The sequence below is a fragment of the Hypanus sabinus genome, unplaced genomic scaffold, assembly GCF_030144855.1.
Source record: "Hypanus sabinus isolate sHypSab1 unplaced genomic scaffold, sHypSab1.hap1 scaffold_476, whole genome shotgun sequence".
Lineage (NCBI taxonomy): Eukaryota > Metazoa > Chordata > Chondrichthyes > Myliobatiformes > Dasyatidae > Hypanus > Hypanus sabinus.
The window spans coordinates 57121-118068 of record NW_026781347.1 but is presented as its reverse complement, the minus strand read 5'-3'; the positions used below and the strand labels follow the sequence as shown (position 1 = coordinate 118068).

The 60948-nt window shown below is 44.4% G+C and overlaps 2 protein-coding genes and 1 pseudogene across 3 annotated transcripts; all 3 read right to left on the bottom strand.

Moving 5' to 3' along the window:
- Positions 1-1120: 1120 nt before the first annotated feature.
- Positions 1121-37567, bottom strand: LOC132389114 (zinc finger protein 235-like; annotated as a pseudogene).
- LOC132389113 (gastrula zinc finger protein XlCGF26.1-like) lies at positions 24903-28106 on the bottom strand. Its single transcript, XM_059961563.1, has one exon. The coding sequence runs from the start codon at positions 27676-27678 to the stop codon at positions 25699-25701; it is 1980 nt and encodes a 659-aa protein (XP_059817546.1). The 5' UTR covers positions 27679-28106; the 3' UTR covers positions 24903-25698.
- A 6420-nt stretch (positions 37568-43987) lies between the features above and the next one.
- LOC132389116 (zinc finger protein 229-like) lies at positions 43988-54861 on the bottom strand. Of its 2 annotated transcripts, none has more exons than XM_059961565.1 (2): positions 54852-54861; positions 43988-49731 (listed from the first exon to the last, which is right to left on the bottom strand). In XM_059961565.1, exon 2 carries the CDS (start codon positions 49318-49320, stop codon positions 48265-48267), a length of 1056 nt encoding a protein of 351 aa, XP_059817548.1. In that variant the 5' UTR covers positions 49321-49731; positions 54852-54861; the 3' UTR covers positions 43988-48264. The 2 variants fall into 2 exon arrangements, with proteins under 2 accessions (XP_059817548.1, XP_059817549.1); XM_059961566.1 differs by lacking the exon at positions 54852-54861 and adding an exon at positions 53702-54150.
- Between the last annotated feature and the right edge of the window lie 6087 nt (positions 54862-60948).

The following is a 60948-nucleotide window of genomic DNA, read 5'->3' as shown; positions in this document are numbered from 1 at the left end:
ATTGGAGGGATTGTGACTGTCACGTGACAAACCTACGCACTACCTGGTCAAGGCACACCACCTGCCAAATACACACCTCACCATTGGCCCCTTTAATTAGCCTTGTACTTGGCCTCGAGCAATCGGCCTTTGTAATCGGCTTAACTCTGCTGGCACGGAGCCTTTGGCCCCTCTGTAGATTACCTGGGCTGGACCCTCCATCCCTGAGCACTATAAAGGAGCCGCGTGTGCTTTCCCTTTGCCATCTCCGAGAGACCACCCTGCTTCACTCCAGGCTGAGAACCGTGGAACGGCGCTGGAGAAATTGTTAGTGAGCTGTGCATTGAATAGGGTTGGGAGCGTTGATTACTCTCTTTAATAACACAGAGCTGAGCCTGCACAGGGTCAAGGGCTGGCGGATATCGTACAGAATTTTCCTTTGTGTGTTTGCGTGTGTGTGCGGGTGTTATGCGCGTGCACTTTGTTCCCAGGCGATTTTCCCACGTTCGTTAGTAATTGTCCGTGTGTGTTTTATTTCCGAACCGACTTTCCCCACGACTGCTGTAAATTGTGCGTGTTGCTTCTGTTGCCGTTTTCCCACGTTTGCCTTCTGTAAATAAAATCATTTTCTGTCCAAAGTCTTTGCTTCTGAGACATATCGAATCTGTTTCCCCACTTACAACACTTGCTCAGCCAATTTACATTTTTCTATGTTCATGGAATATTGGTGTTGTTTAATCGGTTTGGCTTGAACAATATCTACATCACGTACTGCAACCGCGGTTTGCTTGGGAACATTGGGAAATAAATCCTTAAACTTCAGAATTAATTCTTTCAGCTGTTGTTGTTGCTTTGGCTGCAGATGAGCCAACCTGTTATCAATGTTTTCCAGAACAACCGAGTTCATTAGCCTAACTGGGACCATGTTTGGCTTGTGAAAAGTCTCAGATGAGTCAATTGTTTCATTCTTAGGGTTACCAGATTCATATCTTTTGACAACAACACTCACAGATGGTGCCTGCTTGTCAAAATTAGGCTTTATCATATTTATGTGTACCACCTGTGTTAGTTTACGTCAGTCGGGCGTTTTAATAACATAATTCACATCATTAATTTGAGAGACTATTTCATACGGTCTGTTGAATTTCGCCTGAAGTGGATTCGTCAACATTGGAGGTAAGGCAAGCACCTTATCCCCCACCTGGTATTTTCTTTTGCAAGCCCGCTTATCAAACCAACACTTCATTTTGTTTTGAGAAAACTTTAGGTTTTGTCTCAATAGACTACAGGCTTGATGTAGTTTATTTCTGAACTTCAAAACATAGTCTAACATGTACATCCCCATCAATCCACTGTTCCTTTAACAAGGTCAAAGGTCCCCTCACTCTCTGACCAAATACAAGTTCAAATGGACTAAAGCCCAGTGATCTCTGTACAGACTCTCTTACTGCAAACAAAAACAAATGTATACCTTCATCCCAGTCTTTTCCATTTTCAACATTTTAATGTCATAATCATTGTTTTGAAGGTAGAATTAAATTTTTCTAAAGCCCCTTGTGATTCTGGATGGTATGCAGATGATGCAAATTGTTCAGCTCCCAGTTCATAAACTAACTGCTGGAATAATCCAGATGTAAAATCATGTCCTTGATCAGACTGGATTTCTTTACGCAAACCAGAAAATGTAGAAAACTTGGTAAGAGCCTTCGCCACAGTTTTAGCTTTAACATTTCTGAGAGGTATTGCCTCTGGGAATCTGGATGCAGTACACATAATAGTTAGCAGATATTGATGGCCAGCTTTAGTCTTTGGCAATGGGTCAACACAATCCACTATAAATTTTGAAAAGGGTTCACCGAATGCAGGTTTAGACCACAGTGGGGCCACTGGTGTGACCTAATTAGGTTTACCCACAACTTGACAAGTGTGACAGGTTCTGCAAAAGCTCATAACATCTTTCCACAGATTAGGCCAGTAGAATTATTTCATAATCCTGTTTACCGTTTTATTCACTCCAAAATGGCCACCTAAGGGTATACTGTGGGCCAAAGTTAAAATTTCAGCCCTGTAAACTTAAGGAACTATAACTTGGTGAACAATTTCCCATTCCTCACTCGCTGGTATAGCAGGTGGCCTCCACTTCCGCATTAACACACCATCCTTGAAATAATACCCTGCTGGCACTTTCTTAATCTCATCATCTGAGACAGCTGTTACTTTTAAAGCTTCAATCTCAGGGTCTCGGTTCTGTTCTGCTGTAAGCTCGTCTGCGTCGGCAGACATTTTAGCCATACTTCGAGTTCCTGTGCAGGAAGGATAAATGTTAAAATCCATCTGTGGGTCGTCAGTGGTTGGGTTAGTTGTCAACTGCACTGCAGGAACAACTTTACAATCTGCCAGGTCATTCCCTAACAGCAAACTAACATCTTCCACCAGTAAACTGGAGCATAATCTGATCTTAACAGGTCCTGAAACCAACCCTGACAGTAAAGTTACCTTGTGCAATGGCACGGAAACCATGTCGCCCCCAATGACTTTAATAAGATTTACCTCACCAGTGTTAGAATCATCACCAAACTTTAGAACACCGTCTGATATAAGTGACTGAGAAGCCCCAGTAACTCAAAAAATGTTCACTGTTACCGGGGTTGACCCTTCCTTTACTAATACAAACCCATCTGACATAAAATGATCTAATCCCTTCTTAACTCGGTCAGACCTCTCAGACCTTAACTGAGCCTCAATAGAATGTTCAGGACCCTGCGGATTTATAGGTGCTTCAACGTACTGACCACGGGCATTTGGGACTGACTCATTTTCCATTTTCATCTTCAGGACAGAACAATCAGCCATCACATGACCAGCTTTCTTACAATAGTAACAAGTAAGACCAGAATATTTCTCCTTCAACTGTTTCACAGACTCCTGCAAAGTGGCAGCATCCTTTTCATCTAAATATGTCTTTATGTCATCAGGGACGCACCTTTTGAATTCTTCAATTAAAGCCAACTCTTTCAAGCTGTTAAAATCATCATTCACATTTTTATATGTGCACCAGCGGTCAAAACACACAATCTTCTCATAAGCAAATTCCATAAAAGTCTGTTTCACAGATTTCCTCAAATTTCTAAACTTTTGCCTGTATGATTCTGGGACGAACTCTGAGCAACCTTCTCAAAATGCTGAAAGTATTTATCAATCTCTGCCTCGTCAAATGGAGGGACCAATTTAACTTCCCAACTGGCCTCAAATTTATCACCAGAGAAAAACGCTGGACTCCTTTGCTGCAACCGCTTCATCTCCCTCTATTTTTCTGCCTCTTCTTTGTTTTTCTGCTTCTCTAGCCTCAAACTGCCTCTGCCTTTCCGCAGCCTCCAGCTTTAATTTTTCTTACTTGTACTGGCCTCAAGCTCACTAGGTTTACTTTCAGGAAACACCTCCAACTCCTCTACTTTAAACACACCATCAAATTCATAATGTTCAGCTATTATCGTCTGCATCTGTGCCCTCCTCATTGTCAATTTCACCTTAGCAAGTTTTAACCTTCTAGCAAGACTCAACAACTCAATCCTTCTGGCGTCCTCTAATGCCTCAGAGGTTGGTCAGCATCCATTGCTGCTGATTTTCCACACACAAATCAATGAAAAGGGATGAAATTGATAATTAATGAATACGCCTCCAAATCTGTTCATATACTGGATGCAGGCCCCAATTTTGTTACGAATCATAACGTTTTAGAAACGAACCAGCAGCAATAGACTATACCTGGAGTCTGTTTTTGATGTTAAAACTATCTTTATTCGAATCTACTTGTAATATAGTAACTTAAGCAAGATAAACAAAAGTTAACAGTGTTATGTGTATATATGTGTTTAAATAAAACTCCCAAACTATTGAGCTCGGGAGAAACAAGGCTTGGAGTCTTGGGATGGTAAAATATAAAAGTTCAGTTCAACCACAGAAAAGGTGATGAGAGAGATATTTGAAATCCAGGGTAAATGTTGAGAGAAGGCAATTATGTTGAATTCCACAGGTTCCATGGTGGTAAAACCACACAACAGTCGCTGTCGATTTTATTTGTCGTCATTCCAAACCCTCATAAGATTTATCACCGAAAGTGACTTGTCACAAGCGGTATCGTCTTCAAGTGAATTACCACACCACTCCCAGGGAAGGGTTAACACATCAGTGGTCTTCATAGGACACCCCAAATAAGATCCACTCCTATGGATCAAACACGGTGACAACTACAAATTTGATGTATGGTGAATTGATAATTAACCCGACCTTGTGGGCATAGGAAAGTTCCAAACTCTAGTTGGCCTCTAGTTCCCAGGTGTCGATCCTTCCATTTTTCCTCCTTCGTCTCTGTCTGACTCTGATTGTCTGTGTCCTTGGTTAAAACGAAACAAGCTGCAAGGGATGTAAACAAGCTGCAAGTCAGACTGATTCACCTTCGTAATCTCTCTCGCTCTATCTTAAAATGACAGTCCGCAGCAAACGAAACCCAGGGATTCATAACTATGGCCACTCCCCATTGTGAACTGACTGGTGAGACAGTAGTTGGGACGACTGAGTGAATCCCTTCCCACAGACTGAGCAAGTGAACGGCTTCTCCCCAGTGTGAACTTGCTGATGTCTCTGTAGGTTGGATGATCCAGCGAATCTCTTCCCACATTTTGAGCAGGCGAACAGTCGTTCCCCTGTGTGAACTCGCTGGTGTTTCAGTAGTTGGAATGACAGAGTGAATTGTTTCCCACAGACTGAGCAAGTGAATGGCTTCTCCCCAGTGTGAATTCGCTGGTGTGCCTGTAGGGTGGAAGATTGAGTGAATCTCTTCCCACATTCTGAGCATGTGAATGGCTTCTCCCCAGTGTGAACTCGCCGATGTCTCTGCAGGTGGGATGACTGAGTGAATCCCTTCCCACATTCTGAGCAGGTGAACGGCTTCTCCCTAGTGTGAACTCGCTGATGTACCAGTAGGCAGGATGAATCCGTGAATCCCTTCCCACATTCTGAGCAGGTGAACGACTTCTCCCCAGTGTGAACTCGCTGATGTTTCTGCCGGGTGGATGAATCAGTGAATCCCTTTCCACAGACTGAGCAGGTGAATGGCTTCTCCCCAGTGTGAACTCACTGATGAACCTTCAGATGGGATGACTGAGTGAATCCCTTCCCACATTCTGAGCAGGTGAAGGGCCTTTCCCCTGTGTGAACTCGCTGATGACTCAGTAGGCTGGATGACTGAGTAAATCCCTTCCCACATTCTGAGCAGGTGAGTGGCCTCTCCCCAGTGTGAACTGGCTGATGATTCTGTAGGTTGCATAAGTGAGTGAAGCTCTTCCCACAGACTGAGCAGGTGAACGGCTTCTCCCCAGTATGAACTCGCTGGTGTCTCTGCAGGTGGGATGACTGAGTGAATCCCTTCCCACATTCTGAGCAGGTGAATGGCTTCTCCCCAGTGTGGACTCGCTGATGATTCTGTAGGTTGGATAACTCAGAGAATCTCTTCCCACATTCTGAGCAGGTGAACGGCTTCTCCCCAGTGTGAACTCGCTGATGACTCAGCAGGTGGGATGATTTAATGAATCTCTTCCCACAGACTGAGCAAGTGAATGGCCGCTCCCTGATGTGAACTCGCTGGTGAGCCATTAAGTCAGATGACTGAGTGAATCCTTTCGCAGAAATTCAGCAGATGACCAGCTTCTGCCTGGTGTGAACTGACTGGTGTGTCCACAGGTGGGAAAACTGAGTGAATCCTTTCTCACCCACAGAACAGGTGAATGGCCTTGCCCAGTGTGAACGTGCTAATGTACCTTCAGTTGAAATGACCGAGTGAATCGATTCCCACTGTCTGAGAAGGTGAATGGCCTTTCTCCTGTGTAAAATGACGGACATGCCAGTTGGTTAGTTAACCGAGTGAATCCGTCCCCACTCTCTGAGCATGAAGGATGGTCGATTGAATCCCTTGCTCCACTTCTTAAATATCTAGACAGAGACAGCAAAACTGGCGTGTCATGTTTGAGCTTCCTGGAGACAAATTCCTTCTTGTATTTAACCTGTAAAAAGATTTGCAAAATCCATCAATGGGTGTAGGACAACATTTCAGATGAGATTACTTGAGTTGCCAAGGTTTGATCTGGTATCACACTGTTACAGTGAGGTTCAAAACAAGCTGGACAGAGATATCATCTCCTGACTGGGCAGAGTGCTGGTATCTGGAATGACCATCAATTCTCTGATGCTCTTCCTGTCTCTATAAGAATGGGGTTTTTGGCCATCTCCAATTTGAACCCTCGCTCAGTTTGACTCTCTCCATTGGTATTATTCCCTCCTCCTGCTGAGCTGCATGGGTGCCTGGCCCCACAGTAACTGAAACAGTCTCACACAAATAGTCTTTCTTGACGTGCAACTGGGATTTTCTTTTATGTATTATTAACTTAACATGCCACAGTTTTAACACCATATAAAAAATTCCTGCTGAGATGAATGGTTGGTCCGCACGTCTGTTAAAAAGGATTTAGAGTGAATTTTTGTATTATTTCAGGTTCTTGTCACAGTCATTGAAAATTACAACACAGAAACAGGCACTTTGGGCCATCTAGTTTATGCCGAACTATTTAAATTGCCCACTCCCATACCCTTACCATCCAGGTACCTACACAAACCTCTTAAATGTTGAAATCGAGCTCGCATGCACCAGTCGTGCTGGCTGCTCATTCCACACCCAGATGACTGTCTGTGTGAAGAAGTTTCCCCGCATGTTCCACATAACATTTCACCTTTCACCCTTAACCCATGGCCTCTGGTTGTAGTCCCACCCAATCTCAGTGGAGAAAGCCAGCTTGCATTTACACTATCTATGCCCCTCTATCACAATCAAATCTCACCTCAATCTTCTACATTACAAGGAATAAAGTCTGGACCTGTTCAATCTTTCCTTATAACCCAAGTCCTCCAGACCTGGCAACTTTATTGTGAATTTTCTCTGAACTCTCTGAACCTCTTTTACAGCTTTCCTGTAGGCAGGTGACCAAAACTACACACAATACTCTAAATTACGCCTCACCAATGTCTTCTACAAGTGAACATAAAATCCATCTATTGTTGTCAGTACTTTGGTTCATGAAGGCCATTGGGCTGAAATCTTTTTTTCCATCTCTATCTGACTGTGATACCAATTTCAGTTAATTAAGGACCTGTACTCCCAGGTCCCTTTCTTCTACAACACTCCTCCGTGCCCAACCAGTAACTGTGAAAGACCTCCCTTGGTAGGTCATACCAAAGTGCAATAACTCACACTGGTCTGCATTAAATTCCATTTTCCCTTTTTCAAACCATTTTCCCAGCTGGTCCAGATCACACTGCAAGCCATGTTAGTCTTCCTCACTGTCCACTACACCACCAATCTTGGTGTCATCCACAAATCTGATGATCCAGTTAACCACACAATCATCCAGATTACTGATATAGATGACAAACAACATCAGATCCAACACTGATTGCTGTGGCTACCACTAGTCACAGGCCTCCAGTCAGAGAGGCAACCATCTGCTACCACACTCTGGCTTCTCCCAAAAACGGTGTCTCATCCAATTTACTGTCTCATCTTGAACGCTGAGTGACCGAACCTTCTTGACAAACCTCCCATATGAGACTTTGTCAAGTGCCTTGCTAAAGTCTATGTGGACAACATCTGCTGCTTTGCCTTCATCCATTTCCCTGATAACTTCCTCGAGAGACTCTATAAGATTGGTTAGACATGACCTACCATGCATGCTGTCTATCCTTAATCAGTCCACATCTATCCAAATACTTATATATCGGGTTCCTGCAGATAACATTCCAAGACCTTTCCCACTACTGATGTCAAGCTCACCAATGTGCAATTTCTCAGTTTATTTTTAGAGCCTTCCTTGAACAGCAGAACAATATCGGCTGTCCTCTGATCCTCCAGTACCTCACCTGCCACTTAAGATTATTTAAATATCTGTGCTTGTGCCCGGACAGTTTTAGCACTTGTCCTCCGCAGGATCCTAGGGAACAACTTATCAGGCCCTGGGATTGATCCACACTAATTTACCTGAAGACAGCAAACCCCTCCACCTCTGTAATCTGTACAGGGTCCATGAAGTTGATGCTGCTTTGCCTCACTTCTACAGAATCTGTGTCCATCTCCTGAGTAAATACGGATGCAAAAAAAAATCTCCCACATCGATTTTGTCTCCTCATATGGATTATCATTCTGATCCTGCAGAGGATTAATTTTTTTCCCTTGCAATCTTTTTGCTCTTAACATATCTGCAGAACCCCTGAGGATTCTCCTTCACCTTGTCTGCTGGGGCAACCTCATGCCTTCTTTATTTCTTTCATATGTGTTCACTTGAATTTCCTGTATTTCATAAGTACTCCAGTTGTTCCTATCTGCCTGTACCTGGTATGCATCTCCTTTTTATTGATCTGGGAGAGGAAAGCCAAAGGGGTGATAGATCTGCACGGTGGAAGGTGGGGTTAGGAGGGTTAAACTAAAGTTGCAGGGGGAATGGGAGCCTGAATAACAGAACAGATAGTGGAGAGAGTTTGTGGAGACAGATGTTGTTCAGTCCTCAAAGTCAGGAATGAAAAAGTTGAGCATGGTGCAGTGAATATGCTGAGCCCTGTATATTTCAATACAAGGAGCAGCGTAGGAAAGGCAGATGTGTTCAGGACATGATCAACACCCGGAATCAACACTAGGATCTGGCAACTGTGGATTGGGACAGGCTGCCTTATGGCAAAGGTGTGCCTGGTAAATGAGAGGCCTTCAAAGCAAAATTTTGGAAGTACAAAGCGGGTATGCCAGAATAAAAGGTAAAGATAGAAAATGTAGGGAACTTTGGTTTGCAAGAGATATTGAGACCCTGGTGAAGCACAAAATGGAGTTGCATAACAGGGATCGACAGGCAGTTTCTTATGGAGTATAAGAAATGCAAGAGAACACATAAAAGATAAATCAGGATGGCTAAAAGAAGGCATGAGGTTGCCGTCACAGAAAAGGTGAAGGATAATCCTCAGGGATTCTAGAGATAGATTAAGAGCAAAAGGATTTCAAGACACAAAGTTGGTCCTCTGGATGACCGGAATGGCAATCCACGTGTGGAACCAAAGCAGATGGGGGAGATCTTAAATAATTTTTCATCTCTATTTACTCAGGAGATGGACAAAGATTCTATGGGAGTGTGGAAAAGCCGCATTAAAATCATGGACCCTGCACAGGTTAAGGAAGAGAAGTTAATTGACTGTTCAACATAGAAATCTACAGCATATTCCAGGCCATTCAGCCTAAGATGTTGTGACAGCCATGTAACTTTCTCTAGAATCTGCCTAGAATTCCCCTCTAGTATTCTGTGCTATAAGAAATAAATCAGGATGGCTAAAAGAAGATGCCGAGCGCATCATTGGAGCCTCCCTGCCCTCTATTGTGGACCTGTACTCTTCCAGGTTGAAGAAGAGGGCGGGGAACATCATAAAGGACTCCTTCCATCCTGCGCATGGACTGTTTGAACTGCTTCCGTCTGGTAGGCACTTCAGATCCCTCCAGACTAAGACTAATAAGCACTGGAGAAGTTTTCTCCTTACTGCGGTCACTTTGCTGAACAGTTGACTGCCAGTTAACTGTCAGCTAACTATTACTTGGATTGCACTACCTGTATGTATAATCTATATTTTCATTTATATTTATCATTATTATTGTTATGAGCAGAGAGGCAACATCTGCTGGAAGTAAATTCCTTGTGTGTGTACAGGTACTTGGCGATTAAAGTCTGATTCTATTTCTGAGGTTGCCCTCACAGAAAAGATGAAGGATAATCCTAAGGGATTCTAGTGATAGATTAAGAGCAAAAGTATTGCAAGGGAGAAAGTTGGTCGTCTGGAAGACCAGCGTGGCAATCCATGTGTGGAAACAAAGCAGAGAGGGAGATCCTTATTTTCTTTCATCTCTGTTTCCTCAGCAAATGGGAGACAAAGTCAATGGAAGTGTGGAAAAGCAGCATTAACATTGTGGACCCTGTACACACTAAAGCAGAGGAGGTGGTTCCCATCCTGAGGCAGATTAGGGTGGATAAATCTCCAGGGTATGGCAAGGAGCTCCCTCAGACCCTGTGGGAGGCAAGAGCAGAAATTGTAGGGGCCCTAGCAGAGATAATTAAGTCATCTTTAGTGACCGGGGTGGTAATAGAGGATTGGCGAATAACCGAAGTTGTTTTGCTCCTTAACATAGAACAGAGATATCTACAGCACATTACAGGCTCGTTGGCCCACAATCCTGTGCCGACCATGTAACCTACTCAAGAAACTGCCTAGAATTTCCCTCGCACACAGCCCTCTATTTTTCTATGCTCCAAGTACCTATCCAAGAGGCTGTTAAAAGACCCCATTGTATCTGCTTTGACAACCACTGCTGGCTTACATTCCACGCACCCACCACTATCTGTGTAAAAAAAAACCTTACCCCTGACATTGCCTCGGTATCTATTTCCAAGCACCTTAAAACTATGCCCCTCGTGTTAACCATTTCAGCCCTGGGAAAAAAACCTCTGGTTATCCACACGATCAATGCCCCTCATCATCATATGCACCTAAAAAAGGCTCCAAACGTACACAAAGAAATTATACATTGGACGGACGACTTGTTAGAAGTATAGAATACCATGAGAGTATAGATAGGGCAAATGCAAGCAAGAGCTGAGTGATCAATATATCCCAAAGAAGTGAAAACATTGAGGACACAACAGTGGCTGGAATGAGAAGCCAGAGCCAACATAAAAGTCAAACAGAGGGCAAACAAAAGAGCAAAAACTATTCGGAAGCTTTTAGAACCTAACAGAAGATGACAACAAAAAAGTCAGATGAGCTCAGTGCGTGGAATTGTGATTTGTAGTCATTAATGGATCTCAGTAGCACCCAACAGTCTGAGGCTTTTAGAGGAACAAAATATCCGGGGCTTCAATTTCTCTTGAAAATCAAGGTTCCCTGGACCAGTCACCTTTCAACTTTTACTTTGGCTGGCACATGCAAGCTCTATATCCTCAAAATTTCACTTCTGAAGGCCTCCCACTTACAAATACTCCGTTGCCAGGAAACAGCCTGTCCCAACCACACTTGTCAGATCCTTTCTGATACCATCAAAATTGACCGTTCTCCAATTTAGAATCTCAACCCGTGGTCCAGACCTCTCTTTTTCCATCTTTACTTTGAATCTCATGGTACGATGTTTACTAAATTCTGTCAGCAGCCCTGGATCATTTCCTAACAGCTTATTGCACACTTCTACGTCGGGAATTCTACGTACTAAGGGCACATTTGACAAACTTTACTCCATCTAGTCCTTTTACAGTATGGGAGTCCCAGTCAATATATGGAAAGTTAAAATCACTTACTGAATTATCCTTTGTTCCTTGGCATGGTCTGTGATCTCTCTACAAATTTGTTCCTCTAAATTCCTCAGACTGTTGGGTGTAAACAAGTCCCAATAATGGCTACAATATCACAATTCCCTGTCCTGAGCTCATCTGGCTTTCTTACGAGGCTTCTTGCATTGTGATATACACAGCTCAGCACATTCATCGCACCATCCTCAACTATTTGATTGCTGACTCTGCCAGCAATTATTCTGACTGGTGTCAAGAAAACAAACTCTCCCGCACTGTCACCAAAACAAAGGAGCTGATTGTGGATGACAGGAGGAATGGAGACAGGCTGATATCATTGGATCTGCGGTTGATACTGACTTCATTGGATCTGCGGTTGAGAAGGTGAACAGCTTTAAGTTCCTCAGCATAAACGTCACCAGGCATCTCAGATTGTCTGTACATACCGGCTGTGTTGTGAAAAGAGCACAGCAGCATCTCTTCCACCTCAGATGGCTGAAGAAGTTCCGGATGGGGCGAAATCCTAGGAATTTTCTACAGGGAAACAATTGAGAGCACCCTGACTGGCTGCATCACTGCCTGGTATGGGAACTGTACTTCCCTTAATCGCAGGAACCTGCAGAGAGTGGTGTGGACAGCCCAGCGCATCCATAGTTCTGAACTTTCTGCCATTCAATACATTTACACAGACACTTGTGTAAAAAGGGCCCAAAAGATATTGGGAACCAAGTTCACCACAACCACAAACTGTTCGTGCTGCTACCATCCAGGAAACGGTAACACAGCAAAAGAACCAACAGGCCCTGGGACGTCATCTTCCACCAGGCCATCAGACTGATTAATTCATGCAGATACAATTGCATTTCGATGTTATATTGACTGTCTATGTACAAACTATCTATTATAAATTACTATAAATTACACATTGCAGATTTAGAAGGAGATGTAATGTAGTTTTCTCCATCTCATGTTTATGAAGTATTTATGTAATAAAGTCAATTCAATTCGATTCACCCTCTCCACTATCTGTTCTGTCATTCTGGCTCTCATTCCCCCTACAACTTATTTTAATCATATTGCCCCCCGACACCACGCTACATCTAGCAAGCCTAAGATATTAGTCGCCTTTTGTTCTGTCCCCATAACTAACGAATCCCCTATCACCACTTTGATTTTCCTCTGCCAGTTAATTCTCCCCACAACACTTTCTAAAGTGGTCTACCTGTTGTTGTGGGGGATGGCCACAAGATTATTCAATGATGACCATTTAACCGCATTCCCCTTCCTGACTCTCACACAGTTTCCTGTGCCCTGCACCTTAGGTGCAACTCACCTCACATCATGTCACATCCATCACCACATCCAACTGCCGGATGATGTGGAATTCATCTGCCTCAAGTTCCAACACCTTAAAGTGCAGGGTTACAAGCTGCAGCTGGATGTACATCTTGTCAGTGAAGGCATCAGGGACACTGGATGTCTCCCCTCCTTCCCTCTAATATCTCCTCTAATTTGGAATAACCAGTGTGCACATAAATCTTGTACTGTGCATTTTGTTGCCAGTGACAATGTGCACAGTGAGTTTTATACAGAGAGGTGTTCATCTTATGAGCTAGCAAATCACTGTCAATAGGAACTTTGATCTCCTCTGGGTTCAGTCCAGTTCATCTGCACTCTCACACGATCTATGTAGCAGGCTTGTAACCGAACATGAAGGATTTTCTCAACAAAGCTTTTGCATACTGTCCATATGTGGTTTGCTTGCTAAATTATGTTTAAAAAGTCAGATTTCCAAATATAACTCCACTTCTTCCAACTTGCAAATTCTCCAGCAACTTTTCATCACCAACAATGCACACAGGTATCACCAGTTTCTGTATTCTACATAAATATTTTCCCTGAAGTCTCCCCCAAGTGACTTACAGTGATGGCAATGCCAATGAATATGAAGTGAAGGGCAGTAGTCTGTCTCATTGGAGTCCGGCACATTTGTGATGTGAAAGTTACTTGTTGCCCAGGCCAAAGGTGTTTGATATCATTATGTACCCAAAGAGAATGGGACAAAACATATTCTCACCGGTAGAAAAGTCCAGAACAAGAACACACACAAAATGCTGGAGGAACTCAGCAGGTCTGGCAGCATCTGTGGAAAAGTTCATCCAGCAATTTGTGTTGCTTGGATTTCCAGCATCTGCAGATGTTCTCTTGTTTGTGATTGAGGAAAGAACAAAGGTGATCTTCTCAACTGCTGATGTAAAAGATTTTGTTCCCTTTCTCCGAGTTCCTAATCCTTGCATTTAGATAGCTGGAGCTCAGCTCTGTCTGAGAGATCCATCGGTTCCCATTCCCTCATCAGCCGGAAGCTCCCCGGGGCCCGTGTACGGATCGTGGGGCTGAGAGAGAGGAGATTGAGCAGGACAGTCCAGGGATTGCGGGTAACGGTGTCCGGATTTCACAGGAACCGTCCCTCAGTCGCTGTTTATTTAAAAAAGTAGAGAATCGCTCTTAGCTGCACCCGGTATTTGCAAGGCCTTCTGTGTACTGTGCGCATGCGTGATACTTGGGGACGTCATCAACCCTGACGCTTGCGCATTTGTTCGGTGCTTCAGAGTAAGCGAAATTTTAAATACACTGCCATTAAAGATTTCTGCAGGCACTGTTTCAATATACATACCTCATTTTTTTCGTGTGTATAGAAAAATCTGCAGCTGTTTTAACGCAGAAAGCGGCTCCCATAAACAATATACTCAATATCAACGTGTATCATATGCCAAAGTAAAATGCAGTTATAAAACACAGGAGATTCTGCAGTTGCTGGGAATACAGCGACGCACACACACACAATGCTGGAGGAATTCTGTAGTTCAAGCAGCAACTAAGCAGCGGAGTACACAGCCTGAGCGTGCAAAAGGGGCTCGGCCTAAACGATGTCCATTTATTCCTCTCCACATTTGCTTCCGGATCTGTTGATTTCCACCAGAGTTTTGCAGAAATTAACCACATTTTTTTAGGTCAACCAGTTTCCAAATGTTTCTGATCTTTCTTTTGTAGCCACATCCTGCTGGTTTGATTCCTCCTCCTCTTAAACTCTAGACCCCATCTCTCTCTCTGGAGCCCCAAAGCCCCGACTCAGGCTGGCAACTCTTTGGTTTCTGACTCGAAGTTTCACTCGCTAGTCTGCTGTCAGAATTTAGTGGAGCATTGTGTTGCGAGACCGCAGATCCGTTCACTGTGAATGTCGCTTTAAGTGCCTGAGTGAGGTGGGACTGTGACGTCAGTCACACACTGCGGCTGCGAGAGAGAGAGAGAGAGAGAGAGAGAAAGAGAGAGAGAGAGTGAGAGAGAGTGAGAGAGAGAGGGGAGAGAGAGAGAGAGAGAGAGAGAGAGAGGAGAGACACACACACACACAGGCACAAGCTGTTGGACCTTCAGCTTGCCACTTCTAAGGTTGGAGCTCTTCCACGCCCAGAAGATCGGGTTGATTATCGGCACGCGGTGCACAACGGATGTGTGACTGTCACTTCGTATCATCCATATGTGTGGATTTGCTGGAGTATCCTGTGGTATCACTTTTGTTGGCCCCTACCTGGAATCCGAGTGTTCTGTAGTAACCACTTGGAAACGATATTCCTGTCACTGTCACCTGGTGATATTTCTAAGTTGATTTCGGAACTAATCGACGGATAAGATCATCGGCGACTGTTATTTCGTTCACCCAGCGTGGAATGTGTGTGGAATTCTTCGTAATTGCCTTCTCTCTACATGATCGTGTGGATTTACAAATCTCTCCTTTCACTCACTTATTCCGTGGATTACTAAACTTTTCCACGTTACCATCTGGAGACATTAAGCATTGTTTCCCAAGCTTGATAGTTTGGGAGCTATATATACGCATTACACTGTTAACTTCTGTTCATTTCGTTTAATCTTTTATATTTGGAGTAGATACTAATAAAGATAGTGGTTTTCACATCGAAACCAGACTCCATTAGTGATCTATTGCTGCTGGTACGTAACAATTGCAACAACCCAGCTGTCTGAGGCACAGTCCTTTAAAATTGGTGAAAATGACCCAAAACGTTGAAAAGAGCGCCGAAGAAGGAGTTTAATCAACTTCGTCCGGAGCCCTGAACAACGTCACAACCACAGTGAGCTCATCGTCTTGTTCAGCCCGGAGAAAATCATGCAGGAAATTCATGCAGGTGGATAAGATGATGAGAGGCATTGGTCGTGTGGATAGTCAGAGGCTTTTTCCCAGTCTGAAACAGCTAACACGAAGGGGCATAGATTTAAGCTGCTTGGAAGTAGGTACAGAGGAGATGTCAGAGCTAATTTTTTTAAGCAGTGGTGTGTGGGTGGAATGCACTGCCAGCGACGGTGGTAGAGGCGGATACAATAGGATCTTTTAAGAGACTTTTAGATAGGTACATGGAGCTTAGGAAAATAGGTGGCTATGCGGTAGGGTAATTCTAGGCTGCTTCTGGAGTAAATTACATGGTCGGCACAACATTCTGGGCCTAAGCATCGGTAATATGTTATATATTTCTGTGATTTTATGAAATTCAAGGGAAATCTCCTATCCCACAGAGTGGTGACTAGTTGCAACCTGTAATCTCAGGGAGAGTGAAAGGGGAACGGCATATACTGATATGGAAATGAAACTTGGGCAGGGACCAGATGGGCCGAGTGGCCTTCCTAGTATACAGTGTGAGTGTGGTGGAGACAGTAAGTACCTGAGACGCGGGATTTGATACAGAACTGATTTACCTTTCACAGATCCACAATATTAAACGCCAGTCTAGTTTAAGGCTAACATCAGCAGAACAGACTCCTCCAATGCTCAGTGACCAGGGTTCAGTCCTGGGTGCGATGAGCAGCCGCAAGAACTGCAGAATCTGACAGTAACAGTCCCTCATGAACCTGCAGCTGCCTTCAGTCACCGTGATGGTTAAACATTTAACACGGAGCTGATTTGAACTTCCTCCCTGATGTGAAGTTGCTGGTGTTGCAGCAGCTGGGATGATTGAGTGAAACTCTTTGCTCACTCCGGACAGAAATGTGGCCTCTTTTTATTGTAAACACACCGGAGCGTCACAAGGTGGGTTAACTGAATGAGTCTCTTCCCACACACGGAGCAGGTGAACGACCGCTTCCCAGTGCGATAGCTGTTGGTGTATCTGTGATGGCCAACTGAATCCCTTCCAAAATGAGAGCCAGTGATTGACGTCACAGTGCTCGGAACGTCATGGCGATGTATCCAATCAGATCACGGACATGGTCACGTGTTCGGGCTCTCCTTGTGGCGAGTGGGGCGCTGTCTTCTCCAGCATCTCCGCCTCCACATTCAAGGATCGGCGGCATTCAAGCGCTGGTGAACTGACAGATACAGCGGAACTAACGTGTTGTTGTGTTTGAAATTCCCATACACAAATCCTTTGCCTTTTCTACACTGTTAAAAGTTTACAAAGCACGTCAGTGGGTGAAGGACAACATTTCAACTCAAATAACTTTAGCGTCCATGGTGCCTTCGTATAAATAAAACATTTTCACAGTTCAAAACAAGTTGGAGGAACAAGACTTCTAACTGGCCACAGTTCCGGCATCAGGCACAACATCAAACTCTCTGCTTCCCTCTCTGTATCAAAATGGATCATTCCTCCCCTTCATCAGTCTGTGACTTGGCTCAGTTTATCTGTCTCCTTCGCGTTCTGAGCATGCGCCACACACCCACTGAGATCACATTTTATTTACACGGCTGCGACTGGAGACTTTCTGATTATTATGTCCCTCGCGGCATTTGACGGTGGTAAACTCAGAGACAGCAATGGTATTGAACATCGGGAATAGGTGATTAGGCTTTTTCGTTGGAGATCGATAAACTGCCGGTAGTGTGTGTCTGGATGAGTGGATCGTTTTCAGACTGGAAGGAGGTAGCGTTTGGAGTACCCCACAGAGCAGTCCCTGACCATAGTTGTTCACAGTTTAATATCCTGGCGGAGGCAGCGAGATGTGTGATGCCTCAGTCTGCTGGTGAGGCAGAAAGAGTGGAGTTGGGGGAGGGGAGGCTATTCACATGCAATTTCGTAGCTTTGCAATCAGTACATAGTGCACTGTGGGTCTGCAGTGGCGGGTTCCAATCTGCTAATTAGATTTGCTGACCACAGAACATTGATCGACCGAATCCCAAATAATAACGAGGCAGCCGACAGAGAAGAAGTCATCACCCCGACACAGTGGTGTCAAGAAAACAACCTCTCTCTCATTGTGACAAAAACACAGGAGCTGGTTGTGGATTACAGGAGGAATGGAGACAGAGACCAAATTCAACATTTCCAAGTCTGTTATTGACACAAATGCACATTTTAGTATTGATCATGACACAATGTATTTTAAATATCGTTAATGACATAAAACATATTTATAAACTGTTACTGACAGAGAATCGTATAATTTGTGTTCCGCGTGTTATCTGAATGTACTTGCCTGTGATGCTGCCACAAGTCAGTGTTTCTCTGTACCTGTACCTTCCCGTACTTGAGCACTTGGCAATAAATTCAACAGGACCTGAGAAATCTCAGTGGGATTTGATTAGTGATGATCATCTTGGCAGCTCGGTAGGTCGAATGTATGAGACAGAACACTGTTAAATGTAAAACCCTGAACAGTGTTGATGATCAGAGGGATCTTAGACTCCAAGTTCATCGCTCCCTGAAAGAGTCTGCACAGATTGATCGGGTGGTTAAGAAGGCAAATGGCATGGTTGTCTTTATTAGTTGAAGCATTGAGTTCAAAAGTCGGGAAGTTGTGTTGCGGCTGTTACGAGCCTGCGGTCGTACTGTGACTGTTTCTTTAAGAGCGCCGGCGTGAGGAGGCGGGACTATGACGTCAGTCACAGGCTGACAGCGCTGACTGTGGACTGAACCATCAGAGAGAGAGAGAGGGAGAGAGAGAGGAGAGGGAGGGGGAGGGAGAGGGAGAGAGAGAGACTGGAAAAGCTGATCGCTTCAGTTAGTCGCAGCTGAGGCTTGGAACTCTCCTATGCCCACAGGAGTGGGTTGATCATCGGTACACGGAACCACAACGAATGTGTGTGGCTGTCACTTCGTATAATCCATAGGAGTAGGTTTTGGAATATCTTGTGTTAACCCTTGCCTGGGAATGTTGTGTGGTAACCCCTGGAAGACGGTATTCCTGTGACAGGTCACTTTCGCTGATAACTCGTCGGTGGACGGATTCAGCGGATAAGAACTTCGACGGTGGTTGTTTTGAGGTAACGGCCTTTTCTCTACGTTTCACCCTGGATTACAAATATCTCTCTCCCATCATTTATTCTGTGTGTTACTGAACTTTCCTACTTTACCATCTCAAGACTCTGAGCATTGTTCCCTCACGCTCGATAGTCTGGGAGTTATATTTACACATATATACACATAACACTGGTAACTTTCCTTTATTTCGTTAAGTTACTATATTATCAGTCGATACTACTAAAGATAATGGTTTTAACATCAAAACCAGACTCCAGTGTGAACTCTATTGCTGCTGGTTTGTTTCTAAAACGCTACAGTTTGTAACACAATTTTATAAAACTAGTTAGCCCACATCTGGAGTGTTTCATACAGTTCTGGTTGCCCCCATTCTTGGAAGGATGTCGGGGCTTTGGAGAAGGCGCAGAAGAGGTTTACCAGGACCCTGCCTGGATTAGAGGGCATGAGCTATAACGAGAGGCTGGACAAACTTGTGTTGTTTTCTCCAGAGCGGCGCAGGCTGGGGTGAGACTGGATGGACGTTTATAAGATTACGAGAGGAATAGATCGAGTGGACAGACGATATATTTTTCCTGGAGGTTGAAATGTCTAATACAGTTAAGGTGAGTGGAGATATGAGTGGCGTTTGCGTCTTTCCACAGAGTAGTGGGTAAACGGACATCTGTCTGGGGGTGAGAGACCGAAGCGGCCATGTGATCCCGTTTCCTGTTCACGTTTCTCTGCAGATCTGCAGCATCTGCGGGTCACTGCTCTACCTATACGTGGAGCTTCATCTTTCCCCGTTCAGACAAGGCAGTGAGATCCGGATCTGTCACGTCCTCTCGTTGTGGTGGACAATATGGTTTTTTTCGGCAATATTTTCAGCATGTTTCATTCCACTGTTTTTACCTGCTGAAGTGCTGCCGATGTTTCTGGGTGTCTGACCCACCTATGTGAGAATTTAGCTTTTTATAATTATCTGAGCTTCTCATCATTGTGTAAAGTTCAGTTAAGCTTCACTCCACTACTTCCAAAGCAACAACCCAGTCAGTCAAGCAGTCGGCACAGTTAAAATAGTTTATTATATCTTTTTTTCATTTTGTACTATTTATATAATTTAACAATGTGATATTTATATTCTTATATTAAATCACAATTGTTAAAATCTATGGTTAAAAATTAGGTTCTACTTCTGAACGAATTTCATGACATATGCCGGTGCTATTAAACCTGATTCTGATATTGATATGGGAGACCCACCACCAGTCACCTGATCCCACTTGCCGCAGATCGTAATGAGAGATTAACGCCTTTTCTATTCATTTGCGTTCCTCAGAAAGAGAACTGTTCAGTTTCCTTCTGTGGTTCCAGAGCAGAAGCTCAGTCTGTCTAATATTTGCACACAATTAAAATGGGGAATTTGTTTATTATCATCATGTACTGAACGACAGTTCAAATCTTCCCTGACGTACCATCCACACAGATCGATACATAACAACGGTACATCGGTCTGATATACGATAAAACAATAACTGTAACAAAGCATTATGGCTGCAGAGAAAGTGCAGTGCAGATAGACACATGGTGCAGGGTCACGTCGAGTTACATTGTGAGGTCGAGTCCATTTAATCATTCATTTGGCTTATAACTGCAGACAGGAAGCCGTCCTTCAGCCTGGTGTTACGCACTTTAAGGCTTTTGTACCTCCTCCCCGATGGGGGAGCGGGTTTGCAGCGAGAATGTCCAGGTTGTGAGGATCTTTGAGTACATGGCCTGGTTCTCCGAGGGAGTGGAAGTGTAGGGAGAGTCCATGGAGTGGAGGCTTGTTTCTCTGATGTTCTCTGCTCTCCAAAGTTCTCTGCAGTTCCTTACAGTCATGGGCAGAGCAGTAGCCATACGAAGGCGTGAAGTATCGACAAGAAGCTCAGAGACCTCGGCCTTGTGTAGCTGGATCCTGGACTTCCTGTCAGATCGCCGGCAGGTGGTAAGAGTGGGCTCCATCTCCTGTCTCTCTGACCCTCAGCACTCATACCCCACAGTGTTGTCTCTTTGGCCCTCTCCTTTACTCTCTGTGCACCCATGACTTGTGTTGCTACCCACAGCTCCAACCTGCTAATGAAATTGGCTGACAGCACTACATTGATTGGCCTAACCTCAAATAATAACTTTCAATCGATCAAATGCCTCCCGACAAGGTTCGGTCCAAACATACTTTTCACGCTTCTTCAGGAGATTAGTCAGAGAAAGAGCGATAGCAGCAAAGTTCTTACAGAACTTACGATAATATCCATCCATTCCCAGAAACCTTCTAAGAGCCTTCTTAGCAGTCAGAATAGGAACTTGAGAAATTGCCTGGACTTTTGCCCCAACAGGAGCCAACTTGCTTTGACCAACAACATAGCCAAGACAGGTCACAGTGGCATTGCCAAATTCACTCTTAGCCAAGTTAACTGTAAGGTTGTCCTGGGAAAGCCTGTCAAACGGCTTCTCTACTGCAGAGATATGCTCTTCCCAAGTGCCACTCCCTGTGGCTAAGTCATCAATATAGGCATCTGTGTGTTCTAACCCTCGAATTAGAGAATCAATCATTCTCTGGAATGATCCTGGACCATTTTTCCTTCCAAAAGAGAAAATATTGCATTCACACAACCCAGAAGGTGTCACAAATGCAGAAATTTCTCTACATCTGTCCGTCAATGAAACACACCAATACCCTTTCAACAGATCAATCTTTGTAAGAAATTTAGCTTTTCCAACCTTATTGATGCAATCATCCTCCCTAGGGATAGGACAGAATTCTGTTTTTGTTAATGAATTTACCTTCCCATAATCAGTGCAATATCTAACACCACCATCAGGTTAAGGCACAATAATGCAGGGTGAGCTCCAATCTGATGCTGAAGGACTCATAGTACCATTTTCAGCATATATTCAATTCCTTGCTCAGCCAATTTACATTTTTCAACGTTCATACAATATGGATGTTGTTTAATCGGTTTGGCTTGACCAATATCTACATCATGTACTGCGACCGTGGTTTGCTTGGGAACATCGGGAAATAAATCTTTAAACATCAGGATTACTTCCTTCAGCTGTTGTTGTTGCTTTGGCTGCAGATGAGCCAACTTGTTATCAATGTTTTCCAGAACAACCGAGTTCATTAGCCTAACTGGGACCATGTTTGGCTTGTGAAAATTCTCAGACGAGTCAATTGCTTCATTCTCAGGGTTGCCAGTTTCATTTGTTTTGACAACAACACTCACAGATGGAGCCTGCTTGTCAAAATAAGGCTTTATCATATTTATGTGTACCACCTGTGTTAGTTTACGTTGGTCAGGTGTTTTAATAGCATTATTCAGATCATTAATTTGAGAGACTATTTCATGCGGTCTATTGAACTTAGCCTGAAGTGGATTCATCAATATTGGAGATAAGGCAAGCACCTTATCCCCCACCTGGTATTTTCTTTCCAAAGCCAACTTATCAAACCAACACTTCATTTTGTTTTGAGAAATCTTTAAGTTTTGTCTCACTGGACTACAGACTTGTAGTTTATTCTTGAACTTCTACACAAAGTCTAACAAGTTAAGATGTATATCCCCATCAATCCACTGTTCCTTTAACAAGGACAAAGGTCCCCTCACTATAAATTTTAAAAAGGGTTCACCGAATGCAGGTATAGGGCAGAGTGATTCAGTTTACCCACAACTTGACAAGTGTGACAGATTCTGCAAAAGTTCACAACATCTTTCCTCAAATTAGGCCAGTAGAATTATTTCATAACTGTTTACAGTTTTATTCACTCCAAAATGTCGACCTGATGGCAGACTGCAGGCCAAAGTTAAAATTTCAGCCATATAACTTTAGGAACTACAACTTGGTGAACAATTGCCCATTCCTCACTTGCTGGAATAGCAGGTGGCCTCCACTTCCTCATTGACGCTCCATCCTTGAGATAATACCCTACTGGCACTTTCTTAATCTCATCATCTGAGAAAGTTGTTTCTTTTAAAGCTTCAATCTCAGGGTCTCGGTTCTGTTCTGCTATAAACTCCTTCCGACACAGGGATAAATCTTTCTCATCAGACTTACGACCTGAATCCTGTTGAAACAATGAAGGCAGAAATTCCCTGACATCATAACCTGAAACCCGATGTTGGCTATCATGGATATCAGAATCATGCTGCACAGAACCGTCTGCATCGGCAGACTTCTTAGCCATACTTTGAGTTACTGCGCAGGAAGGATAAATGTTAAAATCCATCTGTGGGTCGTCAGTGGTTGTCTTAGTTGTCAATAGCACTGCAGGAACAATTTTAGGTCATTCCCGAACAGCAAACCAACATCTTCCAATGGTAAAATGGAGTATAATCCGATTTTAACAGGTCCTGAAACCAACCCTGACAGTAAAGTTACCTTGTACAACGGCACAATGCCTTTAATAAGATTTACCTCACCAGTGTTAAATCTCATCACCAAACTTTAGAATGCTGTCTAATATAAGTGACTGAGAATCGCCAGTAACTTGAAGAATTTTCACTGGTTCTTGGGTTCACCCTTCCTTTACTAATACAAACCCATTTGACATAAAATGATCAAAAGCCTTCTTAATTCGGTCAGAACTCTCAGTCCATAACTGAGCCTCAACAGAATGTTCAGAACCCTGTGGGTTGATAGGTGCTTCAACAGACTGATCACAGGTATTCGGGACTGACACCTTTTCCTTTTTCTTCTTCAGGACAGAACAATTAGCCATCATATGACCAGCTTTCTTACAATAGTAACAAGCAAGACCAGAATATTTCTCTTTCAACTGCTTCCCTTCATCCTTACACTTGTCACTAGTCCCAGCTATAATTTCGCGTTTACCCTGGTGATCCCTGCTACTCTTTTGGAAGCTCTTATTCTGGGTAAACTTAAACTTATGAGTTAAAGCAAACTCATCTGCTAATCTAGCAGACTCCTGCAAAGTGGCAGCATCCTTTTCATCTAAATATGTTTTTGTGTCATCAGGGACACACTTTTTGAATTCTTCAATTAAAACTAACTCTTTCAAGCTATTAAAATCATCATATATTTATCATCATCATATATATCATCATATATGTGCACCAGCAATCAAAACACACAGACTTCTCATAAGCAAATTACATATGTCCGGTTCACAGATTTCCACAAATTTCTAAACTTTTGCCTGTATGATTCTGGGACCAACTCATAAGCTTTGAGCACAGCCTGTTTCACTATGTCATAATCAGCTGCTTCATCAACTGTCAAAGCAGAATAGGCTTGCTAAGCCTCCCCCTTTGTAAGAGAACCAACCCTCTTTTGGCCACTTTAAATTCTAAGCAACCTTCTCAAAATGCTGTAAGTATTTATCAACCTCTGTCTCATCAAATGGAGGTACCAATTTAATTTCCTGACTGGCCTCAAACTCATCACCAGAGTCTAACGCTAGACCCCTTTGCTGCAACCACTGTATCTTTTCCAGCTCGAATAGCCTCTGTCCTTCTGCTTCCTCCCTCTGTTTTTCTGCCTCCTCTCTGATTTTCTGCCTCGATAGCCTCAAACTGCCTCTGCCTTTCCGCAGCCTCCATCTTTAATTTTTCTCACTCATACTGGAGCTCAAGCTCACTAGATTTACTTTCAGGAAACACCTCCAACTCCTCGACTTTAAACACACTCTCAGAAACATAATGTTCAGCTGTTATCCTCTGCAACTGTGCCCTCCTCATTGTCAATTTCAACATAACAAGTTTTAACCTTCTAACAAGACTCAACAACTCAATCCTTCTGGCATCCTCTAATGCCTCAGAGGTTGCTGCTTCCAAACAATAATCAGCATCCGCTGCTGATTTTCCACACACAAATAAATCAAAAGGGACTTCCCCAATGAAATCGATAATTAATGACGACGCCCCCATAGATGTTCATATCCCGGATGCAGGCCCCAATTTTGTTATGAATTGTAAAGCTTTTGAAACAAATCAGCACCAATAGACTACACCTGAAACAACACTCACACAAAATGCTGGTGGAACACAGCAGGCCAGGCAGCATCTATAAGGAGAAGCACTGTCGACGTTTCAAGCCAAGACCCTTCGTCAGGACTGCCTGAGACTGCCTGACGAAGGGTCTCGGCCTGAAACATTGACAGTGCTTCTCCTTATAGATGCTGCCTGGCCTGCTGTGTTCCACCAGCATTTTGTGTGTGTTTGAATTTCCAACATCTGCAGATTTCCTCGTGGAGACTACAGCAGGAATCTGTTTTTGATGTTAAAACTACCTTTATTAGAATGTACTTATAATATAGTAACTTAAGCAAAATAAACAAAAGTTAACAGTGTTATGTTTATATATGTGTGTAAGTATAAATCCAAAACTATTGAGCATGGGGGAACCAAGGTCTGGAGTCTTGAGATGGTAAATTATGAAAGTTCAGTTCAGCCACGGAATAACTGATGAAAGAGATATTTGTAATCCAGGGTAAATGTAAAGGGAAGGCAATTATGTCGAATTCCACAGGTTGCATGGTGGTAAAACAAGAGAACAGTCACTGCAGATTTTATCTGTCATCCTTCCAAATCCACATACTAATTATCACCCAAAGTGACTTGTCACAAGGGGTATCGTCTTCAAATGAATTACCACACCACACACAGGCAAGGGTTAACACATCAGTGGTCTTCATAGGATACCCCAAATCAGATCCACTCATACGGATCAAACGACGTGACAACCACACATTTGTGTACGCTGAATCAATAATTAACCCACTTTTGTGGGCATAGGGAAATTCCAAACAGTGACCCTTGGCACCTATTTCCCTTGTATAGATCCTTCCATTTTTTCTCCTTCATCTCCTGACTCTGAGTGTCTGTGTCCTCAGCTAAAACTAAACAAGCTGGGAGTGATGTAAACAAGCTGCAAATCAGACTGATTCACCTTCTTAATCTCTCTCTCTTAAAATGACAGTCCACAGCAAACAAAACCTAGGGATTCATAACAACTGACTGGAGTGCCAGTAGTTGGGATGACTGAGTGAATCCTTGCCCACATTCTCAGCAGGTAAATGGCTGCTCGCCAGGGTGAACTCGCTGATGTCTCTGTAGTGTGGAAGAGCGAGTGAATCTCTTCCCACATTCTGAGCAGGTGAATGGCCTCTCTCCAGTGTGAACTCGCTGATGTTCCAGTAATCTGGATGACTCAGTGAATCTCTTCCCACAGACGAAGCAGATGAACGGCTTCTCCCCAGTGTGAACTCGCTGATGTCTCTGTAGGCTGGATAAATGAGTGAATCTGCTCCCACAGTCTGAGCAGGTGAATGGCCTCTCTCCAGTGTGAACTCGCTGATGACTCTGTAGGTGGGATGACTGAGTGAATCTCTTCCCACATTCTGAGCAGGGGAACGGCATCTCCCCAGTGTGAACTCGCTGGTGTTCCAGAAGGTGGGATGACAGAGTGAACCGTTTCCCACATTCTGTGCAATTGAACGGCTTCTCACCGGTGTGAACACGCTCATGTCTCAGTAGGGTGGAAGATTGAGTGAATCCCTTCCCACATTCTGAGCAGGTGAACGGCTTCACCCCAGTGTGAACTCGCTGATGACTCTGTAGGTCGGATGACTGAGTAAATCCCTTCCCACAGACTGAGCAGGTGAATAGCTTCTCCCCAGTGTGAACTTGCTGATGACTCTGTAGATGGGATGACTGAGTAAATCTCTTCCCACATTCTGAACAGGTGAACGGCTTCTCCCCAGTGTGAACTCGCTGATGACTCTGTAGTTGGGATGACTGGGTAAATCCCTTCCCACATTCTGAACAGGTGAACGGCTTCTCCCCAGTGTGAACTCGATGATGACTCTGTAGGCTGGATGGATCAGTGAATCTCTTCCCACAGACTGAGCAGGTGAATGGCTTCTCCCCAGTGTGAACTCGCTGATGGCTCAATAGGTGGGATGACTCTGTGAATCTCTTCCCACAGACTGAACAGATGAACGGCTTCTCCCCAGTGTGAGCTCGCTGGTGTCGCTGTAGGGTGGATGAATGAGTGAATCTCTTCCCACAGACTGAGCAGGTGAACGGCTTCTCCCCAGTGTGAACTCGCTTATGACTCTGTAGTTGGGATGACTGAGTAAATCTCTTCCCACATTCTGAACAGGTGAACGGCTTCTCCCCAGTGTGAACTCGATGATGACTCTGCAGGTTGGAAGGATCAGTGAATCCCTTCCCACAGACTGAGCAGGTGAATGGCTTCTCCCCAGTGTGAATTCGCTGATGACTCTGTAGGTGGGATAACTGAATGAATCCCTTTCCACATTCTGAGCAGATGAATGGCTTCTCCCCAGTGTGAACTCGCTGATGTCTCTGTAGGCTGGATAAATGAGTGAATCTGCTCCCACAGTCTGAGCAGGTGAATGGCCTCTCCCCAGTGTGAACTCGCAGATGACTCTGTACTTGGGATAACTGAGTAAAACTCTTCCCACATTCTGAACAGGTGAACGGCTTCTCCCCAGTGTGAAGTCGCTGATGACTCTGTAGGGTGGATGAATCAGTAAATCCTTTCCCACATTCTGAGCAGGTAAATGGCTTTTCCCCAGTGTGAACTCGACGATGTCTCAGTAGGCTGGATAACTCACGGAATCCTTTCCCACATTCTGAGCAGGTGAACGGCTTCTCCCCAGTGTGAACTCGCCGATGTCTCAGTAGGCTGGATAACTCACGGAATCCTTTCCCACATTCTGAGCAGGTGAACGGCTTCTCCCCAGTGTGAACTCGCTGATGTACCAGTAGGTTGGATAACTCACTGAATCCTTTCCCACATTCTGAGCAGGTGAACGGCTTCTCCCCAGTATGAACTCGCTGATGTCTCCGTAGGTTGGATGTCTGAGTGAATCCCTTCCCACAGACTGAACAGGTGAATGGCTTCTCTCCGGTGTGAACTCGCTGATGTCTCCGTAGGTTGGATGCCTGAATGAATCCCTTCCCACAGACTGAACAGGTGAACGGCTTCTCCCCAGTGTGAACTTGCTGGTGAGCCATTAGGTCAAATGACTGAGTGAATCCTTTCCCAGAAATTCAACAGATGACCAGCCTCCGCCCGGTGTGGTGTGAACTGACTGGTGTGTCCACAGGCGGGAAGACCAACTGAATCCTTTTTCACACACAGAACAGGTGAATGGCCCTGCCCAGTGTGAACTTGCTGATGTACCTTCAGTTGAGATGACCGAATAAATCCCTCCCCACAGTCTGAGCAGGAAGGATGGTTGATTGAATATCCTTGCTCGACTTCTTAAATATCCAGACAGAGACAGCAAAACTGGCGGACTGTGTTTGAGATTCCCGGTGACAAATTCCTTCTCATTTTTATCCTGTGAAAAGATTTACAAAATCCATCAATGGATTTAGGACCACATTTCAGATGAGAATTCTTGAGTTGCCAAGGTTTGATCTGGTATCACACTGTTACAGTGATGTTCAACCCAAGTTGGACAGAGAAATCATCTCCTGACTGGGCAGAGTGCTGGAACCTGGAATGACCATCAATTCCCTGATACTCTTCCTGTCTCTATAACAATGGGGCATTTCTGCCGCCTCCAATCTATGACCTGGCACATTTTGACTCTCTCCGTTGGTATTATTCCCTGTTCCTGTTGAGCAGTATGGGTGCCTGGCCCCACAGTAACTGAAACAGTCTCACGCAAATTGTCTTTGTGGATGTGCACCTGGGATTTTCTTTTATGTATTATTAACTTAAACTGCCACAGTTTTAACACCATATAAAAAAAACTCGTGCTGAGATGAATGGTTGGTCCGCACAGCGGTTAAAAGGGGTTAGAGTGAATTTTTGTAATATTTCAGGTTCTTTTAGAAAATTACAACACAGAAACAGGTCCTTTGGGCCATCTAGTCTGTGCTGAACTATTTAAACTGCCACTCCCACACCCCTACCATCCAGGTACCTACACGAACCTCTTAAATGTTGAAATCGAGCTCGCATGCACCACTCGGGATGGCTGCTCATTCCAAACCTAGATGACCATCTGTGTGAAGAAGATTCCCCTCATGTTCCCCTCAACATTTCACCTTTCACCCTTGACCCCTGGCCTCTGGTTGAAGTCCCACCCAATCTCAGTGGAGAAAGCCAGCTTGCATTTACACTATCTGTGCCCCTCTACCACAATCAAATCTCACCTCGATCTTCCACATTCCAAGGAATGAAGTCCTGACCTGTTCAATCTTTCCTTATAACCAAGTACTCCAAACTTGGCAACATCCTTGTGAATTTCCTCTGAAATCTCTGAAACTCTTTTAAATCTTTCCTGTAGGTAGGTGACCAAAACATCACACAACACTCCAAATTAGGCCTCTTTTACAAGTCAACATAATATCCATCTTTTGTCAGTATTTGGTTCATGAAAGCCAATGGGCTAAAATCTTTCTTTCCATCACTATCTAACTGTGATACCACTTTCAGTGAATTAAGGACTTATATTCCCAGGTCCCTTTCTTCTACAACACTCCTCCGTGCCCAACCAGTCACTGTGAAAGACCTCTGTTGGTAGGTCAGTCCAAAGTGCAACAACTCACACTTGTCTGCATTAAATTCCATTTTCCATTTCTCAAACCATTTTCCCAGGGGGTCCAGATTGCACTGCAAGCCATGATAGTCTTCCTCGCTGTCCACTACACCACCAGTCATAAATCTGCTAATCCAGTTAACCACACTATCATCCAGATTACTGATCTAGATGACAAACCACAACAGATTCAGCACTGATCCCTGTGGCAACCACTAGTCACAGGCCTCCAGTCAGAGAGGCAACCATCTGCTACCATACTCTGGCTTCTGCCAAAGACAGTGTCTCATCCAATTTACTATCTCATCTTGAATGCTGAGTGACTGAATCTTCTTGACCAACCTCCCATATGAGACTGTGTCAAGCGCCTTGCTAAAGTCCATGTAGACGACATCCACTGCCTTGTCTTCATCCACTTTCCTGATAACTTCCTCGAGTAGCTCCATGAGATTGGTTAGACATGACCTACCATGCACAAAGCCGTGCTGCCTATACTTAATCAGTTCACATCTATCCAAATACTTATATTTCCGGTTCCTGAACATACGTTCCAGTAACTTTCCCACTATTCACGACTAGTCACCACTCCGTGGGTTTGGAGATTTCCCTTGAATTTCATAGAATCATAGAAATCTATAGCACATTACAGACCCTTTGGCCCACAGTGCTGTGCCGACTATGTAACTTACTCTAGAAGCTGCCGGGAGTTTCCCTAGCGCATAGTCCTCTATTTTTCTGAGCTCCATGTAACTATCTAAGAGAGTGTTAAAAGTCCCTGTTGTATCCGCCTCGACAACCGCTGCTGGCAGTGCATTCGACACATCCAACACTCTCTGTGTAAAAAAACTACCCCTGACATCCCCTCCGCATATATTTCCAAGCACCTTAAAACTATGCCCCATCCTGTTAGCCATGTTAATGCTGGGGAAAAATCCTCTGGCTATCCACACACTCAATGCCCCTCATCATCTTATACACCTAAAAAAGGCTCTAAACATTAACAAGGAAATTTTACATTGCTTTGAGGATTTGTCAGAAGTAAACAAAATTATGAGGGTATAGATAGGGTAAATGCAAGCAGCTTTTTCCACTGAGGTTGGGTGGGACGACAACCAGAGGTCATGGGTAAGTGGGGAAGGTGAAAATTTAATGGGAACATTTGGAAAAGTTCTTTGCTGAAATGGTCGTGAGAGTGCAGAATGAGATGTCAGCACTAGTGGAGAATATGAGCTCGATTTCACCATTAAGAGAAGTTTGACAGGTACCTGGATGGTAGGGGTACGGAGCGTGATGATCCCGGTGCAGGTAGTTGCATTAGAGAGATTAAATGTTTTTGGCATTGACTAGATGGGCCAAATAGCCTGTTTCTGTACTGAACTTCTCCATGTTTCTGTGACAGAGAAGCTGGCCAAACTTGTTTGGAAGGGAAAAGGTAGGAGTGACAATGGAGCAGCAATGGCTGGAGTTTCTGGGAGCAATTCGAGAGCTGAGTAATCGATACATCCCAAAGACGTGGAAGCATTGGAAAGGCAGCAGGGCACAACCGTGGGTTAAATGAGAATCCAAAACCAACATAAAATCAGAGGAGAGGGCAAACAAAAGAGCAAAAGACCATTAGGAAGCTTTTAGAATCCAACAGAAGACAACTAAAGGAAAGTCAGATGAGCTCGGGAGTGGAATTATGAAATGGCTGTCATTAATGAGTTTTGGTTGCACCCAGTAGTCTGCGGCATTTAGAGGAACAAGTTATCCAGGGCCTCAATATCTCTTGAAAACCAAGATTCCCTGCACTAGTTACCATTCAACTTTTATTTTGTCAGACACATACAAACTCTACACCCTTAAAATTTCACTTCTGAAGAACTCCCACTTACCAAGTACTCCTTTGCTAAAAAAACATCCTGTCCCAACTAACGCTTGTCAAATCCTTGCAAATATCATAAAAATTGGCCTTTCTCCAATTTAGAATCTCAAGAGAGGTCTAGGCCTCTGCTTTTCTGTATTTACTTGGAATCTCATGATCAGTAGATACAAAGTGTTCCCATACACTAATTTCTGTCACTAGCCCTAGATCACTTCCCAATAGCTTATTGCACACTTCTACATAGGGAATTTTTCATACTGATTAAGGTAGATTTGATAAGCTCTACCCCATCTAGTCCTTTTACAGCCTAGGATTCCAGTCAATAAACGGAAAGTTAAAATCATTCACTTTATCAACCTTGTTTCTTGGCACAGTCCGCAATCTCTCTACAGATTTGTTCCTTGAAATCCCTCAGACTGTTGGGTGCAAGCAAGTCCAAGTAATGGCTACAATATCATAATTTCATGTCCTGAGGTCTGAATGACATCTGTTTGGTGTCAAAAATGAACCTTGCCCTCAATGTCACTGAAACAAAGGAGCTGGCTGCAGACTACAGGAGAAATGGAGACAGGCTGACCCAGGATCTGGGGTTGAGAGGGTGAACAGCTTTAAGTTCCCTGGCACACACGACACCGAGGATCTCACCTGGTCTGTACATACTGGCTGTGTGGTGAAAAAGGAACAACAGCACCACTTTCACCGCAGGCGGTTCAGGAAGTGTGGGATGGGGCCCCAAATACTAACAATTTTCTACAGGGGCACAATTGAGAGCATCCTGATGGGCTGCATCACTGCCTGGTATGGGTGCTGTACTTCACTCAGTTGCAGGACTCTGCAGAGAGTGGTGCGGACAGCCCAGCGCATATGTAGATGTGAACTTCTCACTATTTAGGACATTGACAAAAACAGGTGTGTAAAAAGGGCCACTGTGTAAAAAGGATCATTGGGGACCAGAGTCACCCCAACCACAAACTGTTCCAGCTGCTACCATCTGGGAAACGGTACCACAGCCAGAAAGCCCGGACCAACAGGCCCAGGGACAGCTTCTTCCACCAGGCCCTCTGATTGATTAATTCATGCTGATACAATTGTACTTTTATTTATCCGGACTGTCCTGTTGTACATACTATTTATTATAAACTATTATAAATTTCACATTGCACATTTAGACAGAGACGTAACATAAAGATTTCTACAACTCGTGTATGAAGAATGTAAGTAATAAAGTCAATTCGATTCAATTCACCCTCTCTACTATCTGTTCTGTCATTCTGGCTCCGATCCTCCCTGCAACTTTAGTTTAACCACCCACCCCACAGGGGAGCACCAGCAAGCCTTGCCACTAGGATACTCATCCCTTTCTAGTTCTGTTCCACTAACTAACAAATCCCCTATCACCCCTTTGACTTTCCTCTGCCAGGTAATTCCCCCCAACAGTTTCTAAAGTGTCCACCTGTTGTTGTGTGGGATAGCAACAAGAGTACTCGGCGATGGCTATTTAACCTCATTCCCCTTCCTGACTCTCATCCAGTTTCCTGTGTCCTGCACCCTGGGTACAACTCACCTCTCTGCACATCATACCTATCACACCCTCTGACGCTTGGATGATGCGGAATTCATCCATTACCTACTCCAACTCCTTAAAGTGCAGCTGGATATACGTGAGGACGTCAGGGACACTGGAGGTCTCCCCGCCTTCCCACCAATATCCCCTCTAATTTGTAATGACCAGTGTGTGCAAAAACCTTGTACTGTACAATTTTTACCCAGTGACAACAACATGTGCAAACTGAATTTTATATAGAGAGGTATTCATTTCAACAGCGAGCAAATCACTGTCAGTAAGAACTTTAATCTCCTCTCGTTGAGTCTTGATTGAGTTCATCAGCACTCTCACACAACCTATGTAACAGGTTAATGAAGGATTTACTCGCCACAGCTTTTGCAAACCACCTATTTGTGATTTTCTTGCTAAATGATGCTTTCAATTTCAGATTTCCAAATATCACTCCACTTCTTCCCACTTGAAAATTCTCCAGCAACTCTTGCATCACCACAATACACACAGTATTGTACATAAGTATTTCCCCTGAAGTCTCACCCAGGTGACTGAAAGTGGTGAACTCAGTGATGGTAAGGCCAAGGAATACTGCCTTTAAGGGCAGTAGTCTGTCTCCCTGGAGTCTGGCACATTTGTGATGTGAAAGCTACTCGTTGGCCAGGGCAAAGGTGTTTGATATCATTATGTAGCCAGACAGAATTGGTTCTGTCTGGCTACATGTTCTCACTGGTAGAAAAATGCAGACCGAGAGGAGGTAGAACAAGCAACACACACAAAATGCTGGAGGAACTCAGCAGGCCAGGCAGTATCTATGGAAAAGAGTACTAATGCTGAATTCCTCCAGCAATTTGTGTGTGTAGCTTGGATTTCCAGCATCTGCAGATTTCCTCTTTGTGATTGGAGGTACAACAAAGATGATTTTCTCAACTGGTGATGTAAAAGATTTTAGAGCCATAGAATAGAACATTACAGCACAGTACAAGCCCTTCAGCCCTCCATGTTGTGCCAACCCATATAAACCTTAAAAAAAAGAACTAAACCCACACTACCCCGTAACCCTCCATTTTTCTTTCATCCATGTGCCTGTCCAAGAGGATGTTAAATACCCCTAATGTTTTAGCCTCCACCACCATCCCTGGCAAGTCATTGCAGTCACTCACAACCCTCTGTGAAAAAAAAACTTACCCCTGATGTCTCCCCTAAACTTCCCTCCCTTAATTTTATACATATGCCCTCTGGTGTTTGCTGTTGGTGCCCTGGGAAACGGGTACTGACTATCCACCCTGTCTATGCCTCTCGTAATCTTTTAGCCCTCTATCAAGTTCTAGACCAGGCATGGGCAAACTACGGCCCGCGGGCCATATGCGGCCCGTTAAGTTTTTTAATTCGGCCCGCAGAACTTGATGAAATTATATTAATAAACCTTGTTAACGTCTTTTCCCCGCAATTCTGGCGTTTTCCCAATAGATGACGCACTCTATATACATTGACCTTTGTTGAGGTGCAGCGTATTACTCCACATTTGCGCTTTACTCTTTGTTCGGCTCGACCTATTTGTGTGAACAGGCGTTCAGCGTCATGAACATCAACAAAGCCAGCCACAGATCCAAGTTAACTGACCAACACCTCAGATCCATCCTGAGAATCGCCACAACAAAACTAAATCCAGACTTTGATGCGCTGGCTAAAAAGGGAGACCAACAACACTGTTCCCACTGAAATTAAAAATAAGTTTCTTCGTTGTGTTATGTAAAAAATGCATTTGAAAATATTTTTTTCAATAAGCTTTACATGTTACATGTCATTGCTGTTAAGTGATGGACACGAGTAGTGCGCAGGTGCACGTACGTTCTCAAAATAAAAAATGCGCTCCAGATCAAATAACGCGCTCCGCATACTGGCACGCTGGCATTGTTCTGTCTTTGTGCTGGTCGTTGTTGAGTTTTGGCACAGTGGACAATTGAATAAGAAGGAGTAGGACAAGTAGACCTGCATCTCCTACCGGTTTTGAAATAAAGACAGTCAGGAGGAGAGTGATGATGATAATACCTTGAAGGATAACAGAATTTTCAGTGCTTTAAAATAATAACTGTTACTATTTAAAAAAGCTGTATTTTATTCATTTAATTTTCAGTGTTTTAAAAGTCATTTCAATAAATAGCTAAATACCATGGGACTTCAAAGACAGATATTTTGTTGTAATGCATTTGTTCATTTTCAATTGAAATTAAAGCACATGTTTTCTACATATCCCATGATATTTTATTTTCTCTTATGAGGTGTATTACCAAAACACTCCGTCCATCTGCTCCTGGTCTGGCCCCCCTGTCAAATTTTAGAACCCTTTGTGGCCTACAAGTCAAAAAGTTTGCCCACCCTTGTTCTAGACCTTTCATATTATTTCACATTTCATAAAGATTGAAACAGAATAGGCTGAAACACACTGTTCAAAAGTGCTGGCGTTCAATCCACTTGGTGCATTGACTCATCACATTTTTTGGGTTTATGTTTGTCAGAAACACATCCAACAGATTTCCCATCAGAAGTGCAGGAAAATTCTGGACCTGATTTCAAATGAACCACTGAGCACTCTGAAAAAAAGGTGCGGCAGAGGCCGATTTCTCCCTTGTGCTTTTATTTTCAGTGTGAACTATGTAACATTGATGGTGATTAATGATCATTACTTTCAGGCGACAGCCCTCCAAACATGTGACGAACCACAGTAAAACTTAGTGAACCTGCCATGGTTGGGTCTTGGGTGTCGGACCAGCAGATTTTCTGTATTATTAGATGTTCTCATATTAATACATCATACCTCAATTCCAAATCACTGTTTTTAGACATCACATTATAGAATGATATGTTCCACATAACCTGCAAGTTTAAAAGAAGCTCAGAAAATAAGGTCAAAGTAAGTTTCAAAGGCATCTCGGAAACAGAAACGTGCAAGTTTAAAGGGAGCAGAGATACCTGACTGACCTGCATGAGGTGTTGAGCTACCTAAAATGCATTCTTGAACGTATAATGTAGATTTAAAGCAATAATTGGATTTAAATTATTTTATTAAATTAACATTATCTTGGATCTCTTAATCGTAATTCACATTTAATGTAGGATTAACCTTTCTGCATTTCGATAACTACAATTTTTGTTCTTTTCTTTCGAAAAATGCGGTCACATCATAACACTATTCAAACTTCAGACCAAAAGTCTTCTTTTTCCCCCTTCTATTTTTTCCCAGGAAAAAAATACTATAAACTTTTTGCTATTTAAAATTGGTAACATTTATCAATTCATGCTGTTGTTTAAAATTAAATTGCTTAACTCCATGAAGCAAACTTGCAAGTTCACTAGCTAATAAAGAATTGAACAAAGAGGATTGTATATTTTACGCACAAAGCAGCATAATATCAATGCTCCTACATCATAAATTGGGAGACAAATGTACACATCCCAACCTTATTAGGTATTTGTACTCAATTTTTCCCACAGATGGTGAACTGCTAATCTTGGCTGTTTCATGAGGCACAGCATGGAGTAGATCTGAAGGGAGGTGGGGTGGTTTGTGTATTTGCGGCAGTGCTGGGAGGAAAAATCAGCATGAATGATGAATGTCTTTAATGTCCCTTCCTATAAAATGCTCGCCAGATGTTTCACGCTTATTTGACCTTGAGCTTTTTTTCTAAAACCATATTACACTTTAGTCATGATTACTTGGAATTTCAACATCTCTTTTCCAGTGAAAATAATAAGTGGGAAGGGGTATAATTTAAAGATCCTATATATTCAGTTTAATCCACCCCGTTCTAATGAAACGTTTATTCAGTTATTTATGCTATTGACAAGGATCTGAATAAAGCAAATGAGGACCAATAGGTGTGATCCATTCTTAAAACCAGTTCAATGGCATAATTTTAAACTCACTTCCCCAAGTTTTCACATTTAGGAGCAGAATCACAAGAAGAGGTGGCAAATGACCAGGGAAAGCTTCACACAGAATCACAGAATAATTATTATAAAATTATTGTTGGCATGAATGGAGATCATCAATCAGAACTATCCTCTCAATTCCAATCCTTCTCTTGCCCTATATCACTGCAAAAATTCCCGCTCATTTCCTTTCCAATGCTATTTGAAAGTACCATCTTAGTCTTTGACAGTACTGTCCTGTGGATATCCAGTAACTGTGCTCTGGAAGTCCAATCCAAAGTAGAATCTTTGCTAATCTACAATGCTAGCAATGTACCTCACCATACTTTATGTCCAGTAATTTAACCAAGATTCCGATTTTCTAATCACAGGAAAGACTAAGTACTGATTTAAAGCAAAGGCTAAGGTTTCAACTTTCATCTTATGGTGATGATCATCTAATGTTATACTGCTTTTCCATATATAAGATAGATAGATAGATAGATAGATAGATAGATAGATAGATAAATAGATAGATAAATAAATAAATAAATAAGGAATGACAGATAAGGTTGTGGCCTAAGGTAGGAGGAGTCAATTTTAGAAAATCTAGCACATCTATTTTTCAACATAGTCCACTCCTACATTTACACACTTAGTCCAGCGGTCGTGTAACATACGAATCTTGGACCTCCAGAGAGTGTCCACAGATGGGTGATGTAAAAGATTTTGTTCCCTTTCTCCGAGTTCCTAATCCTTGCATTTAGATAGCTGGAGCTCAGCTCTGTCTGAGAGATCCATCGGTTCCCATTCCCTCATCAGCCGGAAGCTCCCCGGGGCCCGTGTACGGATCGTGGGGCTGAGAGAGAGGGAAGAGAACAGGACTGTCCCCGGATTGCTGGTCACGGTGTCCGAAATTCAGAGGAATTATCCCGAAGTCGGTGTTTAAAATAAAAACACGGAGAATCGCTCTTACCTGCAACCGACATTTTCCAGGCCTCGTGTGCTGCGCGCATGCGTGATACTCGGGGATGTCATCAGCCTGACGCCTGCGCAGTTCATCAGTGCTTCAGCGCCTGATAAGATTTATTCGCGCAGGGCCTTTTGGGTAATACCGGTGCCATTAAACAGTTCTTGAAGTACCGGTTCAATGTCCATATCTCATTTTTTTTCGGGTATATAGAAAAAGTCTGCAGCTTTTTTAACGCAGGAAGCGGCTCACATGAACAATATACTCAATATCAACGTGTATTTAATGCCAAAGTAAAATGTGGATATAAAACACAAGAGATTCTGCAGTGGCTGGACATACAGAGACGCGCACACACACAAAATGCTGGAGGAGCTCTGCAGTTCAGGTAGCAACTAAGCAGCGGAGTCCACAGTCTAGGCATGCTGAAGAGGCTCGGTCTAAAAGTTGTTTATTTATCCCTTTCCACAATTGCTGCCTGATCTTTTGATTCCCACTAGTATTTTGCAGAAACTAACCATCTTTTTTTTCGGTCAACCAGTTTCCAAATTTTTCTGATCTTCCCTTTGTAGCCATATCCTGCTGGTCTGATTCCTCCTCCTCCTCGTAAACTCCAGACCCCATCTCTGTCTGGAGCCGCAAAGCCCTGGCTCAGGCTGGCAACTCTTTGGTTTCTGACTCTGCTCCATCGAAGATTCACTCGCTAGTCTGCTGTCAGACTTCAGAGGTGCATTGTGTTACGAGACCGCAGATTCGTTTACTGTGAGTGTCGCTTTGAGTGCCTGAGTGAGGCGGGGCTGTGACGTCAGACAGGCGCTGCAGCAGAGACAGAGAGACAGAGGGGGGAGGAGAGGGAGGGGAGAGAGAGAGATAGAGGGAGAGGAAGAGAGGAAGAGTGAGAGAGACTTCAGCTTGTCACTGCTATGCCCAAAAGATTGGGTTGATCATCGGCACGCAGTGCACAACGGATGTGTGACTGTCACTTCGTATAATCCATATGTGTGGATTTCCCTTACCCGGAATCGGGGTGTTTTGTGGTAACCACCCGAAGACGATATTCTTGTGACTGTCACCTGGTGATATTTCTAAGTGTATTTCGGAACTAATCGACGGATAAGATCTTCGGCGACTGTTATTCCGTTCACCCAGCGTGGAATGTGTGTGGAATTCTTCGTAGTTGCCTTCTCTCTACATCTTCGTGTGGATTTACAAATCTCTCCTCTCACTCACTTGTTCCGTAGATTACTGAACTTTTCCACTTTACCATCTTAAGACTTTAAGCATTGTTTCCCAAGTTTGATAGTTTGGAATACGTACATCACCGTTAATTGCTGTTTATTTCGTTCAATCTTTTAGATTTGGAGTAGATACTAATGAAGAGGGTGGTTTTAACATCGAAACCTGACTCCGTTAGTGATCTATTGCTGCTGGTACGTAAAAATTGCAACAACCCAGCTGTCTGAGGCACAGTCCTTTAAAATAGGTGAAAATGACACAAAACATTGAAAAGAGCGGAGAAGGAGTTTAACCAACTTCGTCCAGAGCCCTGAACAACGTCACAACCACAGTGAGCTCATCGTCTTGTTCAGCCCGGAGAAAATCATGCAGGAAATTCATGCAGGTGTATAAGATGATGAGAGGCATTGGTCGTGTGGATAGCCAGAGGCTTTTTCCCAGGGCAGAAACGGCTAACACGAGGGGGAATAGGTTTAAGCTGCTTGGAAGTAGGTACAGAGGAGATGTCAGAGCTAAGGTTTTAAAACAAAGAGTGGTGTTTGTGTGGAATGCATTGCCAGCGATGGTGGCAGAAGCGAATACAATAGAGTATTTTAAGAGTCTCTTAGATAGGTACACCGAGCTTAGGAAAATAGGTGGCTATGCGGTAGGGTAATTTTAAAGCAGTTTCTAGTGTAAGTTACATGGTCGGCGCAACATTGTGGGCCAAAGCGTCTGTAATGTGTTGTAGATTTCTATGATTCTCTGAAATTCAAGAGAAATCTCCTATCCCACGGAGCGGTGACTAGTTGTAACCTGTCATCTCAGGGAGAGTGAGAGAGGGGAACGGCAGGGGTAGATTTTAATATACTGATATGGAACAGAAACATGGGCAGGGACCAGATGGACAGAGTGGCCACTCTAGTGTACATTGTGAGTGTGTTAGAGACGATAAGAACCTAAGACACGGGATTTGATACAGAGCTGATTTATCTTTCACAGCTCCACAATATTAAACACCAGTCTAGTTTAAGTCTAACATCAGCAGAACAGACTCCTCCAATGCTCAGTGACCAGGGTTCTGTCCTGGGTACGATGAGCAGGCGCAAGAACTGCAGAATCTGACAGTAACAGTCCCTCATGAACCTGCAGCTGCCTTCAGTCACCGTGATGGTTAAACATTTAACACGGAGCTGATTTGAACTTCCTCCCTGATGTGAAGTTGCTGGTGTTGCAGCAGCTGGGATGATTGAGTAAAACTCTTTGCTCACTCCGGACAGAAATGTGGCCTCTATTTATTGTGAACTCACCGGAGCGTCACAAGGTGGGTTAACTGAATGAGTCTCTTCACACACACGGAGCAGGTGAACGGCCGCTTCCCAGAGCGAAGCTGTTGGTGAATCTGCGATGGCCGACTGAATCCCTTCCAAAATGAGAGCCAGTGAATGACGTCACAGTGCTATAACGTCATGGCGATGTATCCAATCAGATCACGGACATGGACACGTGATCGGGCTCTCCTAGTCGCGAGTGGGGCGCTGTCTTCTCCAACATCTCCGCCTCCACATTCAAGGATCGGCGACATTCAAGCGCTGGTGAACTGACAGATACAGCGGAACTAACGAGCTGTTGTGTTTGTGAGTCCCAGCATGAAAGTCGTTCAGAGAGAAAAATCAAACTCCCACCCCAACCCCAGCTTAAAAAAAGAACGGCATCCCGATCATCAATCTACAAACCCCACCCCTCTGGACAAAAGGGTTATTTCAGGTTGGAGAGGGGTGTGGAGTTTTGAAATCAATTCCTTGTGGTGCCACCATCGTTAATTTAGCATGTCCGGATTGGTGGATCACACAGCACGGAAACAGGCCTTTGAGCACCCCCCCCCCCCCCCCGCCAAAGGAAACAACCCTACCCCGCACAACAGCGGAGGAGCCGGTGTCACCAGGGTAGCTGAAATCTGGAACTCACTGCCCGAGGGGGCGGTGGAGGCAGGTCCCTTCACAACATTTACGAAGAGGATGAGCATTGAAACTGCCGAGATACAGTCGGCTGTGAACCAAGTGCTGATAAATGGGACCAGTGTAGACAGTGAGTGGATGGTCAGAACAGGTATGGCCGGCCAAAGGCCTGTTTCCGTGCTGTGTGATCCGCCACTCCGCACATGCTAAATTAACGATGGTGGTACCGCGAGGCATTGATTTCAAAACTCAACACCCCTCTCCAACCTGAAATAAACCAGACTGCACCCCTTTCTTACGTCTGGGAATATCTGTTTCTGTCAAAGTAGCATAGAGATTGGTCACTTCTGCTAAACAACTGGCAACTGATGAAGTTCCTGTGTCTTCTTGCATTAATGTTGCTTCCTTGCAGCAAAACTAACCCTCTCACTGTGTCAGAATCAGTGATTAAATCAGACCCCAAACACTGTGCTTTCATCCCTGCACGTTATAACTGGAACCATCTCACTGAGGGTCTGATGGAGACATGGGATCACATCTCCTCTGCTTCTGACATTTCAAATACCCTCATAATGGTTTTCTGATTCAGTCTGAAAGTTATGGTACATTCAGCTCGTCGTCAGACCTGAAAAATCATGTCTTTCCGCAGCTGGTTCCTCCTGTTGGTGTGTCCTCTTTCGTCCACCTCCAGGGAAGCTGCATCACCACACAGACTCCTCACTTGAGAATACACACAGTGTATTCTGTTGACTAATACACTGTGTGTGGACACCGCTGGCAATTCTGGTGTTGTGACCCGAATCGAGACAAACACCACGCTGCCCACTCCTCCAACAACACGGCACAGCCGGACACATAACAGGGGACTTTACATCCCACAACACTGGAGTCAGTGATGAAACCCGTGATTAATGTTGTTGTCCCACCGAAATAATAAGAAACGCCCATTTTGGTTCGTTTAAATACGGTGACGTCAGACACCCCCACTCGCCTGACGTCACACATGGACTCCCCATACCGGGATCTGCCCTCACGTGCGCGGTGTCTTACGTCACCCACGCGCTGCTGTGCTCGAGCTTTATCGGTTTAACGGCTGGGCTAATAATCACGTGACCAGCCCCTCCCCCCACAGCTGTCAACAGAGGATTCAGGAGCTACGCTATTTCTATTGGTGCTAAGCGATGTCAATCACTGTTTACAACCAGTCGCGAAGGCGGACAAGCCGAGTGGGCGTTACCCCGCCGAGTTCGTCTCCCGCTCGAGCGCCGACCGCCTCCTCAGAGCGGAGAAAACCTCAAAGTAAATGTCCGCTTTCTGATTTATTTCCATTTCCCTCCGAGGGAAGTTGGGGCGTTTGTGAAGCGTCTCCTGCGGCCGGAGTCTGATGTATCGCTGAGAGGCAGGAGGAGACCGCTCGGCCCGTCGGTTCGATGCCGGTTCCCCGGGGAGGGAGGGATTTTATTGAAAGGATGAAGATGGTGAGAGAGGGGGCGGACAGGATGTTTGTCCCGTTGGGGACAGGAGGGGCTCATCTGTGGAAATGTCTGGGCCCATGGTGGTGTCGAGCAGAGGGATTCACCACATTGGGGGCAAACACCGGCAGACTGTTGCCCTGCAAGCGGGACCAATGGTCCGGGCAGAGTGACAATTATTTGTGCTTTGTTGAGATTGTACCCGGAATATGGTGTAAAATCCCGCTCCCCATACTAACACGGGTTATACAGACCAAAGAACAAACTGCCGGAGGAACTCAGTGGGTCGGGCAGCATCTGTGGAGGGAAATGGACCGTCAACATTTCGGGCCGAGACCCTCCCTCTGGACTGAGAGTGGACGGGAAATAGTCAGAGAGAATAGGTGAGGGGTGGGGATGGGGCAAGAGCTGGGGAGTGAGAGGTGGATCCAGGTGAGGGGGGAGGTGGGAAGGTGGAAATAGTGACAGGGGTGGGAGGTGAGTGATCGGGGCAACACGGGGCTGCAGAAGATGGAAATTAATTCTATAGAGGATTAACAAAGTGGTTAGAGAGTATTTATTATAGAGAGTGCAATGAAGATACACCAGACTGATCCCTGGGGTGGTGGGGTCATCATATGAAGAAAGATCAAATGTGATAACCCTTTCATTTAGAGAATCGAGGACTGAGAGGTGAACACACTGAAATGCACAACATCATTACCGGTTGAACCAGGGATCTCAGTCTCTGAAACAGGGATAGACTGTGCGGGACTGAAATGAGGGGAAATGTCTCCATTCCGAGGGTGGTGAATGTTTATAAATCCCCACCACAGAGGGCGGTGAAGACTCAGTGATCGTCCGCACGTAAAACAGAGGCCGGCAGATGTGTGGAGAACGGAGGGATCGAGGAAATGAGGATAGGGCAGAAACACGTGGCTGAGATGGGTGAGCAGCCGCCATCTTGCTGATGGTTAGAGGGGCTGAATTGCCTCCTGCTGTTTCTCACTTGATGTTTCAGTGTTCCTGTCCAGCAAGGCTCTGGAGGAATGTGAATAGAAGTTAGTGTTTAGAAACACAAAACTGATTTAAATGAAACGTGAACATTTCCTTTTTGCGTCTGAATTATGTTTTGGACCTGGATGGGAATTGAGCCGGTGACTCTGTGACCTGGACGTGGAGGGAAAAGGATCGGGGAAGATATGGTGTGGAAAAATAATCATGTATCTGGGGTAAATATGGAATAATCTGGGGAATGCGGTGGATGGGTCGGGCAGCATGTGAGGGGCGAGGAGCAGAGTCACCAATTCAGGAGGGAGTCCCTCCACCCGTCACCTGATCCCGGTTCCTGTTCACGTTTTTCTGCAGATCTGCAGCATCTGCGGGTCACTGTTCTATGTGTCCGTGTAGCTTCAACTTTCACCCGTTCAGACAAGTCAGTGAGATCCGGATCTGTCACGTCCTCTCGTTGTGGGTGGACAGTGCTTTTATCTCTGTAATAGTTTCTGCATGTTTCATTCCACTGTTTTGAGGTGCTGAAGTGCTGCCAATGTTTCTGGGTGTCTGACCCGTTTATGTGAGAATTTAGCCTTTTGTATTTATCTGCGCTTCTCATAAATGTGTAAAGTTTAGTTCAGCTTCACTTCAGAATTTCCAAAGCAACACCCAGTCAGTCAAATTGCTCCACACAATTAAAATAGCTTATCACTTTTTTTCTCTATTTTTGTACTATATATATGTATATTCTTATTTTAAATCACAATTTTTCAAAACTATTGTTATGAATTAGGTTCTGCTGCTACCGCAGGGACAACAAATTTCATGACACATGCCGGTGCTATTAAACTTGATTCTGATATTGATCTGGGAGACCCACCACCGGTCACCTGATCCCAGTTACTGCAGATCGTAATGTGAGATTGAAGCATTTTCCATATATTTGCTTTCCACAGAAATTACAACAGTTCAGTTTCCTTCTGTGGTTCCAGAGCAGAAGCTCAGTCTGTCTAATATTTCCACACAATTAAACTGGGGAATTGGTTTATTATCATCATGTACTGAGCTACAGTGAAAATCTTGCCTGACATACCATCCAGACAGATGGATACATTTCAACTGTACACTGAGCTGATATACATCAAAATAATCACTGTAACAAAGCATTATGGCTGCAGAGAAAGTGCGGTGCAGATGGACATATGGTGCAGGGTCACATCCAGTTACATTGTGAGGTTGAGTCCATTTTATCATTCATTTGGCTTATAACTGCAGACAGGAAGCCGTCCTTCAGCCTGGTGTTACGCACTTTAAGGCTTTTGTATCTCTTCCCAATGGGAGAGCAGGTTTGCAGCAAGAATGTCTGTGGTTGTGAGGATCTTTGAGTACATGGCCTGCTTTTCCGAGGCAGGGGAAGTGTAGGAAGAGTCCATGCAGGGGAGGCTTGTTTCTCTGATGTTCTCTGCAGTTCCTTGCAGTCCCTTGCAGTCATGGGCAGAGCAGTAGCCATATGAATGCGTGAAGTATCCACAAGAAGCTCAGAGACCTCGGCCTTCACCCTGCCTTGTGTCGCTGGATCCTGGACTTCCTGTCAGATCGCCAGCAGGTGGTAAGAGTGGGCTCCCTCTCCTCTGTCTCTCTGACCCTCAGCACACATACCCCACAGGGTTGTCTCTTTGGCCTTCTCCTTTACTCTCTGTGCACCCATGACTTGTGTTGCCACCCACAGCTCCAATCTGCTAATTAAATTTTGCTGACAGCAGTACATTGATTGGCCTAATCTGAAATACTGATAACAATCAATCAAATGCCTTCTGACAAGGCTCGGTCCAAACAAACTTTTCACCCTTCTTCAGGAGATTGGTCAGAGGAAGAGCGATAGCAGCAAAGTTCTTACGGTAATATCCATCCATTCCCAGAAACCTTCTAACCACCTGTGTTAGTTAACATCAGCCCGGTGTTTTATTAACATAATTCACATCATTAATTTGGGAGACTATTTCATACAGTCTATTGAATTTCACCTGAAGTGGATTCGTCAACATAAGGCAAGCACCTTATCCCCCACCTGGTATTTTCTTTCTCGAGCGCTGTTATCAAACCAACATTTTGTTTTGAGAAATCTTTAAGTTTTGTCTCGCTGGACTACAGGCTTGGTATAGTTTATTTTTGGACTTCAAAACACAGTCTAACAAGTTAACATGTACATCCCCATCAATCTACTGTACCTTTAACAAGATCAAAGGGCTCAAATGGAGTAAAGCCCAGTGATTCCTGTACTGACTCTCTTTCTGTGGACGAAAGCAAATATATTCCTTCATCCCAGTCTTTTCCATTTTCAACACAATATGTCTTAATCATTGTTTTGAGGGTAGAATGAAATCTTTCTAAAGCCCCTTCTGGTTCCGGATGGTATGCAAATGATGCAATCTGTTTTGCTTCCAATTCATAAACTACCTGCTTGAATAATGCAGATATACAATTACATCCTTGATCAGACTGTATTTCTTTAGACAAATCGAATAAAGTGAAAATCTTGGTAAGAGCCTTCACCACAGTTTTAGCTTTAATATTTCTGAGAGGCATTGCCTCTGGGAATCTGGATGTAGTACACATAATAGTTAGCAGATACTGATGGCCAGCTTTAGTCTTTGGCAATGGGCCAACACAATCCACTATAACTTTGGAAAAGGGTTCACCGAATGCAGGTACAGGCCACTGGGGTGAGCTCATTAGGTTTACCCACAACTTGACAAGTGCCTTTTGGAAACTCTTATTCAGGGTAAACATAACTTCATGAGTTAAAGCAAACTGATCTGCTAATCCAGCAGATTCCTGCGGAGTGGCAGCATCATTTCCATCTAAATACATCTTTATGTCATCAGGGACGCACCTTCGGAATTCTTCAATTAAAACCAACTCTCTCAAGCTGTTAAAATCATCATTTACATGTTCAGATGTGGACCAGTAGTCAATAGACACAAATTTCTCATAAGCAAATTCCGTATATCTGGTTCACAGATTTCTTTAAATTTCTAAACTTTTGCCTGTCTGCTTCTGGGACCAACCCGTAAGCTTTGAGCACAGCCTGTTTCACTATGTCATAATATGTGGTCATAATACGTGGCCATGTGGTTAAGGTGTTGAACTCGCGATCTGAAGGTCATGAGTTCGAGCCTCAGCCGAGGCAGCGTGTGTGTCCTTGAGCAAAGCACTGAACCACACACTGCTCCTGCACATTTATAGCCCAGTGGCGATGACTGGGGCAGCATAAATAAGTAAATAATCAGCTGCTTCAGCAACTGTCAAAGCAGAATAGGCTTGCTAAGCCTTCCCCTTAATTACACTTTGTAAGAGAACTTTTCTTTCTGCTTTTCTGCCTCTCCAGCCTGAAACTGCCTCTGCCTTTCCGGAGCCTCCATCTTTAATTGTTCTAACTTCTACGGGAGCTCAAGCTCACGAGGTTTACTTTCAGGAAACTCCAACTCCTCCACTTTAAACACACCCTCAGATACATAATGTTCAGCTATTATCGTCTGCAGCTGTGCCCTCCTCATTGTCAATTTCACCTGAGCGATTATTAACATTTTAGCAATACTCAACAACTCAATCCTTCTGGTGTCCTCTAATGCCGGAGAGGTTCCAGATATCTATCAACATCCATTGCTGCTGATTTTCCACACACAAATAAATCAAAAGGGATTTCCCCAATGAAATCGATATTAAATCAATCCTTAAATTTGTTCCTATCCCAGACACAGGCCCCATTTTGTTACAAACCGTAACGCTTTAGAAACGAACCAGCAGCAACAGACTACTCCCAGTGGCCACACATTTCATTTCCACGTCCCATTCCCATTCTGATATGTCTATCCATGGCCTCCTCTACTGTCAAAATTAATCCAAACTCAGGTTGGAGGAACGACACCTTATAGACTGGCTGGGTAGCCTGATGGAATGAACATTGACTTTTCTAACTTCCGTTAATGCCCCTCTTCCACTTCTTGCCCCATCACTGACATATTTAATTGTTTGCCTGTTTTCCATGTCTCTCTGGTGCTTCCCCCCACCTTTCTTTCTCCCGAGGCCTCCTGTCCAATGGTCCTCTCCCATCTCCAGCTCTGTATCATGTTCGCCCATCACCTTTCCAGCTCTTAGCTTCATCCCACCACCTCTGGTCTTCTCCTATCATTTCGTATTTCACCCTCCCCCCACTACCTTCATATCACTTAGTATCTTTCCTTTCAGTTAGTCCTGACGAAGGGTCTCAGCCTGAAACATCAACAGTTCTTCTTATAGATACTGCCTGGCCTGCTGTGTTCCACCAGCATTTTGTGTGTGTTGTTTGAATTTCCAGCATCTGCAGATTTCCTCGAGAGTGTTGTGTGTATAAATGTGTATAACTAAAACTCCCAAACTATTGAGCTCGGGGGAAACAAGGCTTGGAGTCTTGAGATGGTAAAGTATGAAAGTTCAGTTCAACTACATAATAGGTGATGAGAGAGAGATATTTGTAATCCAGGGTAAATGTTGAGAGAAGGCAATTATGTCATATTCCACAGTTTTCATGGTGGTAAAATGAGACCAACAGTCACTGTAGATTTTATCTGTCATCCTTCCAAATCCACATACTAATTATCACCCGAAGTGACTTGTCATAAGGGGTATCGTCTTAATGAATTACCACACCACAGCCAGGCAATGGTTAACACATAAGTAGTCTCCACAGGATACCCCAAATCAGATCCACTCCTATGGATCAAATGAGGTGACAGCCACACATTCGATGTAAGGTGAATCCACCCTTGTGGGCAAAGGAAAGTTCCAAACAGTGACCCTTGGCCACTAGTTCCCTGGTTTCAATCCTTCCATTTTTCCTCCTTCGTCTCCGTCTGACTCTGAGTGTCTGTGTCCTCGGTTAAAACTAAACAAGCTGCACACGATGTAAACAAGCTGCAAGTCAGACTGATTTGCCTTCTTAATCTCTCTCTCTCTCTCTCTCTCTCTTAAAATGACAGTCCACAGCAAACAAAACCTAGGGATTCATAACAATGGCCACTCCCCATTGTGAGCTGACAGGTGTGCCAGTAGGTGGAATGACTGAGTGAATCCTTTCCCACATTCTCAGTGGGTGAACGGCCTCTCCCCAGTGTGAACTCGCTGATGACTCTGTAGTGTGAATGACCGAGTGAATCCCTTCCCACAGACTGAGCAGGTGAATGGCTTCTCCCCAGTGTGAACTCGCTGATGTCTCTGTAGGGTGAATGACCGAGTGAATCCCTTCCCACAGACTGAGCAGGCGAACGGCTTCTCCCCACTGTGAACTCGCTGGTGACTCCGTAGGTGGGATGAACGAGTGAATCCCTTCCCACAGACTGAGCAGGTGAACGGCTTCTCCCCAGTGTGAACTCGCTGATGTACCAGTAGGGTAGATGACAGAGTGAATCCCTTCCCACAGACTGAGCAATTGAACGGCTTCTCCCCAGTGTGAACTCGCTGATGTACCAGTAGGGTAGATGACAGAGTGAATCCCTTCCCACAGACTGAGCAGGTGAACGGCTTCTCCCCAGTGTGAACTCGCTGATGTACCAGTAGGTCGGATGACTGAGTGAATCCCTTCCCACAGACTGAGCAGGTGAATGGCCTCTCCCCAGTGTGAACTCGCTGATGACTCTGTAGGTGGAATGGCCGAGTGAATCCCTTCCCACAGACTGAGCAGGTGAACGGCCTCTCCCCAGTATGAACTCGTTGGTGACTCCGTAGGTGGGATGACTGAGTGAATCCCTTCCCACAGACTGAGCAGGTGAACGGCTTCTCTCCAGTGTGAATTCGCTGATGACTCTGTAGGGTGGATGGATCAGTGAATCCCTTCCCACATTCTGAGCAGGTGAACGGTCTCTCTCCAGAGTGAACTCGCTGATGACTCTGCAGGGTGGAAGAGTCAGCGTATCCCTTCCCACAGACTGTGCAGGTGAACGGCTTCTCCCCAGTGTGAACTCGCTGATGTCTCTGTAGTTGGGATGACTGATTAAATCCCTTCCCACATTCCGAGCAGGTGAACGGCTTCTCCCCAGTGTGAACTCGCTGATGTACCAGTAGGGTAGATGACTGTGTAAATCCTTTCCCACAGACTGAGCAGGTGAACGGTTTCTCCCCAGTGTGAACTCGCTGGTGAGCCATTAGGTCAGATGACTGAGTGAATCCTTTCCCAGAAATTCAGCAGATGACCAGCCTCTGCCCAGTGTGGTGTGAACTGACTGGTGTGTCCACAGGTGGGATGACCGACTGAACCCCTTCTCACACAGAGAACAGTTGAATGGCCTTGCCCAGTGTGAACTTGCTGATGTACCTTCAATTGTGATAACCGAGTGAATCCATTCCCACTGACTGAGCAGGTGAAAGGCCTTTCTCCTGTGTAAAATGACGGGTTGCCAGTTGGTCAAATGACCGAGTGAATCTCTCCCCACAGTCTGAGCAGGAAGGATGATCGATTGAATCCCTCGCTCCACTTCTTAAATATCTAGACAGAGACAGCAAAACTGTTGTGCTGTGTTTGAGCTTCCTGGAGACAAATTCCTTCTCATTTTTAACCTGTAAAAAGATTTACAAAATCCATCAATGGGTGTAGGACAACATTTCTGATGAGATTACATGAGTTGCCAAGGTTTGATCTGGTATCACACTGTTACAGTGAGGTTCTACCCAAGTTGGACAGAGATATCAACTTCTAACTGGGCAGAGTGCTGGTATCTGGAATGACCATCAATTCTCTGATGCTCTTCCTGTCTCTATAAGAATGGGGCATTCCTGCCGTCTCCAATCTGTGACCTGGCTCAGTCTGACTCTCTCCATTGGTATTATTCCCTGTTCCTGCTGAGCTGCATGGGTGCCTGGCCCCACAGTAACTGAAACACTCTCACACAAATAGTATTTCTTGACGTGCAGTTGGGATCTTCTTTTATGTATTATTAACTTAAAGTGCCACAGTTTTAACGCCATATAAAAAATTCCTGCTGAAGTGACTGGTTAGTCCACACAGCTGTTAAAAGTACTTAAGAGTGAATTTTTGTATTATTTCAGATTGTTGTCACAATCATAGAAAATTTCAACACAGAAACAGGCCCTTTGGGCCATCTAGTTTGTGCTGAACTATTTAAACAGCCCACTCCCACACTTCTGCCATCCAGGTACCAAACAAACCTCTTAAATGTTGAAATCGAGCTCGCATGCACCACTTGTGCTGGCTGCTCATTCCACAGCCGGATGACCATCTGTGTGAAGAAGTTTCCCCTCATGTTCCCCTTAACATTTCACCTTTCACCCTTAACCCATGGCCTCTGGTTGTCGTCCCACCCAATCTTTGTGGAAAAAGCCAGCTTGCATTAACAGTATCTGTGCCTCCATATCACAATCAAATCTCCCCTCAATCATCTGCATTCCAAGGAATAAAGTCCTGATTTGTTCAATCTTTCCTTATAACCCAAGTCCTCCAGACATGGCAACATCCTTGTGAATTTTCTCTGAAATATCTTAACTTCGTTTACATCTTTCCTGTAGGTAGGTGACCAAAACTGCACACAATACTCCAAATTAGGCCTCACAAATGTCTTCTAGAAGTCAACATAACATCCATCTATTGTTATCAGTACTTTGGTTCATGAAGGGCAATGGGCTGAAATCATTCTTTCCATCCCTATCTACCTGTGATACCACTTTCAGTGAATTAAGGACTTGTATTCCCAGGTCCCTTTCTTCCACAACACTCCTCCGTGCCCGACCAGTCAATGTGAAAGACCTCCCTTGGTAGGTCATACCAAAGTGCAAAAACTCACACTGGTCTGCATTAAATTCCATTTTCCATTTCTCAAACCATTTTCCCACCTGGCCCAGATCACACTGCAAGCCATGATAGTCTTCTCGCAGTCCGCTAAACCCCCAGTTTTGTTGTCATACACAAATTTGCTGATCCAGTTAACCACACTATCACCCAGATTACTGATATAGATGACAAACAACAACAGATCCAGCACTGATCCCTGTGGCAACCACTAGTCACAGGCCTCCAGTCAGAGAGGCAACCATCTGCTACCACACTCTGGCTTCTCCCAAGGACAGTGTCTCATCCAATTTACTGTCTCGTCTTGAATGCTGAGTGACTGAACCTTCTTGACCAACCTCCCATATGAGACTTTGTCAAAGTGCCTTGCTAAAGTCCATGTAGACAACATCCACTGCCTTGCCTTCATCCACTTCCCTGATAACTTCCTCGAGAGACTCTATAAGATTGGATAGAGCCATGCTGTCTATCCTTTACCAGTCCACACCTATCCAAATACTTACAGTATATACTTGGTTCCTACACACACATTCCAATAACTTTCCCAGATCTGATGTCAAGCCCACCAACGTATAATTTCCTAGTTCATTTTTACAGCCTTTCTTGAACAACAGAACAACATTGTCTGTCCTCCAATCCTCCAGTACCTCACCTGTCACTAAGGAAGATTTAAATATCTGTGCTAAGGCCCCGATAACTTCTGCACTTGTCTTCCGCAGGGTCCTAGTGAACAACTTGTCAGGCCCTGGGGATTGATCCACACTAATTTGCCTCAAACCCCTCCACCTCTGTAATCTGTACAGGGTCCATGAAGTTGATGCGGCTTTGCCTCAGTTCTATAGACTCGGTGTTCATCTCTTGGGTAAATATGGATGCAAAAAAAAATCTCCCCAAGTCTATGCTATCCTTCATATGGATTAGCATTCTGATCTTCCAGAGAAATAATTTTTTTCCCTTGCAATCTTTTTGCTCTCAACATCTGCAGAATCCCTGAGGATTCTCCTTCACCTTGTCTGCTGGGGCAACCTCATGCCTTCTTTTATTTCTTTCATGAGTGTTCACTTGAATTTCCTGTATTTCATAACTACCCCATTTGTTCCTATCTGCCTGTACCTGGTATGCACCTCGTTTTTATTGATCTGGGAGAGGAAAGCCAAAGGGGTGATAGATCTGCATGGTGGGAGGTGGGGGTAAGGAGGGTTAAACTAAAGTTGCAGGGGGAATGGGAGCCTGAATAACAGAACAGATTGTGGAGAGGTTGTGGAGACAGATGTTGTTCAGGCCTCAGGCAAAGTCAGGAATGAAAAAGTTGAGCATGGTGCAGTGAATATGCTGGGCCCTGTATATTTCAATAGAAGGAGCAGCGTAGGAAAGGTGGATGTGTTCAGGGCATGATCAACACCTGGAATCAACACTAGGACCTGGCAACTGTGGACTGGGACAGGCTGCTTTATGGCAAAGGTGTGCTTGCTAAATGGGAGGCCTTCAAAGCGAAAATTTGAAAGTACAAAGCAGGTATGTCAGAATAAAAGGTAAAGATAGAAACTGTAGGGAAACTCGGATTGCAAGAGATATTCAGACCCTGGTAAAGCGCAAAATGGAATTGCATAACAGGGATAGGCAGTCAGTTTCTTATGGAGTATAAGAAATGCAAGAGAACACATAAGAAATCAATCAGGATGGCTAAAAGATGGCATGAGGTTGCTGTCACAGAAAAGGTGAAGGATAATCCTCAGGGATTCTAGTGATAGATTAAGAGCAAAAGGATTGCAAGGCACAAAGTTGGTCCTCTGGAAGACCGGAATGGCAATCCATGTGTGGAAACAAAGCAGATGGGGGAGACATTAAATATTTTTCAAACTCAATTTACTCAGGAGATGGACAAAGGGTCTATGGGATTGTGGAAACATGACATTAACCATTTCAACCCTGGGTAAAAAACACTCCTCTGGCCACTCACACGCTCAATACCCCTCATCATTTTATACACCAAAAAATGTCTCTAAATATAAACAAGGAAATTCTACATTGCACAATCTACTTTCCACGATTCAGTACATTTACATGGCCAGGTGTGTAAAAAGGGCCCAACGAATATCAGGGAGCAACAGGCCCAATTCACCACAACCACAAACTGCTCCTGCTGCTACCATCCAAGAAACGGTACCACAGCCAAAGGAGCAACAGTCCCCGGGACATCATCTTCCACCAGGCCATCAGACTGATTAATTCACACTGATACATTTGAATTTTAATGTTATATTGACTGTCCAATGCACAATCTAGCTATTATAAATTACTATAAATTACACATTGCACATTTAGATGGAGATGTAAGGTAAATATTTCTACTCCTCATGTTTATGAAGTATGTATCTAATAAAGTCAATTCAATTCACCCTCTCCACTATCTGTTCTGTCATTCTGGCTCCCATTCCCCCTACAACTTATTTTAACCACATCACCCCCTCCCCTGCTCACTACCACTAGCAAGCCTTACCACTAGGATATTCGTCCCCTCTTGTTCTGTTCCTATAACTAACGAATCCCCTATCAGCCTTTTGACTTTCCTCTGCCAGGTAATTCCCCCCAACAGCTTCTAAAGTGCTCCACCTGTTGTTGTGGGGGATGGCCACTAGAGTACTCTGCGATGCCTATTTAACCTCATTCCCCTTCCTGACTCTCACCCAGTTTCCTGTGTCCTGCACCTTGGGTGTAACTCACCTCTCTTCGTGTCATATCTATCACCTCCTCCAACTGCTGGATGACCTGGAATTCACCCATTTCAAGTTGCAGCTCATTGACGTGCAGGGTTACAAGCTGCACATCTTGTAGGTGAGGGCATCAGGGACACTGGAGGTCTCCCCTCCTTCCCTCCACTACCCCTCTAATTTGTAGTAATCTCCCCTCTAATTTGTAATAACCAGTGTGCAGATATATCTTGCACTGTGCATTTTTTACCCAGTGACAAGATGTGCACAGTGAATTTTATATAGAGAGGTATTCATTTTCACAGCTGGCGAATCACTGTCAATAGGAACTTTGATCTCCTCTGGGTTTGATCGAGATCATCTGCACTCTCACACGACCGATATAGCAGGCCTGTAACAGGAAATGGAGGATTTTCTCACCAAAGCTTTTGCACATTGTCCATATGCGATTTCCTTGCTAAATTACGCTTTAAAAAGTCAGATTTCCAAATATCACTCCACTTCTTCCCATTTGCAAATACTCCAGTAACTTTTCAATCACCAAAATGCAAACAGGCATCACTAGTTTCTGTATTCTACATAAATATTCCCCCTGAACCCTCCCCCAATGACTGACGGTGGTGAACTCAGTGAATGAAATCCCAATGAATATGAAGGGAAGGGCAGTAGTCTGTCTCACTGGAGTCTGGCACATTTGTGATGTGAAAGCTACTTGTTGCCCAGGGCAAAGGTGTTTGATGTCATTACGTACCCAGCGAGAATGGGACAAAACATGTTCTCACCGGTAGAAAAGTCCAGAGCAAGAGGAGGTAGAGGAAGCAACACACACAAAATACTGGAGGAGTTCAGCAGGCCAGGCAGCATCTACGGAAAAGTGTCCTAATGCCGATTTTCTCAACTGGTGACGTAAAAGATTTTGTTCCCTTTCTCCGAGTTCCTAATCCTTGCATTTAGATAGCTGGAGCTCAGCTCTGTCTGAGAGATCCATCGGTTCCCATTCCCTCATCAACCGGAAGCTCCCCGGGGCCCGTGTACGGATCGTGGGGCAGAGAGAGAGGGAAGAGGGCAGGACTGTCCCGGGTTTGCTGGTCACGGTGTCCGAAATTCAGAGGAATTATCTCGAAATCGGTGTTTAAGATAAAAACACGGAGAATCGCTCTTACCCGCGCCCGGCATTTTCAAAGGCTTCTGTGTACTGCGCGCATGCGTGAAACTCAGGGACGGCCTCAGCCTGACGCCTGCGCTTCAGCGTCGCCGAAATTCTTAACGCATGGCCCTATGGGTAATCACGGTGCCATTAAACATTTCTGCAAGCACCGGTTCAATGTCCATATCTCATTTTTTTTATGGGTATAGAAAAAATCTGCAGCTGTTTTAACGCAGAAAGCGGCTCCCATAAGCAATATACTCAATATCAACGTGTATCTAATGCCAAAGTAAAATGCAGATATAAAACACAGGAGATTCTGCAGTTGCTGGAAATACAGAGACGCACACACACAAAACAATTCAGAGAGCAACTAAGCAGCGGAGTACACAGGCCAGGGATGCGGAAGGGGCTCTGCCTAAAAGTTTTTTATTTATTCCTCTCCAAAATTTCTGCCTGATCTGTTGATTTCCACCTGTGTTTTGCAGAAATTAACCACCTTATTTTTTTCGACCAACCAGTTTCCAAATGCTTCTAATCTTTCACTTTTAACCACATCCTGCTGGTCTTATTCGTCCTCCTCCTCTGGACCCCATTTCTCTCTGGAGCCCCTGAATCAAGCTGGCAACTCTTTTGTTTCTGACTCTGCACCATCGAAGATTCACTCGCTAGTCTGCTGTCAAACTTCAGAGGTGCATTGTGTTACGAGACCGTTTACTGTGAGTGTCGCTTTAAGTGGCTGAGTGAGGCGGGGCTGTGACGTCAGACACAAGCTGCAGGAGCAGGAGCGGGAGAGGGAGACAAGCTGTTGGAACTTCAGCGTGTGCCTGCTATAGGCTGCAACTCTTCCATGCCCAAAAGGTACGGTTGATCTGATCATCGGCACGCAGTGCACAACGGATGTGTGACTGTCACTTCGTATCATCCATATGTGTGGATTTGCTGGAGTATCCGGTGGTATCACTTTTGTTGTCCCATACGTGGAATCGGGGTGTTCTGTGGTAATCACTTGAAGACGATATTCCTGTCACTGTCACCTGGTGATATTTCTAATCTTCGGCGACTGTTATTTCGTTTACCCAGCGTGGAATGTGTGTGGAATTCTTCGTAATGGCCTTCTCTCTACATTTTCGTGTGGATTTATAAATCTCTCCTCTCACTCACTTATTCCGTGGATTACTGAACTTTTCCACTTTACCATCTGAAGACTTTAAGCATTGTTTCTCAAGCTTGATAGTTTGGGAGCTATATATATATATATATATATATATATATATATATATATATATACGCATAACACTGTTAACTTCTGTTTATTTCTTTATAAAATCTTTTATATTTGGAGTAGATACTGTTACGCACCCCGTGACGGGTCAAAGAACCAGCAGAAATAGAAAACACCGTGAACACCGTGGAGCCTGGTATTGCTGTAAACTAATGCTGTTTATTAGTAACTACGCAATACAGCAATATAAATGCAGATATATCAATCAGGTTAGCAATGATTATATGTGTGTGTGTGTGTGTGTGTGTGTGTGTGTGTGTGTGTGTGTGTGTGTGTGTGTGTGTGTGTGTGTGTGTGTGTGTGTGTGTGTGTGTGTGTGTGTGTGAATAGGAAAGCCAAGCTTCTTCACGCCTCGGGGTGAATGGAGACCGTCTGACGGTGATAAGTGAAGTTCGGTTCAGTTCGTGGGATTGAGTCGAGTAGTGATGGAGAGAGAGAGAAGGAGAGGTTTGTGTCTTCAGGTAAGCTGACGCCGTCGATAGTCCCGTCGTCCTCCGAAATCCTTTGGATGTCACCGACTGTGACACTACAAACGGGACCGTTCTTCTGTGGTGGAGTTATTAACCCAGGCGAGGGATGGACACACGAATAATTCCCCACCGGTCACAGTCTTTTCACACTGCGAGAGCCACTGATCGATTCTCCGGATCGATCTTCCAAAGCCCAACTTTTTCTGTGGACACAACAAAGCTCATTCAGTGTCCAAAACCATGTGTCTGGAGGTCTATCAGCGGACCTCCTACTTATCTCATCGTGCTGAGCCCCAGCTGTCCATCAAACAGTTCCTCCCTTCTCTCTCTGTAAGAACACAGAAGCTGACAGTGTCCTTGTAAAAGTGTAAACAAGCTTGCAGAGAAACCATAACACCATCTCTCTCTCTCTCTCTCTCTCTCTCTCTCTCTCTCCAATGATTACAATACAACAACCATAACTACATCAGCACTCATGAACTGAAATGAACTGAACTATATACTTTTCTATGACAATTCATTTACCCCTAGACATCGATAGAGCTTCTTTATTATTGCTTGTTATTATTCCTACACTTTTAGGTTTATTACTGCTAACTTGTTTTATATGTATATTCGCATTATTGATATGGTTTTGCTTATTTTTATTAATAAACACCTTTAGTTTGGTACCACCAGACTCCAACAGATTCTTCTTTCTCTGCTGTTTAAATACCCAGTTACGGGGTACGTAACAAATCTCCTATCTCATAGAGTGGTGACCAGTTGCAACCTGTCATGTCAGGGAGAGCAAGAGGGGAACGGCAGGGATATATTTTCATATACTGATATGGAACAGAAACATGGGCAGGGATAAGATGGGCCGAGTGGCCTCTCCAGTGAGACACGGGATTTGATACAAACTGATTTATCTTTCACAGATCCACAATATTAAACATCAGTCTAGTTTAAGGCTAACATCAGCAGAACAGACTCCTCCAATGCTCAGTGACCAGGGTTCAGTCCTGGGAGCGATGAGCAGCCGCAAGAACTGCAGAATCTGACAGTAACAGTCCCTCATGAACCCGCAGCTGCCTTCAGTCACCGTGATGGTTAAACATTTAACACGGAGCTGATTTGAACTTCCTCCCTGATGTGAAGTTGCTGGTGTTGCAGCAGCTGGGATGATTGAGTAAAACTCTTTGCTCACTCCGGACAGAAATGTGGCCTCTATTTATTGTGAACTCACTGGAGCATCACAAGGTGGATGAACTGAATGAGTCTCTTCGCACACACGGAGCAGGTGAACGGCCGCTTCCCAGTGAGAAGCTGTAGATCTCGGGCTTCGGTCTTGGCCCGAAACGTTGACTGCTCATTTACACTGATGCTGCCCGACCTGCTGAGTTCCTCCAGCGTCTTGTACGTGTTGCTTTGACCACAGCATCTGCAGTGTACTTTGTGTTCAAGCGCTGGTGAACTGACAGATAGAGCGGAACTAACGTGCTGTTCTGTTCGAGATTCCCATACACAAATCCTTTTAATTTTCTACACTGTTAAAAGTTTACAAAGCACGTCAGTGGGTGAAGGACAACATTTCAACTCAGGTAATTTTAGTCTCCATGGTGCCTGTGCTGTCTTTACGACAGTTATTTAGTTTATAATATTTTCGCTTAGTAATTCATTCAATAGTATTTTCTAGTTAGAATTAGGAGTGTTTAAAGTATATTCATTGCATGTAAAATATATCGGCATGCGATGACGTCACATCCGGTTTCGCCGCGTCTTGTGGGAAAACACCGGTTTGAAATTAGCGCGAGGGTGGGGGCTTTCCACGAGGCTCACCTGAGCAGAAGCAGTTTTGCAGGCATGAGAAATCACAGTGAGAGCAACGCTGTAAGTTAATAGATAATCGATATATTGAACTAAGATGTTAATGCCGATCTTGTTAGAAGTAACGACGGTAGATAATGTTTATGCTTTTGTTAGTTAAAGAGTCGCGGATAGTTTGCATGGAAGTGTATTTAAAGTAGTCAATGGAGCAGGTAAACTCTCCCTGTATACTGCACCTTAGTGTAATGTAGTTATAGTCATCTTTGCAAGTATTTACACTTGAAATGTGATATTAAGGAAGGAACAAATACTGTATCAATCTTGTATTGTTTTATCAACAGTTTTCACCATATGTTAATGTGAAGAGTGAACAGTAAATGGTTAGTCTTACTGCGATCTGGTTTGCATTGGCTGTGGTTTATCCGGACGTTAAATTCGACGTTATCACTTACACGCGAAGGAGAACGTTACAGTGAAAAAGCGGCATTATCAGGTGTTTCAAGTGCTGCAATGTCAGCTCAATCCAGCATCAAGTCGACGCCGCCCAGCGACAAGGGCGGTAAACCGACATCAAGTAAGCCCACCCGGGCGTTATCAGGTGTTCCAAGTGCTGCAATGTCAGCTCGATCCGGGATCAAGTCGATGGCGCCCAGCGACAAGGGCAGTAGAACGACATCAAGTAAGTCCACACAGGCAAGAGCCAAGGCAGAAGCCGCCAAGGTGCGACTGCATTACGCCAAACAAGAAGCAGTTTTGAAAATGAAACTGGCCACCAAAGAAGCCGAAAGGGCCGCCAGACAAAGAGAAGAGGCCGCCAGAGAAGCCGAAACCCAGTTGGAAATGACAAAAATATCGACAGAGTTGCATGTGCTGCAGCTAGAAGGAGAAGGAGAAGCTGCCATGGCGGAAGCAAAGTACATAGAAGAAGCTGAAGGGTCGCGTGATCTGACCGAAACAAGTTCTACTTTAGAAAGGACCAGACTGGAACGCACAAGCGACTATGTACAATCTCAAATAGACAGGCAGGCTCGTCTCCCCTCTCCATACCTATTCGATAACTTCCCCAGCTACGAGGAACCTCAGAGAGTCACGATTGCATCACATCCATACGAGGAAGGAAATTTACCCTCACGGCTCCGTGATGAAGTCAAGAATGAAAGAACCGACAACGCTCCTTCACCCCCACAACAGGACGGCGGGGAGGGAGAGGTTCACTCCAGGACAACAATTGTCAGCTCGAACTGTACAGAAGTTTGCGGTCAAACTCAGTCAAGCCGTTCTTGTTCCGAGATCTGCCTCACTGAGCTGTACCCTAAAGAAGCACAACAAGACATTACCAAGCGTAAAGTAACCGACGAGACGCTAGGTCAGTCAGTTTTCGTTCAAACCGAGGACGGAAACAAACTTGCACAATCAGCTCAAGATACCATTTCTTTAAAACCCAAAAACACCAAGGTCTTCAGAGATGAAGCAAATAATGGGGTTGCCCCATTGCCTATCAGAGAACCACGCCAGCGCTCACCAGATAACAAAGAGCAGGCAGTCAAACGGTTCACGTCCTTACGGAAAACCCGGAAAAGGAAACCTGAGATGCAGCAACACACCCGATTGGCCCACGAGGTACTGTGCACCCTAATGGCAGAGGTCACAGCCATTATAAACGCACAATCATTCCTACCTGTGTCTTCTGACCCAGAAAACCCCTTTATACTTTCGCCATCAACGCTCCTTACGCAGAAGGCAGGAGCACCTCCTCCACCAGGAGACTTCTCAGACAAGGATTTGTACACAAAGCAATGGAGACAAGTCCAGGCTCTGGCAAATCAGTTCTGGCCTCGCTGGAGACAAAAATATCTACCTTTGTTGCAACCGAGACAAAAGTGGACAGAACCCCGCAGGAATCTTCAAGTTGGAGACAGTCCTGCTCAGGGACAAGCAAATCGCCCGCAACAGCTGGCCAACGGCCAGAATCACTGCTACATTCCCTAGCGAGGATGGACATGTCAGGAAGATCGAATTGAAAACTACCGGCCAAGGCGATGTGAAAGTTTACCAAAGGCCAGTTACAGAAGTTATTCTACTTCTACCCAATGACTGATTAAGAGACTAAGTTTTGTACTCTGCTCATTGTGACCTTACGAAGGTCAAGCGGGGAGTGTGCTGTCTTTACGACAGTTATTTAGTTTATAATATTTTCGCTTAGTAATTCATTCAATAGTATTTTCTAGTTAGAATTAGGAGTGTTTAAAGTATATTCATTGCATGTAAAATATATCGGCATGCGATGACGTCACATCCGGTTTCGCCGCGTCTTGTGGGAAAACACCGGTTTGAAATTAGCGCGAGGGTGGGGGCTTTCCACGAGGCTCACCTGAGCAGAAGCAGTTTTGCAGGCATGAGAAATCACAGTGAGAGCAACGCTGTAAGTTAATAGATAATCGATATATTGAACTAAGATGTTAATGCCGATCCTGTTAGAAGTAACGACGGTAGATAATGTTTATGCTTTTGTTAGTTAAAGAGTCGCGGATAGTTTGCATGGAAGTGTA

Coding starts and splice junctions, on each gene's coding strand:
- LOC132389113 (XM_059961563.1), bottom strand. CDS start 27,678: ATGGCTCACCAGCAAGTTCACACTGGGGAGAAGCCGTTCACCTGTTCA.
- LOC132389116 (XM_059961565.1), bottom strand. CDS start 49,320: ATGGCTCACCAGCGAGTTCACACTGGGGAGAAACCGTTCACCTGCTCA.